Source organism: Pseudophryne corroboree, chromosome 3 (genome assembly GCF_028390025.1).
Source record: "Pseudophryne corroboree isolate aPseCor3 chromosome 3, aPseCor3.hap2, whole genome shotgun sequence".
Taxonomy (NCBI): Eukaryota; Metazoa; Chordata; class Amphibia; order Anura; family Myobatrachidae; genus Pseudophryne; species Pseudophryne corroboree.
The window spans coordinates 605,289,135-605,361,223 of NC_086446.1; positions in this window are offsets into that span (position 1 = coordinate 605,289,135).

Genomic DNA, 72,089 nt, shown 5'->3' on the forward strand with positions numbered 1-72,089 from the left:
TTTTCTATACCTCACAGATTTAAGTCTAGTTACCCGTTTCCAGACTCGGTAACGTGTACATGGGAGAATCCACCAATAGTTGATTCTTCAGTGTCGAAGCTTACCAAGAAATTAACCATACCAGTGCCAGCAGCGACTACGCTTAAAGATCCTTCAGATCGCAAGATAGAAACTATGCTAAAATCCATGTATGTAGCAGCAGGTGTGATGCTGAGACCTGGATTGGTTGGCATTTGGGTCACTAAGGCGCTCATAATATGGCTTACAGAACTCAAATCTGCTTTACATGACGAAAACCTGATACTTCTTGTAAATCAAATGAGTGAGGCTGTAGAGTATCTCTGTACAGCGTCGACTGACGTCTGTCAGCTCACTTCTCGTATTTCATCATCGCTAGTTACGGCACGAAGAGCACTCTGGCTGCGTGCTTATCACGCGGAGGCAGAGGTCAAACGAGGTATAGAGGCGTTGCCTTACGATGGCAAGAAGCTGTTTGGTCCTGAATTGGACGCATGGATTGCTGAGGCTAAGGGAGGTAAGTCTGTTTTCTTACCATTGCCTCCACCGGTATCAAGAAGGAGGTACGCTGGACCTTCTTTCAAATCCTTTAGACCTCAGTCCTTTCGAGGACGTGGCAGAGGAACAGCCACGCCTGCTAGACGTGGTCGCGGACGTGGTTTCCAACAAACCAACACAACTCGCCAGGACGCTAAGGTTACCGACAAGCCAGTGGCATGACGGGCTACCAGCCCATCTCGGTTCTCCGATTGTGGGAGCACGCCTTCAGACGTTCCATTTGGCGTGGTTCCACACATCCGCGGATGGGTGGATCCGCAATTTAGTGTTAAAAGGTTATAAAATAGAGTTCGACTGTCTTCCGCCTCTGCGGTTTTTCAAGACAGGGTTGCCTCTTTCGGACGACAAGAGGACGGTTCTGCAAATTGCCATTCAGTCCCTACTGGATTCGGCAGTTTTGATTCCGTTCCCTGTACACCAACAGGGTCAGGGTTATTATTCAAGTCTGTTTGTGGTACCGAAGCCGGATGGCTCAGTCAGACCAATATTGAACTTAAAGGGTCTCAATCAGTACGTAACTTACTACAGATTCAAAATGGAGTCTCTGCGTTCGGTGATTGCGGGTTTAGAGCCAAAGGAATTTATGATTGCGCTAGATCTCAAGGATGCGTACTTACACATTCCAATTTGGCAGCCTCATCAGAAATTCTTACGGTTTGCAATACGCCAGAACCATTACCAGTTTCAGGCTCTACTGTTTGGCCTGTCATCAGCGCCTCGGGTATTCACCAAAGTGATGTCTGTGATGATAGCTCATCTCAGATCCCTGGGAGTGACAATAGTTCCGTATTTAGACGATCTGCTCATCAAAGCTCCGTCTCAACAGATACTTCTCCAACATGCGCTGCTAACATACGATGTACTGGTTCACCACGGTTGGATTGTCAACTTCAAGAAATCACATCTAATTCCGTCTCAACGCCTTCAATTCCTAGGTATGATTCTCGATACGGTCAATCAAAGAATTTACCTACCACAGCAGAAAGTACAAATTCTACGCCATCTAGTACAATTAGTGCTCAAGCCACGCACAGTGTCTGTAAACTTGTGCATTCGCCTCTTAGGCACAATGGTGGCAGCTTTCGAAGCGCTTCAGTTCGGAAGATTTCACTCGCGTCCATTTCAACTGAATGTGCTCGCCCAGTGGTCGGGCTCGCATCTGCAGATTCACCACAGGGTGAGGCTGTCGCCAAGGGCAAGAGTATCTCTGCTCTGGTGGCTCAAGGAACACAATTTAACCGCAGGAAGACGGTTCGGAGGCTGGAATTGGATCATTCTAACTACGGACGCCAGTCTCAGAGGTTGGGGAGCGGTAATTCAAAATTGTCAGCTCCAGGGTCTCTGGGCGGATCACGAAAAATTGCTGTCTATAAATGTCCTGGAACTCCGCGCAATTTACAATGCGCTACGACAAGCAGTGCACATGCTTCGCTCTCAGCCTGTCCAAGTGCAGTCAGACAATGCGACGGCGGTCGCATACATCAACAAACAAGGAGGAACGAGAAGCCGCATGGCAATGCGGGAAGTAGCTCGAATCCTCAATTGGGCGGAATGCCACCAGGTGATGTTGTCGGCCGTGTTCATTCCGGGAGTGGACAACTGGGAAGCGGATTATCTCAGTCGTCGGGATTTTCATCCAGGCGAATGGGCATTAAATCCAGAAGTGTTTCACATGTTGGTTCAGAGATGGGGTTGATAAAGCTAAATATTTATCGTATATAATACCCTTTATGAGGTCTAAGAACACTGTACGCTATCTACGTATGAAGTACCGTAAGGGTACGCTAGTTGCGTAACAATCGCTTACTAACGTAATGATTCGCTATAGCGTAGCGGACGCTCGGGACCACGAGGAGATCACCAGCGGAGCTGACGCTCACTATATTAAACCTTTGTATCTAAACCATAAACAGTGTATTGTGCAGTAAAACCTTAGTGTAATGTTAGAGAGTAAATGCAACACAGTATAACCTTATTACTTTAAAAGCTGTTTGAGCGTCACCGACGCTCTGAGAATACTTAATACTATAAGAAACACACAGATACCGTGCTCAGGGTCCAACGCCTAAAATATATATTATGAATGCTATACTTGCAAAAGAGTTAAACACAATACAAGTCATACACTACAATATAACATAGACTACCTAACCAGATAACTACACAGGAAATACAATACAATACAATTTAAGGGAAAATGAGTGAGAGAGTGAGAAGGAGAGAGAGAGAGAGAATTTGAGAGAGATTGGCCCACAATAACAAGAAGATCAATATAGTTGCGGAGAAACACTTACGCACAAGGGGAAACGATCGCATGCGCCTCGATATCCAGCTCCCGATTATCAGCAATGAGAACCGTTGAAGAGAGTGAACTGGATATGGTCGGCCTGCCTATTTATGCCCCACACACAATACAATTCAATGGTCCCTACAATCTCATTGTTCATTGGACACAGGAATTCGGCTTCGCATTATAACAAAAGGTCATAGGTTGATTCATACAGGTGGGCTGTGACTGTTTCCAACTGTTCAGGTGGGTGGGATACTGAGTTTCCCGCCACATGACTAAATAAGAACAAATAATAGTAAATGGACATAAACTTCTTATGTCCATAACTATTCGCACGAGCGATTAATCCGCTCCAAACCAACACCGGAATATTGCTATTTAAATACTCTTCCGATGGGTACCAAACACCACTGTATGACCCCTGTTAGACCCTTCGTACAATACAAAGAGGGATCCCTCTGTTCAGGAACATGCTATGTTAACTAAACTTTCAGAATCTATCAAAGGGACCATGATCTACAAAATACATTATTACTGAAAATATGTAACGATTGAGTCGCACGCTACGATCACATAAACTCTACCGTAAATACGCATACCGTGCGCCTGCGGGTGCCCGCGACTGTGAGTATGCGCACGCACGGGAGAGCGTACGCATGCGCAGCACGGACCTGTGTGAGGTGCAAATATGGTAGTGTGCATAGAGATATTTTTCTGACTTTGACAGTCCACCCTTTGGCAGTCAACAATAACTGCCACTAACTGAAAACATTTCAAAAAGAGAAAAATATATGTTAGGGGTTAATACATTTACATGGTTGGGTAAGGGAGGAGAGGAGATGGTAGGAAAAGGGTATGACCTAGTGAGATAGCAGAAGCATGTGTGTATGAATCCGTGCTTGGGGGTCATGTATCATCGTGCCGTACGTGTTTTAAATCAAGCTTCGAGGTATTGCGAAGTATACATGTGAATTCCTTCTTATCCCGTGGTACGGGTCTGTGGATGGGTTGTCAAACTTTACCGAGCTCTTTTCGGTTTTGGTTGCAACAAAATGGGGGAGCACATTTTAGTTGATGATACATGAATGGGGGAGATATGTGATTGCTGATATCTGTGCCTGTATTCCCTATCGACTATGTGTGTCATTACCTGAGGGTTGTAGAAATGAAGAAAAGACATAATTACGGTAAATGCGGTGGTATTCTATGTCAGGTAAATGTACAGTCGTCGATTGAGGTCTTGTTTGGTGTCTGTTGAATGCAGTCTTCTTTGTGCTTTTGCCCATAAGGTGCGAGCAAAAGCTGTCAATGTCCATAGATTTACAAAAGTGTTGGGCTAGCGTAATTTTAAAATTTCTAGGGAAACTGGGGATCCATGGCATAGTTCATCAAAAATCTGTGTATCAGGTTGTCAAACTTCTTCTTTAATCCCTCTGTTGTCTGTATATCGGCTCATCAAATTCCTCGTCCAAGTGGGTCTTGTTACCTTGGAGAAAACGGAAAAACAGGTGAAAGAAACGGACCGTAGAAATCGCATTTTCATCACATCATTGTTTCTACATTTGGGTCGTAAATCAAGTCCAGGTTAATTACAGTTTCCTCACTCCTTAAACTCATTACCCTAGTACGATGATTGCACTTCATTAAAGCCTGACCGCATCTAAATATCAATCCAATCGATATGACAACACCTAAGATACATAGGAGAAACTTCCCAACATCCATTATGACTCCTTGAGCCCAGTCTCCTAAACCAGAAAACCAATTTCGCGGGTTCAACCATGACACCCAACCAGTCAGCTCATTACCTACAGCAGCAAGAGTGAGATTGTGTCTCCTGCGAAATTCCCACTTCAATTGGAGAATATCGTCCATCTTCTGGTCTATGACCTCGACCGGGTCCTCGGTGCTATTCGTAATATATGTGCAACATTTCACGCCGTATTGTGTTGCCAGTGTGACACAATATCCGCCTGTCACTGCTGTGAGGTAATTGAGAACCATTCTATGCTGTACCAGTTCTGTTTTGTAAGCCTGAAGTTCTCTTCCAGTATACCTAAACGTGTCATCATACATTTCAGTGATATTGTCTAACAAATTTGCGAGCGCCGATATGTATTTATAATTCAGCACTCCTCTAGCGGTGCGGGTGAAATCTAACGCGATTAAGAATTGAATCCCGGTGGATTCACTTATCAGATCAGAGGCCGGATGCTCTGTCTTCTCTATCAGGTGCCTTTTAACAACGTGCTCGTAATGGCTGTGAGTATAAGGAGCTTGGGCACCACGGTGTATGTCTTTCATTTTGTCATGTGATACAGTCATTACTTCAGGCAGTACTTTTCCAATATAACACAATCCTTCAGAGTTTGGAGCAAGCCACTTGTACGCCTTTCTCCCGCATATGAAATATGCATCATCGGGGAGAACATATGGGACGGAGTAGGACATAACCATATTACACACCTTCCATGTGAAATCTCCTAACCCTAATTCTTCCATCTGCTTAGTACACGTATCAGGTTGTACGATATGTGCACAGTATCCTGGTGATACCTCTCCAACTTTAGTAATCCTATTTACTAAGGTATACCTATACCGGAAAGATTTTCCTCTACTGGCTATGTGGCGTACAAGCTCTGTATCTGTAGGCATTCTATCTGCTCTATGCGAAAAGGTCATGGTGTGGTTACTCCATGACACTTCCCAATTTCCCAGTTTTCGGGGATTGGAGATGTTGAAACATAATAGGGACCTATCCACATGGTATTGGTGGAGCTTCAAACTAGGAGGGCTGGAGATATTAAACCTCCGGTCCACCGGTCTCCCACCATTTAACTCAAGTACCTCCTCTATCGTTAAAGGAAATGGTACTAGCCCTGATTTGCTATGACCCTGAGGTACTTGAGAGCATACCCAACAATCTGTTTTGTTTAACACATTACCCACTAAGGAGTGATAGTCACTCAATGGATGCCGGTCCATATGGATATTAAAACTGGATTGGCATTTCTTAATGCACCCATCCTCAATGACATTGTTACAGAGCCTACAGATACAGTTTTCTTCAGCTAACAATCCTTCACAATTCCTTCTATGGTCAATGCTGTCGGATCGTTTTCTGATACTCGCCTTTGCTTGTTGATTATGTTGTTCTCGGAAAACTACGCCTCCATCTTTATCATCAGAACCCATTCCAGAACCTCTCTCGACCTCCATGGTACTCTCGCCGGAACAGACTGCTCTGGTCAACATCATGGTCAACAGGAAAATCCGGATCACAGTCTCTTGGGGCAAGTCCATCTTATAGGAGGAGACGAAGAAGAATGAGAGGGGGAAAAAAAAATAATTGAGGGAGATGGGATGGGAAGTTGGAGAAAAACAATAAAAGGGAACAGGGGATCGACAACTGCTTTTGATCTTGTGGTTCTCGATGCTCAGGTGCCGCCTTAGTCCTCCTGGAACAGACACTCCAGTGATACAACCTCTACCGTCTGTTCCTTATCGCGGGACCTCTCTGGATCAGCAACCTTCTTACAGTGGGACGAATGAACCCAAGTCTCTCTCTCAGCAACCTTCAATGCTGTAGTGCTAGTCAATAAGACCTGGTATGGTCCTTCCCATCTGTCAATAAGGCAACCTGAGCGTAGAAAATTCCGTATCATTACATAATCCCCAGGTTCAATGTCATGACAATTACTATCTGGTAAATCAGGAATCACTAACTTCAGATTATCATTTTGATTCCTTAACTGTTTACTCATGTTAATCAGGTATTTTACAGTCACTTCATTGTTACACTTCAAATCATCCTGAGGGTTAATCATAACATGCGGTTGTCGACCAAACAAGATTTCAAAGGGAGACAGATTAAGAGGGGACCTGGGAGTGGTTCTGATGCTGTACAGTACAATGGGTAAAGCTTCTGGCCATGTCAATCCTGTCTCTGCCATCACTTTACTCAGTTTATTTTTAATAGTGCTGTTCACTCTTTCCACTTTCGCACTCGCCTGTGGACGGTATGGAGTATGCAGCTTGCTATCAATTCCCATCAATTTACACATTCCTTGAAAGACATCACCTGTAAAATGGGTACCCCTATCACTTTCGATAATTCTAGGGATACCATATCTACATACAAATTCCTGCACAATTTTCTTAGCAGTAAACATAGCGGTATTTGTGGCCGCTGGAAATGCTTCGACCCAATTTGAGAAAACATCTATACAAACAAGTACATATTTCAAATTTCGACAAGGGGGTAATTGAATGAAGTCAATCTGTATTACCTGGAAAGGGCCGCCGGCAGGTGGGATATGGGATGGTTCTGTAGGTATTGCCTTTCCAATATTCTTTCTCAAACAGGTAAGGCACGACATGGCTCTTTTACTCGCATGAGAGGAGAATCCTGGGGCGCACCAATATGCTCTTACCAACTTGCACATCCCTTCCTTGCCTAGATGAGTCAGCCCGTGAGCTGCCTCAGCCAAACATGGAAGGTATGTTCTGGGGGCCACCGGTTTACCTTGTCCATCCGTCCAGAGTCCTGAGGACTCCTGGCCATATCCCTTTGCCCTCCAGACTGCCTTTTCCTGTGTGGAACACAAATTTTGCATCTCACACAACTTCTGTGTGTTGATGGTATTAAATACCATCAGTTGTGTGGTGTCTGTCTGTCTGGGGGTAGCAGCTGCTAACTTAGCTGCTTCGTCTGCTCGGCTGTTACCAAGCGATACTGGGTCTTGGCTATATGTATGTGCTTTACATTTGATAACAGCCACTCTGTCGGGTTCCTGTATCGCTGTTAGAAGCCTTTTTATGTGAGCTGCATGCGCTACCGGTGTACCAGCTGCCGTCATGAAATTTCGGAGGCGCCATAGGGCTCCGAAATCATGGACTACCCCGAATGCGTATCTAGAATCGGTGTAGATATTGGCTGATTTGCCCTTAGCCAATTCACATGCTGTGGTTAGGGCGACCAGTTCAGCAACCTGGGCTGAGTGAGGTGGGCCTAGCGGTTCCGCTTCTATGGTGCCTTGGTCATCTACGACTGCGTATCCAGTACACAAGTCTCCCGAGTCTGACTGTCTATGACAACTACCGTCCGTGTAGAACGTAAGTTCTGCATCTTCCAGTGGGTTGTCACTGATGTCAGGCCTTGCGGTAAAATTTTGGGTCAAATATTCTATACAATCATGAGTGTCTTCCTTTGTATTAAATCCTCCTTCCCCAGTACTCTCATCCTCCACCCTTTGGGTCTGTCCAGACACACTTGGGAGATATGTTGCAGGATTTAATGCACTGCATCTCCTTATGGTGATGTTTACGGGGGCCATTAGTGCCAATTCCCATCTTGTAAACCGCGCCGATGAGACGTGCCTGGTTTGGGCAGAATTTAACAAGGCTGACACTGCATGCGGTGTATGAATTGTGAGGTTGTGACCTAGCACGACGTCTTCGCTTTTCGTTACTAGCAATGCTATCGCAGCAACGCTTCGCAAGCATGTGGGGAGGGATCGCGCTACCGTGTCTAGCTGAGCGCTGTAATATGCTACTGGCCTGCTGGCATCACCGTGCTTTTGGGTTAGTACGCCTGCCGCGCAACCAGCACTTTCTGTTCCGTATAGTTCAAAGGGTTTCCCATAGTCCGGCATACCTAATGCTGGTGCCTGCGTTAGGCACTGTTTAAGTCTCTCAAATGCTGCCTCAGACTCGTCTGTATGCGAAATCCGATCAGGTTTGTTTGAGGAGACCATTTCCTGCAAAGGTAACGCTAAAATGGAAAACCCTGGGATCCAATTACGGCAATACCCACACATTCCTAAAAATGTTCTGATCTGTTGCTGGGTTTGTGGCAGAGTCATGTCTCTAATTGCTTGAATTCTATCAGCGGTCAGGTGTCTCAGTCCTTGTGTTAAACAGTGTCCCAAATATTTTACCTTAGTTTGGCATAATTGCAACTTGTCTTTGGAAACCTTGTGTCCTGTGTCTGAAAGATGAAACAGGAGCTGTTTCGTATCCTTCAGGGATGCCTCCAATGAATCAGAACACAGTAGTAGATCATCCACGTACTGTATTAATACTGATCCACTCACTGGTTGGAAAGACTGTAAACAATCATGCAAAGCCTGAGAAAATATACTTGGGCTATCTATGAATCCTTGTGGTAATCGAGTCCATGTGTATTGGACTCCTCTGTATGTAAATGCAAACAAATATTGACTGTCAGGGTGCAGAGGTACCGAAAAGAAAGCGGAGCAGAGGTCAATAACAGTGAAAAATTTCGCAGTGGGAGGGATTTGCATTAGGACGACAGCTGGATTTGGCACTACGGGGAACTGACTCTCAACTATTTTGTTAATCCCCCTTAGATCCTGCACTAGCCGGTAACCCCTCCCCCCACTCTTTTTCACAGGGAAGATGGGACTATTAGCAGTGCTGGACGTTCTTACCAGAATGCCCTGTTGTAGCAAGCGCTCTATTACTGGGTAAACTCCTAACTCCACCTCTGGCTTCAGAGGGTACTGTGGGATTTTTGGAGCTATCCTACCATCTTTTACTTGTACAACTACCGGAGCTACGTTTGCCATTAATCCAGTGTCCTGTCCATCTTTAGTCCAAAGTGACTCTGGTATCTGAGATGTCATTTCTTCTACTTGGGAGGGAGTCCTATTTGTCATAGTGGTATGTGACATTAATTTTGACGGGGAGTCTAACATGTCTCGTACTTCCTGAGCGTGATTCTCAGGTATGTCCAAGAATACACCTTCAGGAGTACAATAAATGACACACCCCATTTTACACAGTAAGTCTCTTCCCAGGAGATTGGTCGGTGCCGATGCAGCCAGCAAAAAGGAATGCTTGGTATGTAAAGGCCCTATTGTAATCTCTGCTGGTTTGCTAACAGGGTAATGCTGGACTACTCCTGTTACTCCCACGGCTGGAATTGTCCTACCAGTGGTCCTCATGCCCACTGTCGAATTTATCACTGATTTGGCCGCCCCTGTGTCTACAAGAAAGTTTAATGATTTACCAGCTACATTGATTGCAATTTCTGGTTCACTTCCAAGACTTGCAATCAATTTTACTGGCTGCAGATTACAGGTATGGCCACACCCCTATTGGGTATGGTGACCTCCCTGAATCCCGCTGGCAGCAACTACTTGTGAGGGAGTTAGCTGGGAACTACCAGAGGTTTGCCAATCTCTGTTTGGGGGGTATCTTTTTGTTTCCCCTGCATGTGGCTCATAACTCCGTTTCTGCGGACCTTGCTCCCAATGTCGTGTGTCGTGTCGTTGTCTAGGGGGTTGGTATGAGTTTCGTACATTCTTTACTCTACAATCTCGTGCCATGTGTCCCTGTTTATGACAAGAATAACAAGTAACCACACTTGACTTACCCACAGGGTTTGGTGATACAAACAAAGGCTGCCTTGTGGTCAGGGCCTGTATACTTACGGCCATTAACTTATCACTTTGTTGTTCCCTGTGTCTGGTGATGTTCCTATCGTGATCAATAGCAGCCTCTCTCAAAGTAGCCACAGACAGACCTCGCCAACATGGTTGTGTGGTCTGTACCCTAGTCTTCAATGACTCTTTTAAACCATCCATCAGTACCGATACTGCTACTTCTCGATGGTTTGTTTGTTTTAATGTCCTCTATGCCTGTGTATTTTGCCATTTCTGATAATGCTCTGTGAAAATACTCTGCAGCTGTCTCTGACTCCTTCTGTTTAATGGAGAATATCTTGTTCCATCTGACTACCGCTGGGAAATATTCTTTTAACTGTAAGTTTATTCTTTTTACATTGTCTTTGTTGTACACATCTGTAAGAGGTACATCCTGATCTAATCCGCAATCAGCTAAAAATTGAGTTGCGTCAACATTGGAGGGTAAACATGCTCTCAGCAATATCTGCCAGTCTTTATTGTTGGGCTCTACAGTGTTACCTAAGTCTCTGATGTATTTTTGACTGGCAACTAAATCTTTTCTAGGGTCAGGGAATTCAGACACGATGGTCCTTAATTCCATTCTGGAAAATGGGCTATACATGGCAATGTTCCTCACAGGGGTGACCCCTGTTGTGTCAGTTTTCCCATTTGGAACAGCTATTACCCTAACAGGATTAACTCTAACAACATCACTCTGTGTGGGTTCTACAGCCTGTGGTGACATGGCTTCAGCATAGTGTATGGTGCCGTACTTACCTGTAGACACGACCTCACCTATCCCTCCGCTAGGGGCCTTTGTTACTAATCTCGTGGGTGGAGCTGTGCCTACTGTGGTCTCTGCTATGGTGGCTGCTAGAGAGAGCGCTGAAATTGTTGCCGATTCGTCTTCTTGATCACACTCCTGAGGAAAGTTCAAAACAGGGTACAACTTGCACGGGTTAATACTTGCGTTGGTTAATTGGTTAACATTATCTTTAACATTTATACAGTTGCTAAGTGTTTGTGTGTTACACCTTAGTGCGTCATTCTCCGCAACCAATTTTTCTCCTGATATGTATGGTGGCGGTGGGGCCGTGGCTATCAGTTTTCTGATTGAGCCAGATCCCGCCGCCTGAGCCAATCCTCTCTGTATGTCACCTTCCTGCTGCCACAACTGCAAATAATCGTAATGTTTGATTCGTCTCTTTGTTGATTTAATGAGACATATCCTTCTCCTTAAATTCGTTAACACTTCTGTGCTGAAGCTACCTACTCTTGGGAATTTCTCCCCGTCATGTACTGTCATTCTCTCCCATTCATCACATAAAGCTTCTGTGTGACTTCCGTATTTCTCACACATTACATACCTTGCCGACCCAATTGGTCGGTTCACTGAATCAACCCGAACCGAGGTTGATCGCCCCCTACCTGAACAAGTGGCCCCCATAGTTCGAAGGTGTTGCTTTATTTAACCAACCCTTACGCAAACCAAATGTCCAAAATAGGCTGACGGTGGCGGTTTACCGAGTACCCCACTCACTCGCCCACGCCGACCAATACGACCTGATCACACCGATATGGTGCTGGCGTACTCGACCTAGGGCCCCTGCGACCTGAACCTCTATTTACTGGAACCTGTGAGGGTGCTCCGAAGAACACTTACTCTTTCCAGTAACTATTGGTTGCTGGATAGTTCCTGAGTGAGCAGCGAACTTCCCTTAAAATAAAAAAAAATTACACAAATCACGTTAGAATGTACAAATAGCGTTTATGACCTTCGTACACAAATAGTACCGGTCAGGTTTACTAATGCACACAATTACGTGCGGTACAGTCGTTTAGTACACAAGCAACTAATCTTATGTACTGAGCGACCAGTGGAATCGAAAATTTCGGCTGCGAATTCCTTCAGCCAGAGCTTATATGGCCTATATGGGTGTTGCACCAACCCTTTCTTGGTGTTGTGCCTGTGGACTGTATAGCGGACTTCCTTGTCTGCTGTACCTGAACCTGTTGGTCTGCTATGACCTCCTGGTCTGTTACAGTATGACCTCCTGGTCTGCTACACTCTAATGCTCAAATTGTATATTTAACCAGGGATGCCTCCCTAGCCACCATGTACGTCACTTACACGCATGTACCTCACGAGTACTCGACTTTTCTTGTGGTTCAACCTTAAAAAATTGTAAAAAACAAACACTCACTCACCGCATATACACTTTTGTTTCTATTTCTATTTCTGCGCAGAAATTTCTCTTTAGACCAGATGTGTTACAAATTAGGAGAAGGATCTATTAATTTAAATTTGGAATTAAAAAAAAATTTGCGCGATTTATCGCCTGGCGTTATTTACCGCGTGGCGCTACTTATCGCGTTGAGAGGAGAGAGAGAAAAAAAAACTTGTGATTTGAGTTACGTGGGCGTACCCGTACGCTCCGTTGCGTAATATACGCTGCGTGCGTCGGCCCTTGGATTGCGTACGCAAGTCTCAGTCTTTTGTTAGAGACACGTGTACGCAAAGCAAAGATCCACCGTAACACAATTTATACGTTTATCAACTATAGAGCTGGCAAACAGGAGAGTGACATACGAAAATACACCAATGAAAAAGGAAATGCAGATATATATGTGTGCGTGCGTGTGTACGCAAGACAGAAAAATAAACAGTTTTAAAAAGACACTATTGTTTTGTTCTTACCTCCGGTTCCCGGATTCCTTCAGCACCCTTTACTAAGAGAAGCAGACGCTTATCCAAACAGCACTACGAGGAATATGATCTCCCGCCCTTTGCTGCTGGATAATGTCTGCTGAAATTACCTAGTGCAGATATGTGAAGGACAGGGCGAGCCGCCAATTGATAAAGCTAAATATTTATCGTATATAATACCCTTTATGAGGTCTAAGAACACTGTACGCTATCTACGTATGAAGTACCGTAAGGGTACGCTAGTTGCGTAACAATCGCTTTGCCGTGATCGAGACGCTCAAGCGTCAAGTTCACTCACGGCCAAGAGATCACAGGCAGGCACGTTATTGGTTGTTAACTAACGTAATGATTCGCTATAGCGTAGCGGACGCTCGGGACCACGAGGAGATCACCAGCGGAGCTGACGCTCACTATATTAAACCTTTGTATCTAAACCATAAACAGTGTATTGTGCAGTAAAACCTTAGTGTAATGTTAGAGAGTAAATGCAACACAGTATAACCTTATTACTTTAAAAGCTGTTTGAGCGTCACCGACGCTCTGAGAATACTTAATACTATAAGAAACACACAGATACCGTGCTCAGGGTCCAACGCCTAAAATATATATTATGAATGCTATACTTGCAAAAGAGTTAAACACAATACAAGTCATACACTACAATATAACATAGACTACCTAACCAGATAACTACACAGGAAATACAATACAATACAATTTAAGGGAAAATGAGTGAGAGAGTGAGAAGGAGAGAGAGAGAGAGAATTTGAGAGAGATTGGCCCACAATAACAAGAAGATCAATATAGTTGCGGAGAAACACTTACGCACAAGGGGAAACGATCGCATGCGCCTCGATATCCAGCTCCCGATTATCAGCAATGAGAACCGTTGAAGAGAGTGAACTGGATATGGTCGGCCTGCCTATTTATGCCCCACACACAATACAATTCAATGGTCCCTACAATCTCATTGTTCATTGGACACAGGAATTCGGCTTCGCATTATAACAAAAGGTCATAGGTTGATTCATACAGGTGGGCTGTGACTGTTTCCAACTGTTCAGGTGGGTGGGATACTGAGTTTCCCGCCGCATGACTAAATAAGAACAAATAATAGTAAATGGACATAAACTTCTTATGTCCATAACTATTCGCACGAGCGATTAATCCGCTCCAAACCAACACCGGAATATTGCTATTTAAATACTCTTCCGATGGGTACCAAACACCACTGTATGACCCCTGTTAGACCCTTCGTACAATACAAAGAGGGATCCCTCTGTTCAGGAACATGCTATGTTAACTAAACTTTCAGAATCTATCAAAGGGACCATGATCTACAAAATACATTATTACTGAAAATATGTAACGATTGAGTCGCACGCTACGATCACATAAACTCTACCGTAAATACGCATACCGTGCGCCTGCGGGTGCCCGCGACTGTGAGTATGCGCACGCACGGGAGAGCGTACGCATGCGCAGCACGGACCTGTGTGAGGTGCAAATATGGTAGTGTGCATAGAGATATTTTTCTGACTTTGACAGGGTTATCCTCAGGTGGACCTGATGGCGTCTCGACACAATCACCAAACGTTCCAGTATGTGTCCAGAACAAGAGATCCAAAGGCAGTGGCGGTGGATGCTCTCACTGTCGCGTGGCCGTACAGTCTTGGGTATCTGTTTCCACCGTTTCCGTTGCTCCCTCTGGTGCTAAAACGGATCAAAAGAGAGTCTGTCACAGTCATACTAGTGGCGCCTCATTGGCCTCCGAGAGCTTGGTTCTCGGATCTCCGAGGACTACTCGCAGACGATCCTTGGCCGCTCCCACTACGTCCAGACCTGTTACAACAGGGTCCGTTCCTTTACCCCGATTTAGCGCGGCTGCGTTTGACGGGGTGGCTGTTGAGACCGCCCTCTTAAGAAGAGAGGGCATTCCAGAATCGGTTATACCAACCATGTTACGAGCTAGGAAGCCGGTTACGGCAGCTCATTATTACAGAATATGGCGTGCCTATATAGGTTGGTGTGAAGCTCGGAAGTTTCCAACATCATCTTTCAAATTATCCCGCCTTTTGTTGTTTCTACAAACAGGGTTAGATGGAGGACTGCGTTTATCTACACTAAAGGTGCAGGTATCTGCTTTGTCAATTTACTTTCAAAGACGATTGGCTCTATTGCCGTCTATACGCAATTTTCTCCAAGGTGTCCTCAGAGTACAGCCTCCATTCATTCCACCTACAGCGCCATGAGACTTGAATCTGGTTTTAGAGTTCTTACAGTCTTCATATTTTAAACCCTTACAGCAAGTGGATATAAAGTTTCTCACTTGGAAAACAATTTTTCTTCTAGCCTTAGCTTCGGCAAGGCGTGTTTCGGATTTGGGTGCCTTGTCATGCAAGTCACCGTATTTGGTGTTTCATGATGACAGAGCGGAACTTCGGACGAATCCCGCTTTCTTACCAAAGGTAGTGTCATCTTTTCACATCAATCAACCAATAGTAGTTCCTGTGTTGACAGCACATTCTGGAACTCTGGATGTGGTACGCGCATTACGCGTTTATGTATCCCGAACGTCTTCAGTTCGTAAGACGGATACGTTGTTTGTTCTCTATGATGCTGCCAAGATGGGTTGGCCAGCGTCTAAACAAACCTTATCCAGATGGATAAAACTAACCATACGTCAGGCTTACCTTCATGCTAGGTTACAACCACCTACATTAGTAACCGCTCATTCCACACGTTCTGTGGGAACTTCATGGGCAGCTGGTCGAGGAGCTTCTACGACGCAGCTTTGCCGTGCGGCTACATGGTCTTCAGTGCACACGTTTGTGCGCTTTTACAAGTTTGATACGTTTGCGGCATCAGCATCTAGCTTTGGCCGCCTAGTGTTACAGGTGCCAAACAGCTCTCCCGCCCACGGGGGAAGCTTTGGTACGTCCCAAGAGTACTCCAGTGACCCCTAGTGGATGATAAAGAAAATAGGATTTTGGTACTTACCAGGTAAATCCTTTTCTTTGAATCCATAGGGGGCACTGGACGCCCACCCAGAGCAGTTTTACCTAGTTGTGGTGAGTTCTGAGGATCTTATGGTAACACACTCTAACCGACTGGTTCAAATTATCAAGTGCTGGTTAGGGTGTCAACTGTTTAGTTGTCAGTAACGTTATGTGTCAACTTCATTATTGTCCGTTATGTTATATGTAATACTCCATTGTCAACCTCTCTATAGTTCCTGTTCGGCTCAGTAAAAAACACTTAGGTACTCGGGGATATGGAGGGGTGGAGTGTTCTAAATTTAAATATTCAGTGCTGTTCCTACGGAAGCCCGTCCATATTCCAAGAGTACTCCAGTGCCCCCTATGGATTCAAAGAAAAGGATTTACCTGGTAAGTACCAAAATCCTATTTTCTCTAACGTCCTAGTGGATGCTGGGGACTCCGTAAGGACCATGGGGAATAGACGGGCTCCGCAGGAGACAGGGCACTCTAAGAAAGAATTAGGACTACTGGTGTGCACTGGCTCCTCCCTCTATGTCCCTCCTCCAGACCTCAGTTAGAATCTGTGCCCGGTCAGAGCTGGGTGCACTTTAGTGAGCTCTCCTGAGCTTGCTAATAAGTATTTTATTAGGTTTTTTTTTTTTTTTCCTGAGAGATCTGCTGGCAACAGACTCTCTGCTACGTGGGACTGAGGGGAGAGAAGCAAACCTACTAACTGCGGATAGGTCGTACTTCTTAGGCTACTGGACACCATTAGCTCCAGAGGGATCGAACACAGGAACTCACCCTTGGTCGTCCGATCCCGGAGCCGCGCCGCCGTCCCCCTCGCAGAGCCAGAAGACAGAAGCCGGCGAGAGAAGCAAGAAGACTTCAAAATCGGCGGCAGAAGACTCCTGTCTTCATATGAGGTAGCGCACAGCACTGCAGCTGTGCGCCATTGCTCCCACATTAAACCCGCACACTCCGGTCACTGTAGGGTGCAGGGCGCAGGGGGGGGGCGCCCTGGGCAGCAATTGAGTACCTCCTGGCATAATAGAGCATATATACAGCTGGGCACTGTATATATGCATGAGCCCCCGCCATTATTTTACACAAAATCGCGGGACAGAAGCCCGCCGCTGAGGGGGCGGGGCTTCTTCCTCAGCACTCACCAGCACCATTTTCTCTCCACAGCTCCGCTGAGAGGAAGCTCCCCAGGCTCTCCCCTGCAGAATCACGGTAGAAAGAGGGTAAAAAGAGAGGGGGGGGCACATAAATTTAGCGCAAAATCACTAATACAGCAGCTACTGGGTAAACACTAAGTTACTGTGTAATTCCTGGGTTATAATAAGAATTTACTTACCGATAATTCTATTTCTCATAGTCCGTAGTGGATGCTGGGGACTCCAAAAGGACCATGGGGAATAGCGGCTCCGCAGGAGACTGGGCACAAAAGTAAAAGCTTTAGGACTACCTGGTGTGCACTGGCTCCTCCCCCTATGACCCTCCTCCAAGCCTCAGTTAGGATACTGTGCCCGGACGAGCGTACACAATAAGGAAGGATTTTGAATCCCGGGTAAGACTCATACCAGCCACACCAATCACACCGTACAACTTGTGATTTGAACCCAGTTAACAGCATGATAACAGAGGAACCTCTGAAAAGATGGCTCACAACAATAATAACCCGATTTTTGTAACAATAACTATGTACAAGTATTGCAGACAATCCGCACTTGGGATGGGCGCCCAGCATCCACTACGGACTATGAGAAATAGAATTATCGGTAAGTAAATTCTTATTTTCTCTAACGTCCTAGTGGATGCTGGGGACTCCGAAAGGACCATGGGGATTATACCAAAGCTCCCAAACGGGCGGGAGAGTGCGGATGACTCTGCAGCACCGAATGAGAGAACTCCAGGTCCTCCTCAGCCAGGGTATCAAATTTGTAGAATTTTGCAAACGTATTTGCCCCTGACCAAGTAGCTGCTCGGCAAAGTTGTAAAGCCGAGACCCCTCGGGCAGCCGCCCAAGATGAGCCCACTTTCCGTGTGGAATGGGCTTTTACAGATTTTGGCTGTGGCAGGCCTGCCACAGAATGTGCAAGCTGAATTGTACTACAAATCCAACGAGCAATCGTCTGCTTAGAAGCAGGGGCACCCAGCTTGTTGGGTGCATACAGGATAAACAGCGAGTCAGATTTTCTGACTCCAGCCGTCCTGGAAACATATATTTTCAGGGCCCTGACTACGTCCAGCAACTTGGAATCCTCCAAGTCCCTAGTAGCCGCAGGCACCACAATAGGCTGGTTTAAGTGAAATGCTGAAACCACCTTAGGGAGAAATTGAGGACGAGTCCTCAATTCTGCCCTGTCCGTATGAAAAATTAGGTAAGGGCTTTTATAGGATAAAGCCGCCAATTCTGATACACGCCTGGCTGAAGCCAGGGCTAACAGCATTACCACTTTCCATGTGAGATATTTTAAGTCCACAGTGGTGAGTGCAGTTAATATTCTAAAGTTTTGTTGGGGTGCGCTCCCTGGGTCACTAAGGGCAGAATCTTCCGTCCAGACAGAAATATTCTTGTCTATTATAGGGCTCTCTATTCCGCAACACTTCCTCGCTCCAGTTTCAACGGTGTTCCCAAAATAAAGAGAGAGCAATATATGGTGAAGTACAGTAGGGTAAAAATCCCTTCACATAAGGTCAATAGATGAAGAGACAAAAAGAAAAGGTTTCAGGAACTGGAATCCACCATATTAAAGCGAGCCTACGTACCGAAATCCGTGGGGTGTCTATAGCGCCCACCCTTATACACTTGTGATGTCACTTCCTTTCATCTACGATGGTGCCCGGCTCGTCACCTTCCACTTGCTCCACCACTTCACCACTCCACATGGGAGTATAATATCCAAAATTAGGAGGAAATGACGAAATATAGTGAAGTATTGTATTTCAATGTGCAAAATTAATTTATTTAAAGTGCAGTATACGACATATCCATTCGCTAAAAACACAACCTAAATGTGCGGTTCACTGAATAAAATTCATGAAAAAAACACTAAAATCCACCACGAACTGGTGAGCCCACGTACCAGAAATGTTGGGGTGTCTAACAATGTCCACCCAAAAGCGCTTTTAAATGCTGTTTCCCGGGATTCTGCAGCAACAGTCAAATGCTTCCTTCTGGCTCCTGTGGGTCCCTCCAACTAATCACCAACGCGTTTCTGCCCTTCAGAGGGCCTTTGTCAAGGTGTGTGGTGTATTAATGGTGGGGACTTTATAAACCCCACTCTGTGATCTGATTGGAGGGACTGACAGCAGGCTAAAAACGTGTTGTAAAATCTGGACATTGTGCTTATTGCACTGTCCTGTTATACTTTTAGTCCCCATGAAATAATAACACTTTCTAAACTGCTAAACAGTTTAATATCAACCTTTAAATATTATTTTTGGTCGCGTGCGTTCCATGGGAGGTGGAACGCACGTTACTTCCTGTTTCCGTGGTCACGTGACCGGAAGAGTCGCGCATCGCGCTCCGGACCTCTGCATCTTCTGTCTTCCCCCTCGTTCCAATATTGTCATTACGTGGAACGCACAGGGGACTTGCGTGCCACTAATGTGTGGGTTACCTCTCTCTTACTTCCGTAATCTCCGATCTGTGTATTATTTACTAAATCTCACAGGGCGCTCCCCCTTGACAAGCTAATCAAAAATGCATATAAGTATATATAAAAACACATGTTTCTAAAAAAGCACATACTTAAAACAAACGGCAATCTTACAGAAACCATTTCAATTCAAAGTCCAGGTTTAACCCTTTAGGGTTAAGGGTACCCATTTCATAAATAAGTTTCATCTCAGTTTGTGCTAACATTTCTTCCCCGTTATTCCTCCTCCATTGATTTTGCACTATTTTGATCCCTATGACATTGGTGAGACCTTCACATTTATTCTGGTGGATTTCTTTAAAATGATTTGAAACTGAATGTGTAATGAGACCCTTTTCAATATTCCTAACATGTTCCGCCCATCTTATTCTGAGTGATCTGGATGTGCGTCCAATGTACTGCATCCCACATTTGCATTCCATAAGGTATACACAGTTTTTGGTATTACATGTAATAAATTCCTTAATATCATAGGTTTTTCCTGTTGTTCTTGATTGATATTGTGTAATCTTTGAAGCCTGTGTTTTGTGGGTTTGGCACATTTTACATAAACCACACCTATGAAATCCCATTGTCTTTATTCTGTTAGATTTTTTGGGGGGGATAGCACTCTTTACAATTTTTTGTCTCAAATTAGGGACTCTTCTGTATATGAATTTCGGATGTTCAGGTATTAACGGTTTCAATATAGGATCTCGTGCCAGTAGATGCCAGTGTTTTCTAACAATTTTTTCCATATCTTTATATTGACTGTTAAAAGTGGTGATAAAGGGTAACATAATATCTCCTGTATCTCCGCCCACTTTGGGTCTAAGGGTATCTTCCCTATCTAAAGCTGCCAAATGATCAATCTGTGTATTCATGGATTCCTTCTGGTATCCCTTTTCTAGAAATTTGTTTTTTATAACATTAGCCTGCTCCTTGTATGTCTCTATTTCTGTGCAATTCCTTCTCATACGCTTAAATTGACCCCTAGGAATATTCTTAATCCACTGGGGATGGTGGTTACTTTCTACAGGAATGTAGGAGTTGGTATCCGTGGGTTTAAAAAAGGATTTGGTTAGAATACATTCTTCCTTAATATATATGGTGAGATCAAGGAAGTTTATTTCTATCTTACTCGTATTGAAGACTAGATGGATATTAAAGTCGTTCTGGTTGAGTAATAGACAGAATTGTTCTAGAGATTCTTTCTCTCCCTCCCAGATAAAGACAATGTCGTCGATAAACCTGTACCAAAATTTAATCTGCGGTAGAAAGATATTGTTCCCCCAAATATGACTATCCTCCCAGAGACTCATAAAGAGGTTTGCGTACGACGGCGCAAAACGGGTTCCCATAGCGGTCCCTCTTGTTTGTTGAAAAAACTTCCCATTGTATACAAAAAAATTATTTTTCAAAATGAAGTCTATGCTTTCTATTAAAAAGGGGGTTATATTTTCCATGTTATCATTCTTCTCTAGGTGATATTTTACTGCTTGGATCCCTTTCTCGTGGTCTATGATCGTATATAGACTACGGACATCGGCCGTGCATAAAAAGCAGTTCTCATTCCAAGATACTGTTTTTAATTTGTTCAAAACATCAGTGGTATCTTTGACATAGGATTTAATTTTTAGCACTTCTGGTTGCAGGTGATGATCAATGAAGTGGGATAAATTTGATGTGATTGAGTTCGTTCCTGCGACTATTGGTCTACCAGGGGGGTTTGTTGCGTCTATATGTATTTTAGGAAGTACATAAAAAACTGGAAGACTAGGATCTTTTACCTGAATATATTGCTCTTCTTTATCTGTGATGACTTTCTGTGTTCTATATTTGGTTACTAAATTAGAAAGATTCTTCTCTATCCTTTCACTTGGATTCCCTCTCAGTGTTACATATGTCTCCTTATCATCCAGCTGTCTTTTTATTTCCTCATCGTATTTATCTACATCCATAATGACTATCCCCCCCCCTTTATCCGCAGGTTTAATGATGATGCTGGAATTTTCACTTAAACTATCTATAGCTTTTTTTTGAGCTTTAGTTATATTCTGGTGGGTTTTGGTCTTAAAATTAGCGTTCTCTAAATCGGTTGAGACAGCTCGATTAAAACTTTCTATAAAACAGCCTCTATTAAAAGTGGGGTTAAAGGTGGATTTTGGCCTAAAGGGATCTCTTGCCATCGAGGTTTCTCCTTTTTGTGTTAAAAAATACTTTTTTAGGGAGACTTTCCTGACAAATTTCTGTATATCTAAATAAGTTTGGAACTTGTTAAGCCTATTGTCAGGGGCAAATTTGAGCCCTTTTTCCAAAATATCCTTTTCATCTCTCGAAAGCTGATGTTTACTCAAATTAAAAATGGGGTTCTTATCCATGATGGGAATATTTTCAATGTCCTCCCTCTTTTTATTTTTATTTAGGCCCTTTCCTCTTTTACCCCGTTTCTTCAAGGTTCGCTTAAATACTAGAACCTTCTTTGCTTCCTCCTGTTCTTTCCTAAAAGCGCCGTCTGTACATTGTTTTGTCCACAGTGGTGAGTGGTTCAAACCAATGTGATTTTAGGAATCCCAAAACTACATTGAGATCCCAAGGTGCCACTGGAGGCACAAAAGGAGGCTGTATATGCAGTACCCCCTTGACAAACGTCTGAACTTCAGGAACTGAAGCTAGTTCTTTTTGGAAAAATATTGACAGGGCCGAAATTTGAACCTTAATGGACCCTAATTTGAGGCCCATAGACAGTCCTGTTTGCAGGAAATGCAGGAATCGACCCAGTTGAAATTCCTCTGTAGGGGCCTTCCTGGCCTCACACCACGCAACATATTTACGCCAAATACGGTGATAATGTTGCACAGTTACATCCTTCCTGGCTTTGATCAGGGTAGGGATAACTTCATCCGGAATGCCTTTTTCCTTCAGGATCCGGCGTTCAACCGCCATGCCGTCAAACGCAGCCGCGGTAAGTCTTGGAACAGACATGGTCCCTGCTGGAGCAGGTCCTTTCTTAGAGGTAGAGGCCACGGGTCTTCCGTGAGCATCTCTTGAATTTCCGGGTACCAAGTCCTTCTTGGCCAATCCGGAGCCACGAGTATAGTCTTTACACCTCTCCTTCTTATGATTCTCAGTACCTTGGGTATGAGAGGCAGAGGAGGGAACACATATACTGACTGGTACACCCACGGTGTTACCAGAGCGTCCACAGCTATTGCCTGAGGGTCCCTTGACCTGGCGCAATATCTGTCCAGTTTTTTGTTGAGGCGGGACGCCATCATGTCCACCTTTGGTTTTTCCCAACGGTTCACAATCATGTGGAAGACTTCTGGGTGAAGTCCCCACTCCCCCGGGTGAAGATCGTGTCTGCTGAGGAAGTCTGCTTCCCAGTTGTCCACTCCCGGAATGAACACTGCTGACAGTGCTATCACATGATTTTCCGCCCAGCGAAGAATCCTTGCAACTTCCGTCATTGCCCTCCTGCTTCTTGTGCCGCCCTGTCTGTTTACGTGGGCGACTGCCGTGATGTTGTCCGACTGGATCAACACCGGCTGACCCTGAAGCAGAGGCCTTGCCTGACCCTGAAGCAGAGGCCTTGCCTGACTTAGGGCATTGTAAATGGCCCTTAGTTCCAGGATATTTATGTGAAGTGACGTTTCCATGCTTGACCACAAGCCCTGGAAATTTTTTCCCTGTGTGACTGCTCCCCAGCCTCTCAGGCTGGCATCCGTGGTCACCAGGACCCAATCCTGAATGCCGAATCTGCGGCCCTCTAGTAGATGAGCACTCTGTAACCACCACAGGAGAGACACCCTTGTCCTTGGAGACAGGGTTATCCGCTGATGCATTTGAAGATGCGATCCGGACCATTTGTCCAGCAGATCCCACTGAAAAGTTCTTGCGTGGAATCTGCCGAATGGAATCGCTTCGTAAGAAGCCACCATCTTTCCCAGGACCCTTGTGCATTGATGCACTGACACTTGGCCTGGTCTTAGGAGGTTCCTGATTAGGTCGGATAACTCCCTGGCTTTCTCCTCCGGGAGAAACACCTTTTTCTGTACTGTGTCCAGAATCATCCCTAGGAACAGCAGACGTGTCGTCGGAATCAGCTGCGATTTTGGAATATTTAGAATCCATCCGTGCTGTCGTAGTACTACTTGAGATAGTGCTACTCCGACCTCTAACTGTTCTCTGGACCTTGCCCTTATCAGGAGATCGTCCAAGTAAGGGATAATTAAGACGCCTTTTCTTCGAAGAAGAATCATCATTTCGGCCATTACCTTGGTAAAGACCCGGGGTGCCGTGGACAATCCAAACGGCAGCGTCTGAAACTGATAGTGACAGTTCTGTACCACAAACCTGAGGTACCCTTGGTGAGAAGGGCAAATTGGGACATGGAGGTAAGCATCCTTGATGTCCAGAGACACCATATAGTCCCCTTCTTCCAGGTTCGCTATCACTGCTCTGAGTGACTCCATCTTGAACTTGAACCTTTTTATGTAAGTGTTCAAGGATTTCAGATTTAAAATGGGTCTCACCGAGCCGTCCGGCTTCGGGACCACAAACAGCGTGGAATAATACCCCTTTCCCTGTTGTAGGAGGGGTACCTTGATTATCACCTGCTGGGAATACAGCTTGTGAATGGCTTCCAATACCGCCTCCCTGTCGGGGGGAGACGTTGTTAAAGCAGACTTCAGGAACCGGCGAGGGGGAGACGTCTCGAATTCCAATTTGTACCCCTGAGATACTACCTGCAGGATCCAGGGGTCCACTTGCGAGTGAGCCCACTGCGCGCTGAAATTCTTGAGACGGGCCCCCACCGTGCCTGAGTCCGCTTGTAAGGCCCCAGCGTCATGCTGAGGACTTGGCAGAAGCGGGGGAGGGCTTCTGTTCGTGGGAAGAGGCTGTCTGCTGCAGTCTTTTTCCCCTTCCTCTGCCCCGGGGCAGATATGAGTGGCCTTTTGCCCGCTTGCCCTTATGGGGACGAAAGGACTGAGCCTGAAAAGACGGAATCTTTTTCTGCTGAGAGGTGGCCTGGGGTAAAAAGGTGGATTTCCCAGCCGTTGCCGTTGCCACCAGGTCCGATAGACCGACCCCAAATAACTCCTCCCCTTTATACGGCAATACTTCCATATGCCGTTTGGAATCCGCATCACCTGACCACTGTCGCGTCCATAACCCTCTTCTGGCAGAAATGGACATCGCACTTACTCTTAATGCCAGAGTGCAAATATCCCTCTGTGCATCTCGCATATATAGAAATGCATCCTTTAAATGCTCTATAGTCAATAATATATTGTCCCTGTCCAGGGTATCAATATTTTCAGTCAGGGAATCCGACCAAGCCACCCCAGCACTGCACATCCAGGCTGAGGCGATTGCTGGTCGCAGTATAATACCAGTATGTGTGTATATACTTTTTAGGATATTTTCCAGCTTCCTATCAGCTGGTTCCTTGAGGGCGGCCGTATCAGGAGACGGTAACGCCACTTGTTTTGATAAGCGTGTGAGCGCCTTATCTACCCTAGGGGGTGTTTCCCAACGTGCCCTAACCTCTGGCGGGAAAGGGTATAATGCCAATAATTTTTTAGAAATTAGCAGTTTTTTATCGGGGGAAACCCACGCTTCATCACACACCTCATTTAATTCATCTGATTCAGGAAAAACTACGGGTAGTTTTTTCACACCCCACATAATACCCTTTTTTGTGGTACTTGGAGTATCAGAAATGTTCAAAACCTCCTTCATTGCCGTGATCATGTAACGTGTGGCCCTACTGGAAAATACGTTTGTTTCCTCACCGTCGACACTGGAGTCAGTGTCCGTGTCAGTGTCTGTATCGACCTGAGGTAACGGGCGTTTTAGAGCCCCTGACGGTGTTTGAGACGCCTGTATAGGTATTAACTGATTTGCCGGCTGTCTCATGTCGTCAACAGTCTTTTGTAAAGTGCTGACACTATCACGTAATTCTTTCCATAAGACCATCCAGTCAGGTGTCGACTCCCTAGGGGGTGACATCACTAACACAGGCAATTGCTCCACCTCCACACCATTTTCCTCCTCATACATGTCGACACAACGTACCGACACACAGCACACACACAGGGAATGCTCTGACAGAGGACAGGACCCCACTAGCCCTTTGGGGAGACAGAGGGAGAGTTTGCCAGCACACACCAGAGCGCTATATATATATATATATATATATATATATATAGGGATAACCTTATATAAGTGTTTTTCCCTGATATAGCTGCTGTATATATTTATCTGCCAAATTAGTGCCCCCCCTCTCTTGTTTTACCCTGTTTCTGTAGTTCAGGACTGCAGGGGAGAGTCAGGGAGCCTTCCTCCAACGGAGCTGTGAGGAAAAAATGGCGCCAGTGTGCTGAGGAGATAGGCTCCGCCCCCTTCTCGGCGGCCTTTCTCCCGCTTTTTTATGGAAAAATTGGCAGGGGTTAAATGCATCCATATAGCCCAGGAGCTATATGCGATGTATTTTTTGCCAAAAAAGGTGTTTTTATTGCGTCTCAGGGCGCCCACCCCCAGCGCCCTGCACCCTCAGTGACCGGAGTGTGAAGTGTGCTGAGAGCAATGGCGCACAGCTGCAGTGCTGTGCGCTACCTTATTGAAGACAGGACGTCTTCTGCCGCCGATTTTCCGGACCTCTTCAGTCTTCTGGCTCTGTAAGGGGGCCGGCGGCGCGGCTCTGGGACCCATCCATGGCTGGGCCTGTGATCGTCCCTCTGGAGCTAATGTCCAGTAGCCTAAGAAGCCCAATCCACTCTGCACGCAGGTGAGTTCGCTTCTTCTCCCCTTAGTCCCTCGGTGCAGTGAGCCTGTTGCCAGCAGGTCTCACTGAAAATAAAAAACCTACTTTAAACTTTTACTCTAAGCAGCTCAGGAGAGCCCCTTAGTATGCACCCTTCTCGTTCGGGCACAAAGATCTAACTGAGGCTTGGAGGAGGGTCATAGGGGGAGGAGCCAGTGCACACCAGGTAGTCCTAAAGCTTTTACTTTTGTGCCCAGTCTCCTGCGGAGCCGCTATTCCCCATGGTCCTTTCGGAGTCCCCAGCATCCACTAGGACGTTAGAGAAATAGCGCTGGGGTGTGTGCTGGCATACTCTCTCTCTGTCTCTCCAAAGGGCCTTGTGGGGGTTCTATCCTCAAATAGAGCATCCCCTGTGTGTGTGGTGTGTCGGTACGATTGTGTCGACATGTTTGACGTGGAAGGCTATGTGGAAGCAGAGCAGGTGCAGATGAATGTGGGGTCGACGGCGCCGACACCTGATTGGATGGATATGTGAAAGGTGTTAAATGATAATGTAAACTCCTTGCATAAAAGGTTGGATAAAGCTGAAGCCTTGGGACAGTCAGGGTCTCAACCCATGCCTGATCCTACAGCGCAGAGGCCGTCAGGGTCTCAGAAGCGCCCACTATCCCAGATTGTTGACACAGATATCGACACGGAATCTGACTCCAGTGTCGATGGCGATGATGCAAAGTTGCAGCCTAAAATGGCTAAAGCCATCCGCTACATGATTATAGCAATGAAGGATGTATTGCACATTTCAGAGGTAAACCTGGTCTCTGACAAGAGGGTTTATATGTTTGGGGAAAAAAGGTAAGAAGTGACTTTTCCCCCTTCACATGAGTTAAATGAGTTATGTGAAAAAGCTTGGGATTCTCCTGATAGGAAAGTGCAGATCTCCAAACGGTTACTTATGGCGTATCCTTTCCCGCCAACGGACAGGTTACGCTGGGAATCCTCCCCTAGGGTAGACAAAGCTTTAACACGCTTATCTAAGAAGGTGGCCCTGCCGTCACAGGATACGGCCTCCCTAAAAGATCCTGCGGATAGGAAGCAGGAAGGTATCCTGAAGTCCGTTTATACACATTCAGGTACCCTACTGAGGCCGGCAATTGCGTCTGCCTGGATGTGTAGTGCTGTTGCAGCATGGACAGATACTCTGTCTGAGGAACTTGATACCTTGGACAAGGATACTATATTTCTCTAACGTCCTAGTGGATGCTGGGGACTCCGAAAGGACCATGGGGAATAGCGGCTCCGCAGGAGACTGGGCACAAAAGTAAAAAGCTTTAGGACTACCTGGTGTGCACTGGCTCCTCCCCCTATGACCCTCCTCCAAGCCTCAGTTAGATTTTTGTGCCCGAACGAGACGGGTGCAGGCTAAGGGGCTCTCCTGAGCTGCTTAGTGTAAAAGTTTAAAGTAGGTTTTTTATTTTCAGTGAGACCTGCTGGCAACAGGCTCACTGCACCGAGGGACTAAGGGGAGAAGAAGCGAACTCACCTGCGTGCAGAGTGGATTGGGCTTCTTAGGCTACTGGACATTAGCTCCAGAGGGACGATCACAGGCCCAGCCATGGATGGGTCCCAGAGCCGCGCCGCCGGCCCCCTTACAGAGCCAGAAGAATGAAGAGGTCCGGAAAATCGGCGGCAGAAGACGTCCTGTCTTCAATAAGGTAGCGCACAGCACTGCAGCTATGCGCCATTGCTCTCAGCACACTTCACACTCCGGTCACTGAGGGTGCAGGGCGCTGGGGGTGGGCGCCCTGAGACGCAATAAAAACACCTTTTTTTGCAAAAAATACATCACATATAGCTCCTGGGCTATATGGATGCATTTAACCCCTGCCAATTTTTACATAAAAAAGCGGGAGAAAGGCCGCCGATAAGGGGGCGGAGCCTATCTCCTCAGCACACTGACGCCATTTTTTCCTCACAGCTCCGTTGGAGGAAGGCTCCCTGACTCTCCCCTGCAGTCCTGCACTACAGAAACAGGGTAAAACAAGAGAGGGGGGGCACTAAATTGGCATATAAATATATACAGCAGCTATATTAGGGAAAAACACTTATATAAGGTTATCCCTATATATATATATAGCGCTCTGGTGTGTGCTGGCAAACTCTCCCTCTGTCTCCCCAAAGGGCTAGTGGGGTCCTGTCCTCTATCAGAGCATTCCCTGTGTGTGTGCTGTGTGTCGGTACGTTGTGTCGACATGTATGAGGAGGAAAATGGTGTGGAGGCGGAGCAATTGCCTGTGTTAGTGATGTCACCCCCTAGGGAGTCGACACCTGACTGGATGGTCTTATGGAAAGAATTACGTGATAGTGTCAGCACTTTACAAAAGACTGTTGACGACATGAGACAGCCGGCAAATCAGTTAATACCTGTACAGGCGTCTCAAACACCGTCAGGGGCTCTAAAGCGCCCGTTACCTCAGGTCGACACAGACACGGATACTGACTCCAGTGTCGACGGTGAGGAAACAAACGTATTTTCCAGTAGGGCCACACGTTACATGATCACGGCAATGAAGGAGGTTTTGAACATTTCTAATACTACAAGTACCACAAAAAAAGGGTATTATGTGGGGTGTGAAAAAACTACCCGTAGTTTTTCCCGAATCAGATGAATTAAATGAGGTGTGTGATGAAGCGTGGGTTTCCCCCGATAAAAAACTGCTAATTTCTAAAAAGTTATTGGCATTATACCCTTTCCCGCCAGAGGTTAGGGCGCGTTGGGAAACACCCCCTAGGGTAGATAAGGCGCTCACACGCTTATCAAAACAAGTGGCGTTACCGTCTCCTGATACGGCCGCCCTAAAGGAACCAGCTGATAGGAAGCTGGAAAATATCCTTAAAAGTATATACACACATACTGGTATTATACTGCGACCAGCAATCGCCTCAGCCTGGATGTGCAGTGCTGGGGTGGCTTGGTCGGATTCCCTGACTGAAAATATTGATACCCTGGACAGGGACAATATATTATTGACTGTAGAGCATTTAAAGGATGCATTTCTATATATGCGAGATGCACAGAGGGATATTTGCACTCTGGCATCAAGAGTAAGTGCGATGTCCATTTCTGCCAGAAGAGGATTATGGACACGACAGTGGTCAGGGGATGCGGATTCCAAATGGCATATGGAAGTATTGCCGTATAAAGGGGAGGAGTTATTTGGGGTCGGTCTATCGGACCTGGTGGCCACGGCATCGGCTGGGAAATCCACCTTTTTACCCCAAGTCACCTCGCAGCAGAAAAAGATACCGTCTTTTCAGGCTCAGTCCTTTCGTCCCCATAAGGGCAAGCGGGCAAAAGGCCACTCATATCTGCCCCGGGGCAGAGGAAGGGGAAAAAGATTGCAGCAGACAGCCTCTTCCCACGAACAGAAGCCCTCCCCCGCTTCTGCCAAGTCCTCAGCATGACGCTGGGGCCTTACAAGCGGACTCAGGCACGGTGGGGGCCCGTCTCAAGAATTTCAGCGCGCAGTGGGCTCACTCGCAAGTGGACCCCTGGATCCTGCAGGTAGTATCTCAGGGGTACAAATTGGAATTCGAGACGTCTCCCCCTCGCCGGTTCCTGAAGTCTGCTTTACCAACGTCTCCCCCCGACAGGGAGGCGGTATTGGAAGCCATTCACAAGCTGTATTCCCAGCAGGTGATAATCAAGGTACCCCTCCTACAACAGGGAAAGGGGTATTATTCCACGCTGTTTGTGGTACCGAAGCCGGACGGCTCGGTGAGACCCATTTTAAATCTGAAATCCTTGAACACTTACATAAAAAGGTTCAAGTTCAAGATGGAGTCACTCAGAGCAGTGATAGCGAACCTGGAAGAAGGGGACTATATGGTGTCGCTGGACATCAAAGATGCTTACCTCCATGTCCCAATTTGCCCTTCTCACCAAGGGTACCTCAGGTTTGTGGTACAGAACGTCACTATCCGTTTCAGACGCTGCCGTTTGGATTGTCCACGGCACCCCGGGTCTTTACCAAGGTAATGGCCGAAATGATGATTCTTCTTCGAAGAAAAGGCGTCTTAATTATCCCTTACTTGGACGATCTCCTGATAAGGGCAAGGTCCAGAGAACAGTTAGAGGTCGGAGTAGCACTATCTCAAGTAGTACTACGACAGCACGGATGGATTCTAAATATTCCAAAATCGCAGCTGATTCCGACGACACGTCTGCTGTTCCTAGGGATGATTCTGGACACAGTACAGAAAAAGGTGTTTCTCCCGGAAGAGAAAGCCAGGGAGTTATCCGACCTAGTCAGGAACCTCCTAAGACCAGGCCAAGTGTCAGTACATCAATGCACAAGGGTCCTGGGAAAGATGGTGGCTTCTTACGAAGCGATTCCATTCAGCAGATTCCACGCAAGAACTTTTCAGTGGGATCTGCTGGACAAATGGTCCGGATCGCATCTTCAAATGCATCAGCGGATAACCCTGTCTCCAAGGACAAGGGTGTCTCTCCTGTGGTGGTTACAGAGTGCTCATCTCCTAGAGGGCCGCAGATTCGGCATTCAGGATTGGGTCCTGGTGACCACGGATGCCAGCCTGAGAGGCTGGGGAGCAGTCACACAGGGAAGAAATTTCCAGGGCTTGTGGTCAAGCATGGAAACGTCACTTCACATAAATATCCTGGAACTAAGGGCCATTTACAATGCCCTAAGTCAGGCAAGACCTCTGCTTCAGGGTCGGCCGGTGTTGATCCAGTCGGACAACATCACGGCAGTCGCCCACCGAAACAGACAGGGCGGCACAAGAAGCAGGAGGGCAATGATGGAAGTGGCAAGGATTCTTCGCTGGGCGGAAAATCATGTAATAGCACTGTCAGCAGTGTTCATTCCGGGAGTGGACAACTGGGAAGCAGACTTCCTCAGCAGACACGATCTTCACCCGGGGGAATGGGGACTTCACCCAGAAGTCTTCCACATGATTGTGAACCGTTGGGAAATACCAAAGGTGGACATGATGGCGTCCCGCCACAACAAAAAACTGGACAGATATTGCGCCAGGTCAAGGGACCCTCAGGCAATAGCTGTGGACGCTCTGGTAACACCGTGGGTGTACCAGTCAGTGTATGTGTTCCCTCCTCTTCCTCTCATACCAAAAGTACTGAGAATCATAAGAAGGAGAGGAGTAAAGACTATACTCGTGGCTCCGGATTGGCCAAGAAGGACTTGGTACCCGGAAATTCAAGAGATGCTCACGGAAGACCCGTGGCCTCTACCTCTAAGAAAGGACCTGCTCCAGCAGGGACCATGTCTGTTCCAAGACTTATCGCGGCTGCGTTTGACGGCATGGCGGTTGAACGCCGGATCCTGAAGGAAAAAGGCATTCCGGATGAAGTCATCCCTACCCTGATCAAAGCCAGGAAGGATGTAACCGTACAACATTATCACCGTATTTGGCGTAAATATGTTGCGTGGTGCGAGGCCAGGAAGGCCCCTACAGAGGAATTTCAACTGGGTCGATTCCTACATTTCCTGCAAACAGGACTGTCTATGGGCCTCAAATTAGGGTCCATTAAGGTTCAAATTTCGGCCCTGTCAATATTCTTCCAAAAAGAACTAGCTTCTGTTCCTGAAGTTCAGACGTTTGTCAAGGGAGTACTGCATATACAGCCTCCTTTTGTGCCTCCAGTGGCACCTTGGGATCTCAATGTAGTTTTGGGATTCCTAAAATCACATTGGTTTGAACCACTCACCACTGTGGACTTAAAATATCTCACATGGAAAGTGGTAATGCTGTTAGCCCTGGCTTCAGCCAGGCGTGTCTCAGAATTGGCGGCTTTATCCTATAAAAGCCCTTACCTAATTTTTCATACGGACAGGGCAGAATTGAGGACTCGTCCTCAATTTCTCCCTAAGGTGGTTTCAGCATTTCACTTAAACCAGCCTATTGTGGTGCCTGTGGCTACTAGGGACTTGGAGGATTCCAAGTTGCTGGACGTAGTCAGGGCCCTGAAAATATATGTTTCCAGGACGGCTAGAGTCAGAAAATCTGATTCGCTGTTTATCCTGTATGCACCCAACAAGCTGGGTGCTCCTGCTTCTAAGCAGACGATTGCTCGTTGGATTTGTAGTACAATTCAGCTTGCACATTCTGTGGCAGGCCTGCCACAGCCAAAATCTGTAAAAGCCCATTCCACACGGAAAGTGGGCTCATCTTGGGCGGCTGCCCGAGGGGTCTCGGCTTTCCAACTTTGCCGAGCAGCTACTTGGTCAGGGGCAAACACGTTTGCTAAATTCTACAAATTTGATACCCTGGCTGAGGAGGACCTGGAGTTCTCTCATTCGGTGCTGCAGAGTCATCCGCACTCTCCCGCCCGTTTGGGAGCTTTGGTATAATCCCCATGGTCCTTTCGGAGTCCCCAGCATCCACTAGGACGTTAGAGAAAATAAGAATTTACTTACCGATAATTCTATTTCTCATAGTCCGTAGTGGATGCTGGGCGCCCATCCCAAGTGCGGATTGTCTGCATTACTTGTACATAGTTATTGTTACAAAAATCGGGTTATTGTTGTTGTGAGCCATCTTTTCAGAGGCTCCTTCTGTTATCATGCTGTTAACTGGGTTCAGATCACAAGTTGTACGGTGTGATTGGTGTGGCTGGTATGAGTCTTACCCGGGATTCAAAATCCTTCCTTATTGTGTACGCTCGTCCGGGCACAGTATCCTAACTGAGGCTTGGAGGAGGGTCATAGGGGGAGGAGCCAGTGCACACCAGGTAGTCCTAAAGCTTTTTACTTTTGTGCCCAGTCTCCTGCGGAGCCGCTATTCCCCATGGTCCTTTCGGAGTCCCCAGCATCCACTACGGACTATGAGAAATAGAATTATCGGTAAGTAAATTCTTATTTACTGACCCTGGGGCATATAAAAGACGCTGTCCTATATATGAGGGATGCCCAGAGAGACATTTGCCTACTGGGCTCTAGAATAAATGCAATGTCAATTTCTGCCAGAAGGGTCCTGTGGACTCGGCAATGGACAGGTGATGCCGACTCAAAAAAGCACATGGAGGTTTTACCTTATAAGGGTGAGGAATTGTTTGGGGACGGTCTCTCGGACCTAGTTTCCACAGCTACGGCTGGGAAGTCAAATTTTTTGCCATATATTCCCTCACAACCTAAGAAAGCACCGTAATACCAAATGCAGTCCTTTCGATCGCACAGAGGCAAGAAAGTCCGAGGTGCGTCTTTTCTTGCCAGAGGCAGGGGTAGAGGAAAAAAGCTGCACAATACAGCTAGTTACCAGGGACAGAAGTCCTCCCCGGCTTCCACAAAATCCACCGCATGACGCTGGGGCTCCACAGGTGGAGCCAGGAGCGGTGGGGGGCACGTCTCCGAAATTTCAGCCACCAGTGGGTTCGCTCACAGGTGGATTCCTGGGCTATACAGATTGTGTCTCAGGGATACAAGCTGGAATTCGAAGTGATGCCCCCTCACTGTTACCTCAAATCGGCCCTGCCAGCTTCCCCCATAGAAAGGGAAGTAGTGTTAGCGGCAATTCACAAATTATATCTCCAGCAGGTGGTGGTACAGGTTCCCCTCCCTCAACAGGGAAGGGGTTACTATTCCACAATGTTTGTGGTTCCGAAACCGGACGGTTCGGTCAGACCCATATTGAATTTAAAATCCCTGAACATTTACCTGAAAAGGTTCAAGTTCAAGATGGAATCGCTGAGAGCGGTCATCGCAAGCTTGGAAGAGGGGGATTTTATGGTGTATCTGGACATAAAGGATGCTTACCTGCATGTCCCCATTTATGCACCTCATCAGGAGTACCTCAGATTTGTGGTACAGGACTGTCATTACCAATTCCAGACGTTGCCGTTTGGTCTGTCCACGGCACCAAGAATATTTACCAAGGTAATGGCGGAAATAATGATGCTCCTGCGAAAGCAAGGAGTCACAATTATCCCATACTTGGACGATCTCCTCATAAAGGCGAGGTCCAGAGAGCAGTTGCTGATCAGCGTAGCACACTCTCGGGAGGTGTTACAACAGCACGGCTGGATTCTGAATATTCCAAAGTCGCAGCTGATTCCTACGACGAGACTGCCCTTCCTGGGCATGATTCTGGACACCGACCAGAAGAAGGTGTTTCTCCCGGAGGAGAAGGCCCAGGAGCTCGTGACTCTGGTCAGAGACCTCTTAAAACCAAAACAGGTATCGGTGCATCAATGCACGCGAGTCCTGGGAAAGATGGTGGCGTCATACGAAGCCATTCCCTTCGGCAGGTTCCATGCGAGGAACTTTCAGTGGGATCTGTTGGACAAGTGGTCCGGATCGCATCTTCAAATGCATCGGCTGATCACCCTATTCCCCAGGGCCAGGGTGTCTCTTCTGTGGTGGCTGCAGAGTGCTCACCTTCTCGAGGGCCGCAGGTTCGGCATACAGAACTGGGTCCTGGTGACCACGGATGCAAGCCTCCGAGGGTGGGGGGCAGTCACTCAGGGAAGAAACTTCCAAGGGCTGTGGTCAAGTCAGGAGGCTTGTCTGCACATCAATATCCTGGAACTAAGGGCCATATACAATGCCCTGAGTCAAGTGGAGCCTCTGCTTCGCAACCAACCGGTGCTGATTCAATCAGACAACATCACCGCAGTGGCTCATGTAAACCGCCAGGGCGGCACAAGAAGCAGGGTGGCGATGGCAGAAGCCACCAGGATTCTTCGTTGGGCGGAGAATCATGTGCAAGCACTGTCAGCAGTGTTCATATCGGGAGTGGACAACTGGGAAGCAGACTTCCTCAGCAGGCACGACCTCCACCCGGGAGAGTGGGGACTTCATCAAGAAGTCTTCACACAGATTACAAATCGATGGGAACTGCCACAGGTGGACATGATGGCATCCCGCCTCAACAAAAAGCTACAGAAGTATTGCGCCAGGTCAAGAGACCCTCAGGCGATAGCTGTGGACGCACTAGTAACACCGTGGGTGTTCCAGTCGGTCTATGTGTTTCCTCCTCTTCCTCTCATACCCAAGGTGCTGAGAATCGTAAGAAAAAGAGGAGTGAGAACAATACTCATTGTTCCGGATTGGCCAAGAAGGACTTGGTACCCGGAACTGCAAGAAATGATCACAGAGGACCCATGGCCTCTGCCTCTCAGACAGGATCTGTTGCAACAGGGGCCCTGTCTGTTCCAAGACTTACCGCGGCTGTGTTTGACGGCATGGCGGTTGAATGCCGGATCCTAGCGGAAAAAGGCATTCTGGATGAAGTTATTCCTACGCTGATAAAGGCTAGGAAGGACGTGACAGCAAAACATTATCACCGTATATGGCGAAAATATGTTGCTTGGTGTGAGGCCAGGAAGGCCCCTACAGAGGAATTCCAGCTGGGCAGGTTCCTTCACTTCCTACAGTCGGGAGTGACTATGGGCTTAAAATTAGGGTCCATAAAGGTCCAGATTTCGGCCCTATCTATTTTCTTTCAAAAGGAACTGGCTTCTCTTCCTGAGGTTCAGACGTTTGTAAAGGGAGTGCTGCATATTCAGCCCCCTTTTGTGCCACCAGTGGCACCTTGGGATCTTAACGTGGTGTTGAGTTTCCTGAAATCTCACTGGTTTGAGCCACTTAAGACCGTGGAGTTAAAGTATCTCACGTGGAAAGTGGTCATGCTATTGGCCTTAGCTTCGGCTAGGCCTGTGTCAGAATTGGCGGCTTTGTCATGTAAAAGCCCCTATCTGGTTTTCCATATGGACAGGGCAGAATTACGGACTCGTCCGCAATTTCTGCCGAAGGTGGTGTCATCTTTTAATTTGAACCAACCTATTGTGGTGCCTGCGGCTACTCGTGACTTGGAGGATTCCAAGTTACTAGATGTAGTCAGGGCTTTGAAGATTTATGTAGCCAGAACGGCTGGAGTCAGGAAAACTGACTCGCTGTTTATCCTGTATGCATCCAACAAGCTGGGTGCTCCTGCTTCAAAGCAAACTATTGCTCGCTGGAACTGTAACACGATTCAGCAGGCTCATTCTGCGGCTGGATTGCCGCATCCAAAATCTGTAAAAGCCCATTCCACAAGGAAGGTGGGCTCTTCTTGGGCGGCTGCCCGAGGGGTCTCGGCATTACAGCTTTGCCGAGCAGCTACTTGGTCGGGTTCAAACACGTTTGCAAAATTCTACAAGTTTGATACCCTGGCTGAGGAGGACCTTGTGTTTGCTCATTCGGTGCTGCAGAGTCATCCGCACTCTCCCGCCCGTTTGGGAGCTTTGGTATAATCCCTATGGTCCTTACGGAGTCCCCAGCATCCACTAGGACGTTCGAGAAATAGATTTACCGGTAAGTAAAATCTTATTTTCTCTTAGTCCGTAGTGGATGCTGGGCGCCCGTCCCAAGTGCGGACTTCTTCTGCAATACTTGTATATAGTTATTGCTTAACTAAGGGTTATGTTATGTTTGCGTCAGGTTGTCTGATGCTCTGTTGTTGTTCATACTGTTAACTGGGTAAGTTATCACAAGTTATACGGTGTGATTGGTGTGGCTGGTGTGAGTCTTACCCTGGATTCCAAAATCCTTTCCTTGTACTGTCAGCTCTTCCAGGCACAGTTTCCTTAACTGAGGTCTGGAGGAGGGACATAGAGGGAGGAGCCAGTGCACACCAGTAGTCCTAATTCTTTCTTAGAGTGCCCAGTCTTCTGCGGAGCCCGTCTATTCCCCATGGTCCTTACGGAGTCCCCAGCATCCACTACGGACTACGAGAAATAGATTTACCGGTAAGTAAAATCTTATTTTTTGCCATATATTCCCTCACAATCTAAGAAAGCGCCTCATTATCAAATGCAGTCCTTTCGTTCCAATAAAAGCAAGAGAGTACGTGGATCGTCCTTTCTTGCCAGAGGTAAGGGCAGAGGAAAAAAGCTGCACAACACAGCTAGTTCCCAGGAACAGAAGTCCTCCCCGGCCTCTGCAAAATCCACCGCATGACGCTGGGGCTCCCCTGAGGGAATCCACTCCAGTGGGGGCACGTCTTCCACTGTTCAGCCACATCTGGGTTCACTCACAGGTGGATCCCTGGGCAAAAGAAATTGTTTCCCAGGGTTACAAGCTGGAATTCGAAGAGGTGCCTCCTCGCCGGTTTTTCAAATCGGCCCTACCGACTTCCCCCCTGGAAAGGGAGATAGTGTTACATGCGATTCTCAAATTGTGTCTTCATTAAGTGGTGGTAGAGGTTCCCCTGCTGCAAAGAGGGAAAGGGTACTACTCAACTCTGTTTGTGGTCCCGAAACCGGACTGTTCGGTCAGACCCATTTTAAATTTAAAATCCCTGAACCTTTACTTAAAACGGTTCAAGTTCAAGATGGAATCGCTCAGAGCGGTCATCGCCAGCCTGGAAGGGGCAGATTTTATGGTATCTCTGGACATAAAGGATGCATTCCTGCATTTTCCCATATATCCTCATCAGGCGTACCTCAGATTTGCGGTACAGGATTGTCATTACCAATTTCAGACGTTGCCGTTTGGGCTTTCCACGGCCCGAGAATTTTCACCAAGGTAATGGCGGAAATTATGGTGCTCCTGCGCAAACAGGGGGTCACAATTATCCCGTACTTGGCCGATCGCCTCATAAAAGCGAGATCACGGGAGAAGTTGCTGAACAGCGTATTACTTTCACTGAATGTGTTACAGCAACACGGCTGGATTATCAATATTCCAAAGTCGCAGCTGAATCCTACAACTCGTCTGCCCTTCTTGGGCATGATTCTGGACACAGACCAGAAGAGGGTTTTTCTTCCTACAGAAAAAGCGCAGGAACTCATTACTCTAGTCATGAACCTGTTGAAGCCAAAACAAGTGTCAATACGTCATTGCACTCAAGTCCTGGGAAAAATGGTGGCGACATACGAAGCCATTCCCTACGGCAGATTCCATGCAAGGACCTTCCAATGGGACATATTGGACAAATGGTACGGGTCACATCTGCAAATGCATCAGCGGATCACCCTGTCCCCCAGGGCCAGAGTATCTCTCCTGTGGTGGCTGAAAAGTGCTCACCTTCTAGAGGGCCGCAGGTTCGGCATTCAGGACTGGATCCTGGTGACCACGGACGCGAGCCTCCGAGGTTGGGGGTCAGTCACACAGGGAAGAAATTTCCAAGGCCTTTGGTCAAGTCAAGAGACTTGTCTTCACATCAACATCCTGGAACTAAGGGCCATATACAACGCCCTATGTCAAGCGGAGATCTTACTTCGCGATCGTCCAGTTCTGATCCAGTCAGACAACGTCACCGCAGTAGCTCATGTAAACCGCCAAGGCAGCACAAGGAGCAGAGTGGCAATGGCAGAAGCCACCAGAATTCTTCGCTGGGCGGAGAATCATGTAAGCACTCTGTCAGCAGTGTTCATTCCGGGAGTGGACAACTGGGAAGCAGACTTCCTCAGTAGACACGACCTGCATCCGGGAGAGTGGGGACTTCATCAATAAGTCTTCGCGCAGATTGCAAGTCGGTGGGGACTGCCCCAAATAGACATGATGGCGTCCCGTCTCAACAAAAATCTACAAAGGTATTGCGCCAGTTCAAGAGACCCTCAGGCGGTAGCTGTGGACGCCCTAATGACACCGTGGGTGTTCCAGTCGGTCTATGTGTTTCCTCCTCTTCCTCTCATACCCAAGGTGTTGAGGATAATAAGAAAAAGAGGAGTGAGAACAATACTCATTGTTCCGGATTGGCCACGAAGGACTTGGTATCCGGATCTGCAGGAAATGCTCACAGAAGATCCGTGGCCTCTTCCTCTAAGGCAGGACCTGTTACAACAAGGTCCCTGTCTGTTCCAAGACTTACTGCGGCTGCGTTTGATGGCATGGCGGTTGAATGCCGGATCCTAGCGGAAAAAGATATTCCGGATGAGGTTATTCCTACGCTAATATAGGCTAGGAAGGACGAGACATCTAAACATTATCACCGAATATGGCGAAAATATGTTTCTTGGTGTGAGGCCAGGAATGCTCCTACGGAAGAATTCTATCTAGGCCGTTTTCTTCACTTCCTACAAACTGGAGTGAATTTGGGCCTAAAATTAGGCTCCATTAAAGTTCAGATTTTCGGCCTTATCCATTTTCTTTCAAAAGGAATTAGCCTCTTTACCTGAAGTACAGACTTTTGTGAAGGGAGTACTGCATATTCAGCCTCCTTTTGTACCTCCGGTGGCGCCTTGGGACCTTAACGTGGTTTTAAGTTTCCTTAAGTCACATTGGTTTGAACCACTTCAAACAGTGGAGTTGAAATATCTCACTTGGAAGGTGGTCATGTTGTTAGCCTTGGCTTCGGCTAGGCGAGTTTCGGAATTGGCGGCTTTATCACATAAAAGCCCCTATCTGGTTTTCCATATGGATAGAGCGGAATTGCGGACCCGTCCTCAATTCCTACCTAAGGTGGCCTCATCCTTTCATATGAACCAACCTATTGTCGTGCCTGTGGCTACACGTGACTTGAAGGATTCCGAGTCCCTGGATGTGGTCAGGGCTTTGAAAATTTACGTGGCCAGAACGGCTAAGATCAGAAAAACAGAAGCACTGTTTGTCCTATATGCAGCCAACAAGGTTGGCGGCCCTGCTTCAAAGCAGTCTATTGCTCGCTGGATCTGTAACACGATTCAGCAGGCGCATTCTACGGCAGGATTGCCGTTACCGAAATCTGTTAAGGCCCATTCCACTAGAAAGGTGGGCTCGTCTTGGACGGCTTCCCGAGGGGTCTCGGCACTACAGCTGTGCCGAGCTGCTACTTTGGTCGGGGTCAAACACCTTTGCAAAGTTCTATAAGTTTGATACCCTGGCTGAGGAGGACCTCCTATTTGCTCAATCAGTGCTGCAGAGTCATCCGCACTCTCCCGCCCGTTTGGGAGCTTTGGTATAATCCCCATGGTCCTTACGGAGTCCCCAGCATCCTCTAGGATATTAGAGAAAATAAGATTTTAAACCTACCGGTAAATCTTTTCCTCGTAGTCCGTAGAGGATTCTGGGCGCCCGTCCCAAGTGCGGACTTGTATATAGTTATTGCTTCCATAAGGGTTATGTTATAGTTTCATCGGTTTTGGACCGTTGATATGTTGTTTTTTCATACTGTTAACTAGATAGTATATCACAAGTTATAGGGTGTGATTGGTGTGGCTGACATAAATCTTGCCCTTGGATTAACAAAAATCCTTTCCTCGTACTGTCCATCTCCTCTGGGCACAGTTTCTCTAACGGAGGTCTGGAGGAGGGGCATAGAGGGAGAAGCCAGTGCACACCCAGAGTCAAAGTCTTTCTTAAAGTGCCCATGTCTCCTGCGGAGCCCGTCTATCCCCATGGTCTTTACGGAGTCCCCAGCATCCTCTACGGACTACAAGAAAAAGATTAACCGGTAGGTTTAAAATCTTATTTTATATATATATATATATTATTATTTTTTTATTTTTTTTTAAAGCATCCTGTATGAAGTACCACTAATATTCAGTCAGTATTTTAACACTGGACCCAGTATAGAAAAATGTGTAATGGCATTATGGTTTACCCCAATCTGCCTTTACACAATGTACTGCAATATTTACCCTGTGCTGACTTCACACACCATACTGCAATAATTACCCCTGTACTGCTATGACACACTACACTGTAATAACTACCCTTGTCATCGGGTAACCCACTACAATAATTACCCCCATAATACACTACACTAATTACACTATTAATGTCATGACACACTGAAATAATTGTCCCCCTGTATTAATCGCTACACTCCACTAATTACCCCCCTATATTCCCTTTACACGCTACACTGCAATAATTACTTTCTTATATGTAATTGTAAATTGTTGATTAACCTTTTTTTCTCATACGTCCCTAGAGGATGCTGGGGTCACATCAAGAACCATGGGGTATAGACGGGATCCGCAGGAGACATGGGCACTTAAAGACTTTGAATGGGTGTGAACTGGCTCCTCCTTCTATGCCCCTCCTCCAGACTCCAGTTTAGAATCTGTGCCCAGGGAGACTGGATGAACTCTGAGGAGCTCTACTGAGATTCTCTGAAAAGACATGTTAGTTTTTTTATTTTCAGGGAGAACTGCTGGCAACAGTCTCCCTGCTTCGCGGTACTTAGGGGAGAGAAGTCAGACCTACTTCTGTGAGTTTCAAGGCTCTGCTTCTTTGGCTACAGGACACCATTAGCTCCTGAGGGTTTGATCACTAGGTACGCCTAGGGGCTCATTCCCAGAGCTGGCCGTCACCCCCCTTGCAGAGCCAGAAGTCAGAAGACAGGTGAGTAAAAGAAGACTTCAGTGACGGCTTATGAGGTATCGCACAGCGATCGCACGCTGCGCGCCATGCTCCCACACACAACAGCACTACAGGGGGTGGGGGGGTGTGCCCTGGGCAGCATATAAACCTCAAAAATAAGACTGGCAAGAGGGGGCATAGGTGCTTAGGCACTGTCCTAACCCCCGCCAGTATAAAGATTTTGAAAAAAGCGGGACTGAAGCGGGGCTTAGTCCTCTCAGCCCACACAGCTCAGCACCATTTTCTATACAGACACGCTGGTCCTTCCTCACACTTCTGTGGGGGGGCACAGCTATATATATATATATATATATATATATATATATATATATATATATATATATAAAATATAGTGTGTATGTAATATAAAAGCACTGCAGGTCTGGGGCATTCCTTAGTGTTTCAGAACGCTGGGTTGTGGGCTGGCAATCTTCCTCTGTGTCTCTCTGACAGACTTTACTGTGGGTCTGTCCCCTATATGCCCGGTGTGTCGGTGGGTGTTTGGTACACGTGTGTCGGCATGTCTGAGGCTGAGTGCTCCTCCCACAAATGGCTGTGGGAGTGACCCTGTAGGCACCGCCCGCTCCTGATGGTACTTGGTACATGTGTGTCGACACGTTGGTGGCTGAATGTTTTTCCCAAGAGAAAATGATATTAGGGTCACAGACGTGTGTGGGGGCCATGTAGGCACCACCAATATCTGACTGGGTAAAAAATGTGCATATTTGAAATATATATATATATGCAAAAAGATAGTAAAGCGCCACTTGTGAGGTGAAAATCTCAGTAAAACTATGTAAACGAATTATAAAATTTCGATAAAAAGCTAAAAGCCCACGTAACCTTATAAAATGGTGTCAGCCCAACCCTAAAAATGCAACACTGGTATAGTATTGTTAAAAAGTATAAGAAATGGAGGGAATAGGGGTACCGGTGACAAGTGTGGCTGAAAACAATGTTTTTGTATGCTTTAAAAAAGCCAAAAGATGTTATAAAATTATAAAAATAAGTTTTTAATATATACGAGAGTCAAAACAGTTTCAAAAATGGTTTTAAAATACAAGGAAAAAAAATTTCATACTGACCACCCACTGTTTTCAAGTTAAGTTTGAATTCCTATCCTTTTATTTCTCGTATAGTTTTATATCAAAATTTTTTCTTGTATTTTAAAATCATTTTTTAAACTGTTTTTACTCTCGCATATATTAAAAACTTATTTTTATAATTTTATATCATCTTTTGGCTTTTTTAAAGCATATAAAAACATTGCTTTCAGCCACACTTGTCGCCGGTACCCCTATCCCCTCATTTCTTATATATATATATATATATATATATATATATTCCTTATCCAAAATGCTTGGGACCAGAGGTATTTTGGATATCGGATTTTTCCGTATTTTGGAATAATTGCATACCATAATGAGATATCATGGTGATGGGACCTAAGTCTAAGCACAGAATGCATTTATGTTTTATATACACCTTATACACACAACCTGAAGGTCATTTTAGCCAATATTTTTTATAACTTTGTGCATTAAACAAAGTGTATCTACATTCACACAATTCATTTATGTTTCATATACACCTTATACACACATCCTGAAGGTCATTTAATACAATATTTTTAATAACTGTGTGTATTAAACAAAGTTTGTGTACATTGAGCCATCAAAAAACAAAAGTTTCACTATCTCACTCTCACTCAAAAAGTCCGTATTTCGGAATATTCCGTATTTCGGATATTTGGATATGGGATACTCAACCTGTATATATATATATATATATATGTATATATATATATATATATATATATATATAAATCATTTTATTGAATTGCGCACTCACCATTTGAACAGCGCTGTGAGCAATGTAACAAGAGTATTACATATAAACAAGACTAAATATCTCCTAATTGCGCCAATGTATTGGCGTTCCACCGTGGTGGAACGCACGGTATTTCTCTAACGTCCTAGTGGATGCTGGGGACTCCGTAAGGACCATGGGGAATAGACGGGCTCCGCAGGAGACAGGGCACTTTAAGAAAGAATTAGGAATACTGGTGTGCACTGGCTCCTCCCTCTATGTCCCTCCTCCAGACCTCAGTTAGAATCTGTGCCCGGACAGAGCTGGGTGCACTTTAGTGAGCTCTCCTGAGCTTTGCTAATAAGAAAGTATTTTGTTAGGATTTTTTATTTTCAGAGAGATCTGCTGGCAACAGACTCTCTGCTACGTGGGACTGAGGGGAGAGAAGCAGGCCTACTAACTGCCGATAGGTCATGCTTCTTAGGCTACTGGTCACCATTAGCTCCAGAGGGATCGAACACAGGAACGCACCCTTGGTCGTCCGATCCCAGAGCCGCGCCGCCGTCCCCCTCGCAGAGCCAGAAGCCGGCGTGAGAAGCAAGAAGACGTCAAAAGCGGCGGCAGAAGACTCCAGTCTTCATATGAGGTAGCGCACAGCACTGCAGCTGTGCGCCATTGCTCCCACATTAAACCCACACACTCCGGTCACTGTAGGGTGCAGGGCGCAGGGGGGGGTGCCCTGGGCAGCAATTAGGTACCTCTTGGCAAAACCAGCATATATACAGTTGGGCACTGTATATATGCATGAGCCCCCGCCATTATTTTACACAAAATCGCGGGACAGAAGCCCGCCGCTGAGGGGGCGGGGCTTCTTCCCCAGCACTCACCAGCGCCATTTTCTCTCCACAGCTCCGCTGAGAGGAAGCTCCCCAGGCTCTCCCCTGTAGAAGAAGAGGGTGAAAAGAGAGGGGGGGGCACATAAATTTGGCGTAAAAACATTATATACAGTAGCTACTGGTTAACACTACGTTACTGTGTGATTCCTGGGTCATATAGCGCTGGGGTGTGTGCTGGCATACTCTCTCTCTGTCTCTCCAAGGGGCCTTGTGGGGGAACTGTCTTCAAATAGAGCATCCCCTGTGTGTGTGGTGTGTCGGTACGTGTGTGTCGACATGTCTGAGGTAAAAGGCTCCCCTAAGAAGGAGATAGAGCAAATGTGTGTGTGAGGGTGTCTCCGTCGACAACGCCGACACCTTTTGGATATGTGTAATTAAGTGCTAAGGTGAATTTATTGCACAAAAGATTAGAGAACAGACAGGAAATCTACCCATGTCTGTCCCTCTGTCGCAGAGACCGTCAGTGTCTCTCAATGCTCACTATCCAAAATAATAAACACTGATGTCGACACGGAGATTGACTCCAGTGTCGACTACGATAATGCAAAGTTACAGCCAAAATGGCAGAAAAGTATTCAATATATGATTATTGTAATAAAAGATGATTTGCATATCACTGATGACTCATCTGTCCCTGACACAAGGGTACACATGTTTAAGGGGAAGAAAGCTGAGGTAAATTTCCCTCCTCTCATGAGGAAAAAGAGCGGGAATCTCCAGACAAGAGACCGCAGTTTCCCACAAAGAATTCTCAGGCAGTATCCTTTCCCCACTAGGGCCAGGATACGATGGGAATCTTCCCCTAGGGTGTCACGTTTGCCCAAAAGGTAACCTGTCGTAACAGCTATTCTCAGGGATCCTGCACAGACCGGCGATTGTGTCGGCATGGGTTTATAGCGCTGGGGCAGCGTGGACAGGTACCTTATCAGCAGAGATTGAGACCCTAGTATGTAGATATATATAGATATATGTATATATAGAGATATATATATATATATGTAGAAGTTTGTTTATAGGTCGGTGCGCTTATCCAACGTTCAGAAGATCCCTTTCCTAAGGAGGGATTCACCGAATTGTTTATAAGCTGCGACTCGATTAGTCGTATCTGGGTTCGTATCTTCAGCCTTCCTGCAGGGATTCTATACCAAAAAACACCTCCCAAACCTCTTTGGTGGCAGCTCGGTTCTTCAGTGTATGACCTAGGTCAGTTCAGTCGTGCGATTCTGTGGAAGTAGGGAAGAAGAACAAGCGCCATATGGTGTAGTAATTTTAGGACACAAATGTGACCGAAAGCTAGATAAAATTTGGTAAGTACCGGATAACGTCTTGGTATTAGGCCTGTCAAACTCAGTCTTTCACATCGGCTGTCCCCACTGTGTGCACCGTGTTGGTACGGCTAGGAGGCTCCGGACGTCTCCGACCTCCCACATGAAATGAGCCGCTGCAGTCCCCAAGAATCTCACTGGTGAATTACCGCTGGTGTCCGGCGCTTACACAGTGAAAACCGGGGATATCCAAGATGAATGGTACTGTCATCAATTGTTCCTCTAACGAGTTTCACTCTTTCCTGGAGCTTCCTCAAAGAGTTAAGAGATTTATATATATATATATATATATATATATATATATAAGAATCCAATTCAGCCGGCACTCACAAAACGAACATAATTGCACCGGTGTCCAGTTCACAAATAAACCATATACATCCAAACTGAACGGCACTCAGAGACTGGCAAAAATGCAAAGGTATATATTGAAGTCGGATCTAACGTAAACGTTTTCGGGGACACAGCCCCTTCGTCAGGATCAAAGACAATAACAGTTAAAATAGACACAAACACACATTTAAATACCATATTGTAGATCACGGGCGCTGGAGCATGCGCAGGACGGACTGGTGAAAGGAGCAGGAAGTCCGGTCATGCTGAACGCAAGCCAGCGGTCTCCATGGTAACGGTTCCCGTCTTCACAGGAAGTACGTCACTGCTGTTTGCCGGCGCCTGGTGCACTGATGAGCGGACGTGGACAGGTGAGTTACAATATGGTATTTAAATGTGTGTTTGTGTCTATCTTAACTGTTATTGTCTTTGATCCTGACGAAGGGGCTGTGTCCCCGAAAACGTTTACGTTAGATCCGACTTCAATATATACCTTTGCATTTATGACAGTCTCTGGGTGCCGTTCATTTTGGATGTATATATATATATATATATATATATAAAACATGCCCAAAGAGACATGAGTATACTGGGTCCTAGAGACACAGCTATGTCGATTTCTGCTTGACGTGTCCTGTAGAATATGCAATGGACAGATGATGCCAACTTAAGTGGCATATGGAAGGCTGAGGATTGTGTGGAGAAGGGTTCTCGGACCTGGTCTCCACAGCTATAGCTGGTAATTCTGATATTTTGCCTTATATTCCTGCACAGCCTAGGAAAGCACGACATTATCAAATGCAGCCTTTAGAACAAAGAAACAAGAAAGTCCGAGGTGCGTCCTTTCTTGACAGAGGCAGGGGCAGAGGAAAGAAGCTGCACAACACCGCTAGGTCCCAGGAAAAGAAGTCCTCCCCGGTCTCTACAAAAATCCACCGCATGTCGCTGGGGCTCCACAGGCGGAGCTAGGCCCGGTGGGGGCACGCCTGCGTAAGTTCAGCCACAAGTGGGTTCACTCCCTGTTGGATCCCTGGGCAATAGATATTGTGTCTCAGGGATGCAAGCTAGACTTTGAGAAGATGCCCCCTCACCGACGGCCCTGCCGGCTTCCCCCCACGAGAGGGAAACAGTGTTAACTGCAATTCACAAATTGTATCTTCAGCAGGTGGTGGTCAAGGTTCCCCTTCAACAAGGAAAGGGTTATTATTCGACCATGTTTGTAGTACCGAAACCGGACGTTTCGGTCAGACCCATATTGAATTTAAAATCCCTGAACATATATACCTGAAAAGGTTCAAGTTCAAGATGGAATCGCTCAGAGTGGTCATCGCAAGCCTGGAAGGGGGGGATTTTATGGTGTCTCTGGACATAAAGGATGCATACCTTCATGTCCCCATTTATCCACCTCATCAGGCGTACCTCAGATTTGTGGTACAGGATTGTCATTACCCATTCCAGACGTTGCCGTTTGGTCTGTCCACGGCACCGAGAATATTTACCAAGGTAATGGCAGAAATGATGGTGCTTCTGCGAAAGCAAGGAGTCACAATTATCCCATACTTGGACGATCTCCTCATAAAGGCGAGGTCCAGAGAGCAGTTGCTGATCAGCGTAGCACACTCTCGGGAAGTGTTGCAACAGCACGGCTGGATTCTGAATATTCCAAAGTCGCAGCTGATTCCTACGACGCGTCTGCCCTTCCTGGGCATGATTCTGGACATAGACCAGAAGAAGGTTTTTCTCCCGGCGGAGAAGGCTCAGGAGCTCGTGACTCTGGTCAGAGGCCTCTTAAAACCAAAACAGGTGTCGGTGCATCAATGCACGCGAGTCCTGGGAAAGATGGTGGCGTCATACGAAGCCATTCCCTTCGGCAGGTTCCAGGACCTTTCAGTGGGATCTGTTGGACAGGTGGTCCGGATCGCATCTTCAGATGCAGCGGCTGATCACCCTATCCCCCAGGGCCAGGGTGTCTCTTCTGTGGTGGCTGCAGAGTGCTCACCTTATCGAGGGTTGCAGGTTCGGCATTCAGGACTGGGTCCTGGTGACCACGGATGCAAGCCTCCGAGGGTGGGGGGCAGTCACACAGGGAAGAAATTTCCAGGGTCTGTGGTCAAGTCAGGAGACTTGTCTGCACATCAATATCCTGGAACTAAGGGCCATATACAACGCCCTAAGTCAAGCGGAGCCTCTGCTTCGCAACCAACCGGTGCTGATTCAGGCAGACAACATCACCGCAGTGGCTCATGTAAACCGCCAAGGCGGCACAAGGAGCAGGGTGGCGATAGCGGAAGCCAGAAGAATTCTTCGCGGGGCGGAGAATCACGTAAAAGCACTGTCAGCAGTGTTCATTCCGGGAGTGGACAACTGGGAAGCAGACTTCCTCAGCAGGCACAACCTCCACCCGGGAGAGTGGGGACTTCATCAAGAAGTCTTCACACAGATTACAAGTCGTTGGGAACTGCCACAGGTGGACATGATGGCATCCCGCCTCAACAAAAAGCTACAAATGTATTGCGCCAGGTCAAGAGACCCTCAGGCGATAGCTGTGGACGCACTAGTGACACCGTGGGTGTTCCAGTCGGTTTATGTGTTTCCTCCTCTTCCTCTCATACCCAAGGTGCTGAGAATCGTAAGAAAAAGAGGAGTGAGAACAATACTCATTGTTCCGGATTGGCCAAGAAGGACTTGGTATCCAGAACTGCAAGAAATGCTCACATGGCCTCTGCCTCTCAGACAGGATCTGTTGCAACAGGGGCCCTGTCTGTTCCAAGACTTACCGCGGCTGCGTTTGACGGCATGGCGGTTGAACGCCGGATCCTAGCAGAAAAAGGCATTCCGGATGAGGTTATTCCTACGTTAATAAAGGCTAGGAAGGACGTGACGGCTAAGCATTATCACCGTATATGGCGAAAATATGTTGCTTGGTGTGAGGCCAGGAATGCCCCTACAGAGGAATTCCAGCTGGGCCGTTTCCTTCACTTCGTACAGTCGGGAGTGACTTTGGACTTAAAATTGGGGTCCATTAAGGTCCAGATTTCGGCCCTAATCATTTTCTTTCAAAAGGAACTGGCTTCTCTTCCTGAAGTTCAGACGTTTGTAAAGGGAGTGCTGCATATTCAGCCCCTTTTGTGCCACCAGTGGCACCTCGGGATCTTAACGTGGTGTTGAGTTTCCTGAAATCACACTGGTTTGAGCCATTTAAAACCGTGGAGAAAAAATATCTCACGTGGAAGGTGGTCATGCTGTTGGCCTTAGCTTTGGCTAGGTGTGTGTCAGAATTGGCGGCTTTGTCACATAAAAGCCCCTATCTGGTTTTCCATATGGACAGGGCAGAATTACGGACTCGTCCGCAATTTCTGCCAAAAGTGGTGTCATCTTTTCGTTTGAACCAACCTATTGTGGTGCCTGCGGCTACTCGTGACTTGGAGGATGCCAAGTTACTAGAGGTAGTCAGGGCTTTGAAGGTTTATGTAGCCAGAACGGCTGGAGTCAGGAAAACTGAGTCGCTGTTTATCCTGTATGCATCCAACAAGCCGGGTGCTCCTGCTTCAAAGCAAACTATTGCTCGCTGGATCTGTAACACGATTCAGCAGGCTCATTCTGCGGCTGGATTGCCGCCTCCAAAATCAGTAAAAGCCCATTCCACAAGGAAGGTGGGCTCTTCTTGGGCGGCTGCCCGAGGGGTCTCGGCATTACAGCTTTGCCGAGCAGCTACTTGGTCGGGTTCAAACACTTTTGCAAAATTCTACAAGTTTGATACCCTGGCTGAGGAGGACCTTGTGTTTGCTCATTCGGTGCTGCAGAGTCATCCGCACTCTCCCGCCCGTTTGGGAGCTTTGGTATAATCCCCATGGTCCTTACGGAGTCCCCAGCATCCACTAGGACGTTAGAGAAAATAAGATTTTACTTACCGGTAAATCTATTTCTCGTAGTCTGTAGTGGATGCTGGGCGCCCGTCCCAAGTGCGGACTTCTTCTGCAATACTTGTATATAGTTATTGCTTACATAAGGGTTATGTTATGGTTGCATCAGGTTGGTCTGATGCTCTGTTGTTGTTCATACTGTTAACTGGGTAAGTTTATCACGAGTTATATGGTGTGATTGGTGTGGCTGGTATGAGTCTTACCCTGGATTCCAAAATCCTTTCCTTGTACTGTCAGCTCTTCCGGGCACAGTTTCCTTAACTGAGGTCTGGAGGAGGGACATAGAGGGAGGAGCCAGTGCACACCAGTATTCCTAATTCTTTCTTAAAGTGCCCTGTCTCCTGCGGAGCCTGTCTATTCCCCATGGTCCTTATGGAGTCCCCAGCATCCACTACGGACTACGAGAAATAGATTTACCGGTAAGTAAAATCTTATTTTCCGGCGGAAGTCACTTCCGCCTTGTCCAGCGCTGAGTGAGCGTCTTGTCATGCGTTCCAAGCTCAGTGGAACGCATGACACTTCCTGTTTGGCGCAATTAGGAGATATTTAGTCTTGTTTATATGTAATCCTCTTGTTATATTCCTCACAGCGCTGTATAATGTATTGATGTTTACTGTATATTTATACCTTGATTATGCATTACTGGAATTGTACATTAGTGACTCTAAATTGTTTTTTGATATCCCATGTTGCATTGGTGCTATACAGGGTGGTTGTGGGTAATGATCCAGGGTTTAAATACCCACATGGTTTGGATTAACAGCTCATTCTACTTTTGGCTGAGCTGCTTCAAGGATGCACAGTTATCTGTCCTGAGGAAGGTCCCTAGTGGACCGAAACGTCGACATTTGCACATATGCACTTTCTGCTATGTTTTTTGTGAGTATTTTGCCAACTAAATAAAGAACTTATATTCTTCAAATGGTGACTGCGCAATTCAATAAAATTTGATATGGATTGATCATTGATCTCTATTGGAGCACCCTGCTATTGATCTAAAGCTGCATGGAGTGCGGACATTACGTTTGATATATATATATATATATATATATATATATATATATATATATATATATATATATACAAACTGAAGAAAAAGACTGCGGCACTCAAGGACTTTTGAAGAATCACTGTATTAAGTGCAATACATCGTTCATCGACGTTTCTGGGATTTTAACCCCTTTCTAAAGATGTGGTAGAGACAAGAAGAAGAAAAAAATCCCACTCACCTTTAAAGGAGAAGAACCCGCCACAACACCCGTGCGCACCGTCCCTAAGCTCCGTGTCCGGCGTGTGGGAGGCGCCTGGAGATGACGTACCGTGACGTCCTTGCTGAGCACGGACGCCCGTAACCTGGCAACCGGAGACGCTGTGCCCGCAGGCCGGAGACTGGAGAACCGGGAGAGAGGAGGGACATGCATTATAGCGCTGTACACTAAGTACATATTGGCTGCTTTAAAACACCATGCTATCACAAACTGGAGATTAAAGAGAAACATCAGTCCGGCACCCTCAGTACCTCTAAATCCATAAAAGAATATACAGAGAAAGTGCCCTGCATGCAAAGTGTAGAGGGGAAAAAAAGTTAATCAAATGTTTATCTATATAAACATTTGATTAACTTTTTTTCCCCTCTACACTTTGATTCCCCGAATCAAGAGAGTGGTAGATAGTTGTCTCGACAGGGCGGTTAAATGTGGCTGGCTTACTGAGCAGATCGTGGAGTTCCTTAAGGTGGATCACCCGGTCTGCCCAGTAATTTACACTCTGCCGAAGGTACACAAAACCTTGATAGATCCCCCTGGCAGACCTATTATCTCTGCCCGGGGCTCCTTGTTGCAGCCTTTGTCTATGTTTGTGGACAGTTTTTTGCAGGGACTTGTCCAGTTTATCCCAAGTTACCTACGGGACACGGGGGATTTCCTGGACAAAATCCTAGCAGTAGATGATCTACCGGATGACGCATTACTATGTACATTAGATGTGTCATCCCTGAATACGATCATTCCACACGAGCAGGGAATTGAAGCAGTTCGGAGGCTTATGATGACTCACAGACCATGTGGACCTACAGGGCCACCAGTAGAATTCATTTTGGAGTTATTGGAACTTATCCTTGTACATAATCACTTCATGTATAAAAACAACTTTTACATCCAGTGTGCAGGGACAGCGATGGGGTCCAATGTGGCCCCTATCTATGCAGGAGTGTTTATGCATGAATATGAGTCAAGGCATATTATTCCACACTTTGGTGATAGGATTCTTTACTATAAAAGATTCATTGATGATGTTTTTCTTCTGTGGAGAGGCACTGAGGAGCATTTTAAAAGCATGCTTAGTACATTGAATTCGCTAGATAGTAGTGTTCGGTTTACTGGACAATGTAGTAAGACCAACATTCAATTTCTGGATGTGATGATCAAAAGGGATGGTTCCCGACTAAGTACCACCCTCTACCGCAAAGACACGGACAGAAATACTATATTACACGCTAGAAGTAATCATCCGCCCCATTTGAAGAACAGTTTGCCCATTTCACAATTCATGCGGGTTATTAGAAACAACTCTGATCCAGTTGTTGCAGAAATACAGCTGGTTGAAATGAGTCAACGTTTCCTTGAAAGGGGCTATGACAGTAAAACTATTGAAGGGTGCCTCACCAGAGCACGTAACAATACACGCAAACAAAAGCAGAAAAAAGGTGATAGTTTGATCTTTGTAACACAGTATGATCAAAAATCATCAAAGGTTGCCAAAACGATAAAGAAACACTGGCCGATTGTCTCTACAGACTCCACATTAACTGCTTTCAACACTGGTAACCCGATGATGGCGTACCGTAGAGGGAGAAATCTCAAACAACTCCTGATGCACCCCAGCAGGTTGCCCACTGTGGGTGAGAACACGTGGCTGATGACTCAGAAACCTGGGTGCATTAAATGTACGGGGTGTACGACATGCCGCTCAATGGTTCCTGGAACCACTTTTCCGCATCCTCAAACAGGAAGGCCGATCCGAATATGTTACAAGTTGCATTGCCGCATGGACCATGTGGTTTATCTCCTCACCTGCCCGTGTGGACTGTCGTATGTGGGGATGACGTCCTGCATGTTTCGAGAACGGATGGCCAACCATAGGATGACGATTAGACAAGCTTTATCTACAGGATCGACTGATAAACCCGTCGCGCAACATTTCCTGACCGTTGGACATCAACTGGTCACCCTGCAATGTCGTATTATCGACTGGGTACCACCCCTACCACGCGGTGGGGACAGGGGACTGATTCTCAAGAAATTGGAGTCAAGGTGGATTTACCGTTTGGGCACAATTTCGCCCAACGGTCTAAATGAAAATAATCCTCTCAGTGTTTTCTTACGCTAAATTAAATATCTGAGATAGGGATCACCAAATTGTTTACAAAAAATTTTTTTTTTCTTGATTTTCCAAATCTAAGCATGTTTTGCCAACGCACTCATTTTTAATTTTAATTTAATATAAATCTATCTCATAACACCCGCTCTTTGTGGGGTATTTGAGATTATGAAGATCTAATAATAGATTTATATGGGTTGTTTTTGGTATAGGTTTTAATATTATGTATAATTAATGTTTAGTGTTGTTTGTTATTCACATTGTGGTATACACATATATATGTGTGTGGACACACTGTTTGAAATATTATGTAAAACTTCCTCTAATGGGTCTCCTATTGATCTCAGCACAATCGACTTTACATGCAGTCATGATATATCTGGTTTTCAAATGAGGCTAGTAAATATTCAATAAACTATATCCTCTTTATATATTATATATCTATATACATTTAGCAAGTAATTCAGGTTTGGCTATGGCATATTAGATAGAGTATATCATTGTTGTACACTTTTGCTAAATGATATAATGACTAAAGAGCCCAATCCGATTGTAACCATGACTACAGAATTACACTCATCGTCTAGCGGCGTTCTGTAGCCGCTTCCGGAAGTGATGCGGACGCAACAGGAAGCACAGTGCGTTCCATATGAATACAGTGGAACGCACGCTGGTGCTTCCTGAGTGCTTTGTGGGCGGGCGCGGTTACGCTGAGTCGTGACGCGTACGCTGCCCGGGATTCGAGCAGGAAATCCATAGTGGTCTTTCCGGACCCAGTTGGAACGCACGCCAGCACATCCATTAAGGGTATTATCCCTTAATGTACCAGCAGCCTTGCTTCTGGTAAGTACTATGTATACAGGGGTATTTTAATCTTTAACCCTAACAGTTGTATTTAGATGATAGAATATGGGTATATTGTATTCCCCCTCTGTAAGTTGGAATACTTCAATGGGCCAATTAGGTTCATTGCATGTCCATTGGGATTGGTTTGTTTGAGTGTGCTGGGGGTACTTTAGGAGGCCCGTTAGGCATTGACCATTAGATACTGGTGTACATGGACAGATGCAACTTTCTGTATATGCTGCTTTTGCTGTATTTCCTGACGATGATCCTGATGGATCGAAACGTTGAAAGAACCTTCTTGTGAAATCACTTTGATAAGTATAAATAAAAATTCAATGCTTTTTACGTGCAAAATTCTGGTGAGTGCCCCTTGATACTGTCTCTCTATACGTTGACGTCTGGATTAACACTCTGGACCTCTTGGGAGTCACCCCAGTGGATGTTATACCGTTTATGTGCGAGTGCGACCACATTTGGAATTATATATATATATATATATATATATATATATATATATATATGTATATGTATATATATATATATATATATATATATATATACATATACACACACTGCTCAAAAAAATAAAGGGAACACTAAAATAACACATCCTAGATCTCAATGAATTAAATATTCTTATTAAATACTTTGTTCTTTACATAGTTGAATGTGCTGACAACAAAATCACACAAAAATGATCAATGGAAATCACATGTATTAACTAGTGATGAGCGGATTCGGTTTTACTCTGTTTTACTCGGTTCTCAAAACGGCATCTTATTGGCTATCCAAAACATGTGACATCCGTGAGCCAATAAGATGCCGTTTTGAGAACCGAGTAAAACCGAATCCGCTCATCACAAGTATTAACCCATGGAGGTCTGGATTTGGAGTCACACTCAAAATTAAAGTGGAAAAACACACTACATGCTGATCCAAATTTGATGTAATGTCCTAAAAACAAGTCAAAATGAGGCTCAGTAGTGTGTGGGGCCTCCACGTGCCTGTATGACCTCCCTACAACCCACACAAGTGGCTCAGGTAGTGCAGCTCATCCAGGATGGCACATCAATGCGAGCTGTGGCAAGAAGGTTTGCTGTGTCTGTCAGCGTAGTGTCCAAAGCATGGAGGCGCTACCAGGAGACAGACCAGTACATCAGGAGACGTGGAGGAGGTCATAGGAGGGCAACAACCCAGCAGCAGGACCGCTACCTCCGCCTTTGTGCAAGGAGGAACAGGAGGAGCACTGCCAGAGCCCTGCAAAATGACCTCCAGCAAGCCACAAATATGCATGTGTCTACTCAAATGATCAGAAACAGACTCCATGAGGGTGGTATGAGGGCCCGACGTCCACAGGTGGGGGTTGTGCTTACAGCCCAACACCGTGCAGGACGTTTAGCATTTGCCAGAGAACGCCAAGATTGGCAAATTCGCCACTGGCTCCCTGTGCTCTTCACAGATGAAAGCAGGTTCTCACTGAGCACATGTGACAGACGTGACAGAGTCTGGAGATGCCAAGGAGAACGTTCTGCTGCCTGCAACATCCTCCAGCATGACCGGTTTGGCAGTGGGTCAGTAATGGTGTGGGGTAGCATTTCTTTGGGGGGCCGCACAGCCCTCCCAAGTGCTCGCCAGAGGTAGCCTGACTGCCATTAGGTACCGAGATGAGATCCCCAGACCCCTTGTGAGACCATATGCTGGTGCGGTTGGCCTTGGGTTCCTCCTAATGCAAGGTAATGCTAGACCTCATGTGGCTGGAGTGTCAGAAGTTCCTGAAAGACGAATGCATTGATGCTATGGACTGGCCCGCCCGTTCCCCAGACCTGAATCCAATTGAGCACATCTGGGACATCATGTCTCGCTCTATCTACCACAGACTGTCCAGGAGTTGGCGGATGCTTTAGTCCAGGTCTGGGAGGAGATCCCACAGGAGACCATCCGCCACCTCATCAGGAGCATGCCCAGGCATTGTAGGGAGGTCATACAGGCACGTGGAGGCCACACACACTACTGAGCCTCAATTTGACTTGTTTTAAGGACATTAGATCAAAGTTGGATCAGCCTGTAGTGTGTTTTTCCACTTTCATTTTGAGGGTGACTGCAAATCCAGACCTCCATGGGTTAATAAATTTGATTTCCATTGCTAATTTTTGTGTGATTTTGTTGTCCGCACATTCAACTATGTAAAGAACAAAGTATTTAATAAGAATATTTCATTCATTCAGATCTAGGATGTGTTATTTTAGTGTTCCATTTATTTTTTTGAGCAGTGTATGTGTGTGTATATATATATATGAGTTATGATGAAAGCTGAGGTATCGTTCCTCCTTCTCATGTGCTGAGAGCTCTGTGTGAGAAAGTGCTTAGCCCTGACCAGATTGTTTCAAATCCTCATGAGGATTCTGATTGTTTATTTCTTTTCCCGCCGCGGACAGAATAAAGTGGGAGTCAGCCCTGTCACAAATACAGTGGATCGTATGCAGGAAGCTACGTTATATTCTAGTTATGTGTCCACGACTACGTTAGTTAGTACTGCCATTACATGCGCATGGGGGAGTAGTAGTATTCAAATATGGTCGGGTACCTTGTCATCCGATGTAGATAGCTTGGGGAGAGATGGGATACTCCTTATGTTGGGTCATATCAAGGACACTGCAGCATACTTTCATGCGACTGCAAAGGATATAGGACTCGTGTTCACGGGCCAATTCCATGGCGGTCTCGGCTAGGAGGGAGTTGTGGATTCACCAATGAAATGCTGATGCTGACTCCGAGAAGAAGCGGAGTCTCTTCCCTATGAAGGTGAAGCCTGGTTTGGTGACGGCCTAGTTAATTTGATCTCGACAGTTGCCGCTGGTAAGTCCGCCTTCTTGCCCTATGTTCCCTCACTACGGATGATGACACATCATTGTCTGATGCAGTCATTTCGGCCCAATAGATAGATTCCTCTTTCTTTGCAGATAGAGGAAGGAAAAAAGGGAAGAGGTCCGCAACCTCTTCAAGATCACAGGAGAAGAGATCATCCTCTGTTTTCTGCCACATCTACCGTATGACGCTGGGACTCTCTTGCGGGAACCCACACTGGTTGGGCCACGTTTAAAACTCTTCGGTCAGTCCTGGAACGGACCTGGACCCGGGAGTTTTTACGAGTAGTGTCCCAAGGGTACATACTGGAGTTTCCAGACGTTTCCCCTCACCAATTTTTCAAATTACCGATTCTCCTCCGGACGGGGAGGTAGTATACGACGCAATACAGAGGTGGTATCAGGATCAGATCATTGGCCTGGTTTCCCCTGTCACAGCAGGGAGAAGGCTTTTATTCAAGCCTCTTCGTGGTTCCGAAGCCAGACGGCTCGGTCAGACCAATCCTAAATCTGAAATCCATCCATTTCTACTTAAAGAAATTCAAATCCAAGATGGAATCTCTCAGGGCAGTGATTTCCAATCTGGAAAAATGAGTTTTTTCATGGTCTCAGTAGACATAACGGAGGCCTAATTACATTTTTCTCCTCATTAGGCTTACCTGAGGTTTGCAAATCAGGGTTGTCATTACCAATTTGCCGTTTGGTCTGTCCACTGCTCCAAGGATTTTCACCAGGGTGATGGCGGTAATGACTGTTCTCCGTTGCTAGTAAGGAGTCACAATTTTCCCGTACTGGGACGGTATCCTGATAACGGCGAGGTCAAGGAACCAGTTGGTGCAAAACATTGCACTCTCCCTGACTGTTCTTCAACAACAGGGTTGGCTCCTGAACTTGCCGGAATCACTGTTGGTCCCAACGACGCGGTTGTCGGTTTTGGGAATAATACTAGACACAGAACTACAGAGAGTTTTTTCTTCCAGGGGAAAAGGCTCTGGAGATCCAGAGTCTGGTCAAACAAATTCCGAGACCAGCAAGAGTGTCAATTCATCAATACATTCGGTTGCTGGAAAAGATGGTTGCGGCCTATGAGGCCACTCAGTTTGGCAGGTTCCATGCCAGGGTGTTCCAGTGAGGCCTGTTGGACAAGTGGTCCGGTTCCCACCTACACATACGCCGGAGGATAATCCTGTCTTCCAAGACCAGAATCTCACTCCTGTGGTGGCTGCACAGTTCTCACCTCCTAGAGGGGTTCAGGTTCGAGATCCAGGACTGGATCCTAGCAACCACGGATGCAAGCCTCTGAGGCGGGGGGGGGGGGCTGTCGGCGATGTTTGTTCCAAGAGTGGACAACCTGAGAAGCAGACTTCCTCAGCAGACACAATCTCCATCCAGGAGAGGGGAGACCTCCTCCAAGTAGTCTTCGAAAAAAGGTGACATGTCGTTGGGATTTCCTCAAGTAGGAATGATGGTATCTCGTCTCAGCAAGAAGCTTCAGAGTTCCAGGTCAAGGGGACCCTCAAACAGGAACAGTGAATGCACTGGTGACACCGTGGGTGTTTTCAGTCGGTATATGTATTCCCTACAGGTTCTCTCGTTCCAAAAGTTCTGGTATCATAAAAAGGAAATTTGAGCGAGCCTCATGGTCCCAGACTGGCCAAGAAGAGCTTGGTATCCAGATCTCAGGAATTACTCATAGGAGATCCCTGGCGTTTTCCTTTGCGCGAGGACCTGTTGCGGCAGGGGCCATGCGTGTATTAGGTCTTACCGCGGCTATGACGACATGGTGGTTGACCGCAAAATCCTAGTCCATAAGGGTATTCCCACGGAATTAGTTCTCCACACTTAATCGGGCTAGGAAAGGGGTAACGTCTAAACATTACTACCGTATTTGGAGAAAATAAGTTTCTTGGTGTGAATCCAAGAAGACTCCTACGGCAGAGTTTTCAGCTAGGACGTTTTCTCAATTTTCTACAAGCAGGTGTGGATGCAGGCCTAAACTTGGGCTCAATTAAAATCGGCCTTAGCGGGTTTCTTTTAGCATAAATTGGACTCCCTTCCAAAAGTTCAGACTGTCGTGAAGGGCGTGTTGCACATCCAACCTCTATTTGTGCCCCAGTGGCACTATGGGATCTTAATGGGGTGTTACAGTTCCTTCAGTCACATTGGTTTGAATCTTTAAGTTAGGAGCAGTGAATTTCCTCACTTGGAAAGTGGTCGTCAGGTTGGCCTTGACATATGCGGCCTGGTCTCACAAGAGACCTTATTTTATCTTCCATGAAGATAAAGCAGAGTTGGAAACTCGTCAACAATTTCTACCGAAGGTGGTTTCTTCTTTCCACATGTACCAACCTATGGTGGTGCCTGTGACTACCGACGCCTTCGCTGAGTCGAAGTCTCTGCATGTGGTCAGAGTTTTGAAAATGTATGTTGCCAGGACGGCTCTGTTTGTCCTGTTGGCTCCCAACAAGATTGGGTGTCCTGCTTCCAAGCAGACCGTTGCGCGCTGGATCTGTGGTACGATTCCGCATGCTCTTCTCACGGCAGGATTGTCGTTACCGAAATAGGTGGGGGCCCATTCTACTAGAAAGGTGGGCTCGTCCGGGGCGGTTGACCGGGGAGTCTCGGCATTGCATCTTTGCCGAGCAGCCTTTTAGCAAAAAATTTGGCTAAGTAATACAGTTTAATACCTTGGCCGAGGTTGACCTCAAGTTTGGTCATTCGGTACTGCAGAGTCGTCCGCACTCTCCCGCCCATTCTAGAGCTTTGGTATAACCCCATGGTTCTTGATATGACCCCAGCATCCTCTAGGACGTATGAGAAAATAGGATTTTAATACCTACCGGTAAATCCTTTTCTCTTAGTCCGTAGAGGATGCTGGGCGCCCGTCCCAGTGCGTACTATATCTGCATTGATTATTTGAGGTTACACACACTTTGTGTTACGTTTCTTGTCAGCCAGGTGCTGCAATTGTTCATGCCGTTGGCTTGTATTCTGTGGAATGCCACATTGTGCGGCATGCTTGAGGTGTGAGCTGGTAAGATGCTCACCGTGGTTTAACAATAATTCCTTTCCTCGAAATGTCCGTCTCCCTGGGCACAGTTCCTATAACTGGAGTCTGGAGGAGGGGCATAGAGGGAGGAGCCAGTTGACACCCATTCAAAGTCTTATAGTGAGCCGATGTCTCCTGCGGATCCCGTCTATACCCCATGGTTCTTGATGTGACCCCAGCATCCTCTACGGACTAAGAGAAAAGGATTTACCGGTAGGTATTAAAATCCTATTATGATCTGCTACCTGCTTTGGCATTGAAGAAATAAATATTTTATTAAAATGGTTGAAACTTATTGACTGATAACAGACATTTTCCTTTCATGAAACCTGTGCTATGTTACTGCGATAATGACTCCATGCTGTCATCATACAGTACTCTGCAAAAATGACTCCATGCTGCCATCACACGCTACACTGCAATAATGACTCCATGCTACACTGCAATAATGACTCCATGCTGCCTTCATACGCTACACTGCAATAATGACTCCATGCTGCCATCACACACTACACTGCAATAATTAGTTTATGGTACCATCATGTACTACACTGCAATTACTCCATGCTGCCATCACACACAACACTACAATAATGACTCCATCCTGCTATTGCACACTACACTGCGATAAGGACTCCATGCTGTCATCACACGCTACACTGCAATAATGACTCCATGCTGTCATCATACATTACACTGCAAAAATGACTCCATGCTGCCATCGCACACTACACTGCAATAATGACTCCATGCTGCCTTCATACGCTACACTGCAATAATGACTCCATGCTGCCATCACACACTACACTGCAATAATTAGTTTATGGTACCATGATGTACTACACTGCAATTACTCCATGCTGCCATCACACACAACACTACAATAATGACTCCATCCTGCTATTGCACACTTCACTGCGATAAGGACTCCATGCTGTCATCACACGCTACACTGCAATAATGACTCCATGCTGCCATCGCACACTACACTGCAATAATGACTCCATGCTGCCATCGCACACTACATTGCGATAAGGACTCCATGTTGCTATCGCACACTACACTACAATGACGACTCCATACTACCATCATATACAACACTTAAATTACTCCATGCTGCCATCACACGCTACACTGCAATAATAAAAACATTCTTCCATCATACGCTACATGGCAATAATGACTCCATGCTGATATCGCACACTAAACTGCGATAATGACTCCATGCCGCCATCACACAATACACTGCAATAATGACTCCATGTTACACTGCGATAATGACTCCATGCTGCCTTCATACACTACGCTGCAGTAATGACTCCATGCTGCTATTACACTTTACGCTGCAATAATGACTCCATGCTACCATCATATACTACACTGCATTACTCCATGCTGCCATCACATGCTGCACTGCAATAATGACAACATTCTGCCATCACACACTACACTACAATAATGACTTCATGCTGCTATCGCACACTACACCGCAATAAGGACTCCATGCTACCATCATACGCTACACTGCAACAATCACTCCATGCTGCTATCACACACTGTACTGCAATGACGACTCCATGCTACCATCATATACAACACTGCAATGACTCCGTGCTGCCATCCCACACTACACTGCAGTAATGACTCCATGCTGCCATCACACGCTACACTGCAATAATTTCTTCATGCTGCCATCACACACTACACTGCGATAATGACCCCATGCTGCCATTGCACGTTACACTGCGATAATGATTCCATGCTGCCATTATACACTACGCTGCAGTAATGACTCCATGCTAGAGATGAGCGCCTGAAATTTTTCGGGTTTTGGTTTTGGGTTCGGTTCCGCGGCCGTGTTTTGGGTTCGACCGCGTTTTGGCAAAACCTCACCGAATTTTTTTTGTCGGATTCGGGTGTGTTTTGGATTCGGGTGTTTTTTTAAAAAAACACTAAAAAACAGCTTAAATCATAGAATTTGGGGGTCATTTTGATCCCATATTATTATTAACCTCAAAAACCATAATTTCCACTCATTTTCAATCTATTCTGAAAACCTCACACCTCACAATATTATTTTTAGTCCTAAAATTTGCACCAAGGTCGCTGGATGACTAAGCTAAGCGACACTAGTGGCCGACACAAACACCTGGCCCATTTAGGAGTGGCACTGCAGTGTCACGCAGGATGTCCCTTCCAAAAAACCCTCCCCAATCAGCACATGACGCAAAGAAAAAAAGAGGCGCAATGAGGTAGCTGACTGTGTGAGTAAGATTAGCGACCCTAGTGGCCGACACAAACACCGGGCCCATTTAGGAGTGGCACTGCAGTGTCACGCAGGATGTCCCTTCCAAAAAACCCTCCCCAATCAGCACATGACGCAAAGAAAAAAAGAGGCGCAATGAGGTAGCTGACTGTGTGAGTAAGATTAGCGACCCTAGTGGCCGACACAAACACCGGGCCCATTTAGGAGTGGCACTGCAGTGTCACGCAGGATGTCCCTTCCAAAAAACCCTCCCCAATCAGCACATGACGCAAAGAAAAAAAGAGGCGCAATGAGGTAGCTGACTGTGTGAGTAAGATTAGCGACCCTAGTGGCCGACACAAACACCGGGCCCATTTAGGAGTGGCACTGCAGTGTCACGCAGGATGTCCCTTCCAAAAAACCCTCCCCAAACAGCACATGACGCAAAGAAAAATAAAAGAAAAAAGAGGTGCAAGATGGAATTGTCCTTGGGCCCTCCCACCCACCCTTATGTTGTATAAACAAAACAGGACATGCACACTTTAACCAACCCACCATTTCAGTGACAGGGTCTGCCACACGACTGTGACTGATATGACGGGTTGGTTTGGACCCCCCCCAAAAAAGAAGCAATTAATCTCTCCTTGCACAAACTGGCTCTACAGAGGCAAGATGTCCACCTCATCATCACCCTCCGATATATCACCGTGTACATCCCCCTCCTCACAGATTATCAATTCGTCCCCACTGGAATCCACCATCTCAGCTCCCTGTGTACTTTGTGGAGGCAATTGCTGCTGGTCAATGTCTCCGCGGAGGAATTGATTATAATTCATTTTAATGAACATCATCTTCTCCACATTTTCTGGATGTAACCTCGTACGCCGATTGCTGACAAGGTGAGCGGCGGCACTAAACACTCTTTCGGAGTACACACTTGTGGGAGGGCAACTTAGGTAGAATAAAGCCAGTTTGTGCAATGGCCTCCAAATTGCCTCTTTTTCCTGCCAGTATAAGTATGGACTGTGTGACGTGCCTACTTGGATGCGGTCACTCATATAATCCTCCACCATTCTTTCAATGGTGAGAGAATCATATGCAGTGACAGTAGACGACATGTCCGTAATCGTTGTCAGGTCCTTCAGTCCGGACCAGATGTCAGCATCAGCAGTCGCTCCAGACTGCCCTGCATCACCGCCAGCGGGTGGGCTCGGAATTCTGAGCCTTTTCCTCGCACCCCCAGTTGCGGGAGAATGTGAAGGAGGAGATGTTGACAGGTCGCGTTCCGCTTGACTTGACAATTTTCTCACCAGCAGGTCTTTCAACCCCAGCAGACTTGTGTCTGCCGGAAAGAGAGATCCAAGGTAGGCTTTAAATCTAGGATCGAGCACGGTGGCCAAAATGTAGTGCTCTGATTTCAACAGATTGACCACCCGTGAATCCTTGTTAAGCGAATTAAGGGCTCCATCCACAAGTCCCACATGCCTAGCGGAATCGCTCCGTGTTAGCTCCTCCTTCAATGTCTCCAGCTTCTTCTGCAAAAGCCTGATGAGGGGAATGACCTGACTCAGGCTGGCAGTGTCTGAACTGACTTCACGTGTGGCAAGTTCAAAGGGCATCAGAACCTTGCACAACGTTGAAATCATTCTCCACTGCGCTTGAGACAGGTGCATTCCACCTCCTATATCGTGCTCAATTGTATAGGCTTGAATGGCCTTTTGCTGCTCCTCCAACCTCTGAAGCATATAGAGGGTTGAATTCCACCTCGTTACCACTTCTTGCTTCAGATGATGGCAGGGCAGGTTCAGAGTTTTTGGTGGTGCTCCAGTCTTCTGTACGTGGTGCCTGTACGCCGAAAGTGTCCCGCAATTTTTCTGGCCACCGACAGCATCTCTTGCACGCCCCTGTCGTTTTTTAAATAATTCTGCACCACCAAATTCAAGGTATGTGCAAAACATGGGACGTGCTGGAATTTGCCCATATTTAATGCACACACAATATTGCTGGCGTTGTCCGATGCCACAAATCCACAGGAGAGTCCAATTGGGGTAAGCCATTCCGCGATGATCTTCCTCAGTTGCCGTAAGAGGTTTTCAGCTGTGTGCGTATTCTGGAAACCGGTGATACAAAGCGTAGCCTGCCTAGGAAAGAGTTGGCGTTTGCGAGATGCTGCTACTGGTGCCGCCGCTGCTGTTCTTGCGGCGGGAGTCCATACATCTACCCAGTGGGCTGTCACAGTCATATAGTCCTGACCCTGCCCTGCTCCACTTGTCCACATGTCCGTGGTTAAGTGGACATTGGGTACAACTGCATTTTTTAGGACACTGGTGAGTCTTTTTCTGACGTCCGTGTACATTCTCGGTAGCGCCTGCCTAGAGAAGTGGAACCTAGATGGTATTTGGTAACGGGGGCACACTGCCTCAATAAATTGTCTAGTTCCCTGTGAACTAACGGCGGATACCGGACGCACGTCTAACACCAACATAGTTGTCAAGGCCTCAGTTATCCGCTTTGCAGCAGGATGACTGCTGTGATATTTCATCTTCCTCGCAAAGGACTGTTGAACAGTCAATTGCTTACTGGAAGTAGTACAAGTGGGCTTACGACTTCCCCTCTGGGATGACCATCGACTCCCAGCAGCAACAACAGCAGCGCCAGCAGCAGTAGGCGTTACACGCAAGGATGCATCGGAGGAATCCCAGGCAGGAGAGGACTCGTCAGAATTGCCAGTGACATTGCCTGCAGGACTATTGGCATTCCTGGGGAAGGAGGAAATTGACACTGAGGGAGTTGGTGGGGTGGTTTGCGTGAGCTTGGTTACAAGAGGAAGGGATTTACTGGTCAGTGGACTGCTTCCGCTGTCACCCAAAGTTTTTGAACTTGTCACTGACTTATTATGAATGCGCTGCAGGTGACGTATAAGGGAGGATGTTCCGAGGTGGTTAACGTCCTTACCCCTACTTATTACAGCTTGACAAAGGGAACACACGGCTTGACACCTGTTGTCCGCATTTCTGTTGAAATAGTTCCACACCGAAGAGCTGATTTTTTTGGTATTTTCACCAGGCATGTCAACGGCCATATTCCTCCCACGGACAACAGGTGTCTCCCCGGGTGCCTGACTTAAACAAACCACCTCACCATCAGAATCCTCCTGGTCAATTTCCTCCCCAGCGCCAGCAACACCCATATCCTCCTCATCCTGGTGTACTTCAACACTGACATCTTCAATCTGACTATCAGGAACTGGACTGCGGGTGCTCCTTCCAGCACTTGCAGGGGGCGTGCAAATGGTGGAAGGCGCATGCTCTTCACGTCCAGTGTTGGGAAGGTCAGGCATCGCAACCGACACAATTGGACTCTCCTTGTGGATTTGGGATTTCGAAGAACGCACAGTTCTTTGCGGTGCTACTGCTTTTGCCAGCTTGAGTCTTTTCATTTTTCTAGCGAGAGGCTGAGTGCCTCCATCCTCATGTGAAGCTGAACCACTAGCCATGAACATAGGCCAGGGCCTCAGCCGTTCCTTGCCACTCCGTGTGGTAAATGGCATATTGGCAAGTTTACGCTTCTCCTCCGACAATTTTATTTTAGGTTTTGGAGTCCTTTTTTTACTGATATTTGGTGTTTTGGATTTGACATGCTCTGTACTATGACATTGGGCATCGGCCTTGGCAGACGACGTTGCTGGCATTTCATCGTCTCGGCCATGACTAGTGGCAGCAGCTTCAGCACGAGGTGGAAGTGGATCTTGATCTTTCCCTAATTTTGGAACCTCAACATTTTTGTTCTCCATATTTTAATAGGCACAACTAAAAGGCACCTCAGGTAAACAATGGAGATGGATGGATACTAGTATACAATTATGGACGGACTGCCGAGTGCCGACACAGAGGTAGCTACAGCCGTGAACTACCGTACTGTGTCTGCTGCTAATATAGACTGGTTGATAAAGAGATGTCGTAGTATGTATGTATGAAGAAGAAAGAAAAAAAAACCACGGTTAGGTGGTATACAATTATGGACGGACTGCCGAGTGCCGACACAGAGGTAGCCACAGCCGTGAACTACCGTACTGTACTGTGTCTGCTGCTAATATAGACTGGTTGATAAAGAGATGTAGTAGTATGTATGTATGAAGAAGAAAGAAAAAAAAACCACGGGTAGGTGGTATACAATTATGGACGGACTGCCGAGTGCCGACACAGAGGTAGCCACAGCCGTGAACTACCGTACTGTACTGTGTCTGCTGCTAATATAGACTGGTTGATAAAGAGATGTAGTAGTATGTATGTATAAAGAAGAAAGAAAAAAAAACCACGGGTAGGTGGTATACAATTATGGACGGACTGCCGAGTGCCGACACAGAGGTAGCCACAGCCGTGAACTACCGTACTGTACTGTGTCTGCTGCTAATATAGACTGGTTGATAAAGAGATGTCGTAGTATGTATGTATGAAGAAGAAAGAAAAAAAAAACCACGGTTAGGTGGTATACAATTATGGACGGACTGCCGAGTGCCGACACAGAGGTAGCCACAGCCGTGAACTACCGTACTGTACTGTGTCTGCTGCTAATATAGACTGGTTGATAAAGAGATGTCGTAGTATGTATGTATAAAGAAGAAAGAAAAAAAAACCACGGTTAGGTGGTATACAATTATGGACGGACTGCCGAGTGCCGACACAGAGGTAGCCACAGCCGTGAACTACCGTACTGTACTGTGTCTGCTGCTAATATAGACTGGTTGATAAAGAGATGTCGTAGTATGTATGTATGTATGAAGAAGAAAGAAAAAAAAAACCACGGTTAGGTGGTATACAATTATGGACGGACTGCCGAGTGCCGACACAGAGGTAGCCACTGCCGTGAACTACCGTACTGTACTGTGTCTGCTGCTGCTAATATAGACTGGTTGATAAAGAGATGTCGTAGTATGTATGTATAAAGAAGAAAGAAAAAAAAACCACGGTTAGGTGGTATACAATTATGGACGGACTGCCGAGTGCCGACACAGAGGTAGCCACAGCCGTGAACTACCGTACTGTACTGTGTCTGCTGCTAATATAGACTGGTTGATAAAGAGATGTAGTAGTATGTATGTATAAAGAAGAAAGAAAAAAAAACCACGGGTAGGTGGTATACAATTATGGATGGACTGCCGAGTGCCGACACAGAGGTAGCTACAGCCGTGAACTACCGTACTGTGTCTGCTGCGACTGGATGATAAATAATGATATAAAAAATATGTATATATCACTACTGCAGCCGGACAGGTATATATATTATATAATGACGGACCTGCTGGACACTGTCTGTCAGCAGAATGAGTTTTTTATAGAATTAAAAAAAAAACTCCACACAAGTGAAGTCACACGACGAGTGTTTAACTTTTTCAGGCAATCGCAATATAGTATACTACTAACTATACTGGTGGTCAGTGTGGTCAGGTCACTGGTCAGTCACACTGGCAGTGGCACTCCTGCAGCAAAAGTGTGCACTGTTTAATTTTAATATAATATGTACTCCTGGCTCCTGCTATAACCTATAACTGGCACTGCAGTGCTCCCCAGTCTCCCCCACAATTATAAGCTGTGTGAGCTGAGCACAGTCAGATATATAATATATACATAGATGATGCAGCACACTGGGCTGAGCAGTGCACACAGATATGGTATGTGACTGTCTTGTACTCCTGGCTCCTGCTATAACCTATAACTGGCACTGCAGTGCTCCCCAGTCTCCCCCACAATTATAAGCTGTGTGAGCTGAGCACAGTCAGATATATAATATATACATAGATGATGCAGGCATGCAGCACACTGGGCTGAGCAGTGCACACAGATATGGTATGTGACTGAGTCACTGTGTGTACCGTTTTTTTCAGGCAGAGAACGGATATATTAAATAAAACAACTGCACTGCTGGTGGTCACTGTGGTCAGTCACTAAACTCTGCACTCTCTTCTACAGTATCAGCCTCAGGTCAATCTCTCTCTCTCTCTCTCTCCTAATCTAAATGGAGAGGACGCCAGCCACGTCCTCTCCCTATCAATCTCAATGCACGTGTGAAAATGGCGGCGACGCGCGGCTCCTTATATAGAATCCGAGTCTCGCGAGAATCCGACAGCGTCATGATGACGTTCGGGCGCGCTCGGGTTAACCAAGCAAGGCGGGAAGATCCGAGTCGCTCGGACCCGTGAAAAAAAACATGAAGTTCGTGCGGGTTCGGATTCAGAGAAACCGAACCCGCTCATCTCTACTCCATGCTGCCATCACACACACTACGCTGCAATAATGACTCCATGCTGCCATCACACACACTACGCTGCAATAATTACTCCATGCTGCCATCACACACTGCACTGTGATAATGACTCCATGCTGCCATCACACATTACACTACGGTAATAACTCCATGCTACTATCATATACTACACTGCACTAATGACTCCATGCTGCCATCACACACTACACTGCAGTAATGACTCCATGCTGCCATCACCCACTACACTGCAATAATGACCCCATGCTGCCATCACCCACTACACTGCAATAATGACCCCATGCTGCCATAACACACTACACTGCAATAATGACTCCATGCTGCCATTACACACTACACTGCAATAATGACTCCATGCTGCCATTATACACTACACTGCAATAAAGACTCCATGCTGCCATCACACACTACAGTACAGTAATGACTCGATGTTGCCATTATACACTACACTGCAATAAAGACTCCATGCTGCCATCGCACACTACAGTACAGTAATGACTCCATGCTGCCATTATACACTACACTGCAATAAAGACTCCATGCTGCCATCACACACTACACTGCAGTAATGACTCCATGCTGCCATCACCCACTACACTGCAATAATGACCCCATGCTGCCATAACACACTACACTGCAATAATGACTCCATGCTGCCATTACACACTACACTGCAATAATGATTCCATGCTGCCATTATACACTACACTGCAATAAAGACTTCATGCTGCCATCACACACTACAGTACAGTAATGACTCCATGCTGCCATTATACACTACACTGCAATAATGACTCCATGCTGCCATCACACTCTACACTGCAATAATGACCCCATGCTGCCATCACACTCTACACTGCAATAATGACCCCATGCTGCCATCACACACTACTCCACAATAATGATCCCATGCTGCCATCTCACACTACAATAATGACTCCATGCTGCCATCATACATTACGCTGCAGTAATGACTCCATGCTGCCATCACACGCTACACTGCGATAGTGACTCCATGCTGCCACCACACGCTACACTGCGATAGTGACTCCATGCTGCCACCACACGCTACACTGCGATAGTGACTCCATGCTGCCACCACACGCTACACTGCGATAGTGACTCCATGCTGCCATCATACACTATGCTGCAGTAATGACGCCATGCTACCATCATACACTACGCTGCAGTAATGACTCCATGCTGCCATCACACACTACACTGCAATAATGACTCCATGCTGCCATCACACACTACACTGCAATAATGGCCCCATGCTGCCATCACACACTACACTGCAGTAATGACTCCATGCTGCCATCACACGCTACACTGCAATAATGACCCCATGCTGCCATCACACACTACTCCACAATAATGATCCCATGCTGCCATCTCACACTACACTGCAGTAATGACTCCATGCTGCCATCACACACTACACTGCAGTAATGACTACATGCTGCCATCACACGCTACACAGCGATAATGACTCCATGCTGCCATCACACACTACTCCACAATAATGATCCCATGCTGCCATCTCACACTACAATAATGACTCCATGCTGCCATCATACATTACGCTGCAGTAATGACTCCATGCTGCCATCACACGCTACACTGCGATAGTGACTCCATGCTGCCATCACACGCTACACTGCGATAGTGACTCCATGCTGCCATCACACGCTACACTGCGATAGTGACTCCATGCTGCCATCATACACTATGCTGCAGTAATGACGCCATGCTACCATCATACACTACGCTGCAGTAATGACTCCATGCTGCCATCACACACTACACTGCAATAATGACTCAATGCTGCCATCACACGCTACACTGCAATAATGACTCCATGCTGCCATCACACGCTACACTGCGATAGTGACTCCATGCTGCCATCATACACTATGCTGCAGTAATGACTCCATGCTGCCATCACACACTACAGTAATGACTCCATGCTGCCATCTCACACTACAATATTGACTCCATGCTGCCATCATACACTAGGCTGCAGTAATGACTTCATGCTGCCATCACGCATTACACTGCAGTAATGACTTAATGCTGCCATTACACACTACGCTGCACTAATTTCTCCATGCTGCCATCGCACACTACACTGCAGTAATGACTCCATGGTGTCATCACACAATGCAGTGCAATAATGACTTTTCTCTGACGTCCTAGTGGATGCTGGGGACTCCGTAAGGACCATGGGGAATAGCGGGCTCCGCAGGAGACTTGGCACTCTAAAGAAAGATTTAGTACTATCTGGTGTGCACTGGCTCCTCCCTCTATGCCCCTCCTCCAGACCTCAGTTAGAATCTGTGCCCGGACAGAGCTGGGTGCTTTTAGTGAGCTCTCCTGAGCTTGCTAATAAGAAAGTATTTTAGTTAGGTTTTTTATTTTCAGAGAGCTTCTGCTGGCAACAGACTCTCTGCTACGAGGGAATGAGGGGAGAGAAGCAAACCGACTAACTGCGGGTAGGTTGCGCTTCTTAGGCTACTGGACACCATTAGCTCCAGAGGGATCGAACTGGACACCATTAGCTCCAGAGGGATCGACCTTGTCGTCCGTTCCCGGAGCCGCGCCGCCGTCCCCCTCGCAGAGCCAGAAGACAGAAGCCGGCAGAAGCGGAGAAGACAACGAAATCGGCGGCAGAAGACTCCTGTCTTCACATGAGGTAGCGCACAGCACTGCAGCTGTGCGCCATTGCGCCCACACTAACCCACACACTCTGGTCACTATAGGGTGCAGGGCGCAGGGGGCGCCCTGGGCAGCAATTGTTACCTCCTGGCGAATGCTGCATATAGACAGAGCCCCCGCCATTTATTTTACAAGAAATCGCGGGACAGAAGCCCGCCGCTGAGGGGGCGGGGCCTTCTTCCTCAGCACTCACCAGCGCCATTTTCCTTCCACAGCTCCGCTGAGAGGAAGCTCCCCAGGCTCTCCCCTGCAGAATCACGGTAGAAGGGTAAAAAAGAGAGGGGGGGCACATAAATGTAGGCGCATTAATCATAATACAGCAGCTACTGGGTAAACACTAAATTACTGTGTAATCCCTGAGTTATATAGCGCTGGGGTGTGTGCTGGCAGACTCTCTGTCTCTCCAAAAGGCCTTGTGGGGGTCCTGTCCTCATTTAGAGCTTCCCCTGTGTGTGTGGTGTGTCGGTACGCGTGTGTCGACATGTTTGACGAAGAGGGCTATGTGGAGGCAGAGCAAGTGCAGTTGACTGACGTGTCGCCGCCGACGGTGCCGACACCTGATTGGATGGATATGTGGAAGGTGTTAAATGATAATGTAAACTCCTTACATAAAAGGTTGGATAAAGCTGATACCTCGGGCCAGTCAGGGTCTCAACCCATGCCTGATCCTACAGCGCAGAGGCCCTCAGGGTCTCAAAAGCGCCCACTATCCATAATGG